The sequence below is a fragment of the Triticum urartu genome, chromosome 5A, assembly GCF_056163025.1.
Source record: "Triticum urartu cultivar PI428250 chromosome 5A, HENAU_Tu73, whole genome shotgun sequence".
Taxonomy (NCBI): Eukaryota; Viridiplantae; Streptophyta; class Magnoliopsida; order Poales; family Poaceae; genus Triticum; species Triticum urartu.
In genome coordinates this window covers 455,258,911-455,330,999 of record NC_141877.1, presented here as the reverse complement: position 1 = coordinate 455,330,999, position 72,089 = coordinate 455,258,911, and the positions used below count along the sequence as shown (strand labels likewise).

Below are 72,089 nucleotides of genomic sequence, written 5' to 3'. Positions count from 1 at the left end.
ACCTACTTATTGATAGAGGCCAAGGCCCAAAACGTAAATAGACTGCAAAAAGGCTGAGGCCCAAAAAAGAAGTCGACTGTAAAAAGGCTAAGGCCCAAAAAGAAATGGACCATAAAAGTTCTATGTCTTAGAAATAAAAAAAGGCCAAATTGTTGGGCATGGCCCATGTAGCTGATCAAACTTACTACGAAAATAAATAATAAATGGGCTGAATTGTTGGGCTTGGCCCATGTAAAACACCCAATTGGACCGGGCTGAATCTTACTAACGACCAATTCAATTAGTCGCAATTTTGGCACATAAGATTGCCACGTCGGATCCGACGTGGCCTGGGCAGAAAGCTAGCGACCAAAACAGAAGGTCATAGAATTGATGACCTTTTGTTTTGGTCATAAACGTCTACGACCTTCTCATAGAGAAGGTCGCTAATTTTAGTTTACGACCACCAGCTTTTGACCTTCTGTTTTTGGTCACAAAAAGGTCGCAAATAAAAAACTATGACCTTTCAGCGGCCAATACTGAGGGTCACAAGTTGACATATTTCTTGTAGTGACATGCCGGCCAGTCTAAGTGTCCAGAGCAGTAGCAACTAGGCTAACATGGCTCCGGTAAACCGGGCTGTAGCAGACTACCATGGCTCAGTGGAAGCACTAGACTACATTTCCCCATAAGAGAGGCTACCAAGGATAGACAACTAGGTTTTTGGATCCCACACATACGAAGCATTTCAATCATACACACAATATGCTCGATATGTGTAAATACAACATGGCATCACAACAAAACTCTATGACTCCAAGTATTTATTCATAAGGCTCCGAAGAGTCAGATATTACAAACATGGGTCTCATGACCCAGCATTCAAGTCATACGAGCAATAAGCACATGCGGAAGCTTAACTTGTCTGAGTACAGACAACTACAAATGGAAAAGGCTGAGAAGCCTGACAATCTACAAGATCCCACCGAGGGCACAAGATCGTAGTTGAGGTAACAAGATAAATGTCGAATTCCACGCGGAACTACTAGTGAGACTGAAGTCTCTCTGCAAAAACATAAATTAAGCAAACATGAGTACAAATGTACCCAGGAAGACTTACATCAGAGCTAGCTACATATGCATCAGTATCAACAAAGGGGTGGTGGAGTTTAGCTGCAGCAAGCCAGCTTTGACTCGGTGGCTATCCTGAACTACGACTGCGAGTAACTCTCTGAGGTGGCACACACGAGTCCACATATTCACCATATCAATACTCCACTATGGATCCGCTTCCGTCTCCCTACGAGAACGCCATCAATAGCACTCATGCTTATCTTGCGCATTTTAGAGTATCCACTTTCACATGTCTATGAACTGTACAAGCAACCCAGAAGTCCTTTACCGCGGACGCGGCTATTCGAATAGATGATGTTAACCCTGCAGGGGTGTACTTCTTCACAGACGCTCTCGCCATTTACCACCATGTACACGTCGTGTATCTCGGCAACCTTCAAGCGGAAGCCTGGCGAGGGAGTCGGCCACGACCTGACTAACCACGCAAGTCTCTAGTCCAGGTTTATCGCCTATTCGGGTTCCATCCGCAAGGAGATCTGGCCGGGGTGACGCTCACGGCCCCAAACGATGTGTACAGGGTTCCCAAGCTCACCAAACGGGCGATGCTTGGTATACCCGGCCACAGTGCCTAGTCTGTCCCAAGCCCACCTGTACCGGGTGCCACTTGGTAGACTACTAACACTACCTACAAACACCAGAAACTAGTTGCAACTCCTGTACAGAGATCGAGGCGATTAATAAGCCGAGAGGGGTCGAGTTACCGGAACCCAATGTGTGGTAGTAACTGATCATGGATCACAAACACAGAACTCAGTTCCTAAGGACGGTTTCAATGAGACAACCCACCATGTACTCCTATATGGCCTCTCACTGCTACCTTTACCAAATCATGTTCACACACTTAGCTCTCAATAGTAGGACATGTTCACAACTTTCCAATTCATCCCCGGTGAATCAGACCTGACACAACTCTAAGCAATAGCAGGCATGACAAACAAGCATGAATGAGTAGGCACATCAAGGCTCAAACAACTCCTACTCATGCTGGAGGTGCTGGGGTGGCCGGAAACGACGGCGAGCACGTCTGTGGCGGCCGTAGTTCGAACGTCGTCCGTTCCGACATCGCAGGGCACGGAAGGAGCAGCGGGTGGTTGCGACGGCCCCGTGGTGACGCACTCAGTTTTGAGCTCAAGTGGACGTGGCCACGGCGGTGAGGCACTCAGGCGGCGGCGCGATTTGGTCGGCAAGGAGGGCGACGGCTACAAGGCGTAATGAGCTCGGGGAAGAGGGGGTTTCGACGCGGGACCTCACGGTGATTGCAGAGGGCGTTGACGCGGGCTCGGAGAAGGCCGGACGACGACGTACGGGTGGTGGTGATCTCGGACAACCGAGGAGGAAAACGGCGGTGTTGGAGATGCAACAGGGCTTCTGGCGCCGTGTGACTCGGTGGTGAGGACGACAACGTCGTGGCGGAGCTCGGGGACAACTCGGTTAGGCGAGGCGGTGACTATGGCCGCGGCAACGGCGAGCGGCGGTGACGGTGGTGTTCGGTCTCGGGAGAGAGAGAGAGAGAGAGGCAGAGGAGGGGACGAGCACTGGGGGAGAGTGAGAGAGGTCCGGGGGTGTCGTGGAGTCTCTAGGCTCATTAGAGCAGCGGTGGGAAGCAGGAGGTGGCGCGCGCGTGTGCGTGCACGGCGACCACATGCATGTCCTTCTGTCCAGGTAGGAAGATGACAGGGAGGCTGCAGTGGGCTGGGCAGAAAAAGAGCTGGGCCGGCTCTACTGCAGGTAAGCGCCAGGTAAGTCTTTCTCTCCTCTGTCTTTTTTTCATTTGTTTCTGTTTTCTATTTTTGCAGTTTGTTTCTGAATTTGGTTTGCTAACAAATTATTTTTGTTGCTTCTGAAAACTATTGTGGATGCACTATGGATTATTCCAAAGCCCCACAACAAGTTCCAGAATTACTGGAGCTCTAAAATGATTTATAGCATTTATTAGCTCCAATTCAAATACTTACTGGGTTAATTCAAAAATCCATAAATGTCCAAGAAATATGCTCATCATTTTTGGCAGAGGTTTCCACCTTTATCAGAAATCATGAACATTTTCAAAGGGCATTTTGGGCTCATTGAAAAATATTTTAGTTGAACCTATTTGAATTCTTTCTGGTGCTAGGGTTTGATCGATCCCCATTTCAACTTTAAATGAAATTTAAACATGATGCATGGAAGCCACTCACTGATGCAACAAATTACAAAGTAGGATTCTAGGGCTGTGACAACTCACCCCCACTAAACAGGAATCTCGTCCCGAGATTCAAGACATGAGGTAAGAAGACAGAGGGGACATGGAACTGGCACAAACTTCAAGGTCCAAATTGCACTTCTCGAAGATGTTTATTCATCACTTCATATATATCTTTGACGTCTTTGCTTTCAAGAGCTTCATCCAACACGATGACTACAAAGAAAGACAACTCCACAAGGATGGATCATCTTAATGATCACAAGATCAACTCACGGAATGAGACGTAGAAACATCTCTTGAGATGAGACGCAAAACACACATCAGAGATGATGGATGAGAAACATATGACAAAGGTTAAAATTGGTAAGCAACAATTCCACGCTTAAATAGGATGGTGCACTAGTTTTAGAGTAGCGAGGAGATATATTGCCCTTAATACCACAGCGGGGCACCTTACGGAAGGTGACTGACAGAAATATTCCCCTAAGTGGCAAAAAGAATTACTTTTGATACAAAGATCACTGAAACTCTCTATACCATCCTAAGGAAAAATCACAATTGATCGTTTCAAAGATTCAAAGAAATGGCATACTCATACTAGAATGGATGATGTGGACTACCTTGTTGAAGACAACGCAATGGATGATTTTTACGTATCATCGGAAATGGATGGGACCCATGGTAAGTCCACTTTTGAAGATGATCCTAGACATCAATTACTGAGAAGGCAGAGCATAGTAAAATGGTAGAATGGTGGGTGCAAGCTGGGAAAAAATGCAAATGCTGGGAATGATTCTAGTGATTGGGGAAAACTCAATAGCCGAGAGTGATTCCACTGTTTGAATGGTTATGGTATAATCAAAGAAACTAAGGGCACAAGAATACCCAAAGAGCAACTTCTAGAAGAAGTCGCACAAAATCCTCATGGAGAAGATGGTCAAATAGCTCAATAAAGATACTACCATGATAGATCTTCCGACTAGGTGTGTCGGCCAGAACATGAACCTTGTCGGGACCTACATCATAGATCTTGGAAAAGTTCCAACCATCATATCTGCCTGAGATTCAGATCTGGTTGGTAATAGGATATTTCAGACAACATGTCTGGAAAAGAAAGTTTGCAACACAAACTGACGAGATGACGTTGCGAGATTCTCGGGAAATGAACTACGATAGCAACCCCCAAAACATGAGCTGGTTCTGCTACACACATGTGAACACGTTGTCCCAGACAAGCCTGACCACATAGTAGTCTTACAGCAAAAACACTACCGAGTTCTGGTTGGGAACCATAATTAATGATATCAAAGTCTCCGCGCGGAAGTCCAAAGGATTAATACTTTAGAATAGACTCCTTTATCTTGAACAAATCAATCAGTGGCTTGGCGTGCTAGGGATACATATAGAATGAAGGTTGCAAGTCTCCAAACCATAGAATACTTCGCACATATGCATGACTGACTTGAGATGATTCTAGAGGAAGAAACATTGACTTTCTCGAATTCACGACGGCAACTTTAATCAAATGCACATGAATTAGAGGGAGTCACTTCTTTCATCCAAACATAGGCTTCATGAACGAAACACAAAGATAATGCTTACAAAAGTTTCCAACACAAGCTTGATGTTTAGCACGAATCATGGACAAGATGAAATTGTTGTCAATGGGCTCAACAACAAATCATCGATATTTCCATGAAGATGGAATTCCACAGCTATGTGAACAAGGTGATAGTATTGGTCAGACCCAAAAGATATAATGATGTATGCTCAAGGAAACAACCACGAGTAAGACAACATTACGAATATCGTTGGTTCTGAATTTGATTTGGCGATAGCCCACACTCAAATCAAAGTTTTGACCAGATAATAGATCCAACAACTGATCATAAGGACCAATCGATGAAGATATCATCTTCCTTCAACAAACACACAAACGCAAGGATATCCCTTTGGAGATGAGCTAAGCGGGACAAGCTTTCATCCTCCAACTCTTCAAGTTGTTGTCTAGCTCAACCAACTAGCTCAGGGATATCCAACACAGATTCTTGGAGAGGGGGTGGTTTATAAGAAAACCAACTTGACCGCGAGATCAACATAATGGTCAGGGGACAACCTGGTGATAATTCCGAGAGGATATTCAGAAAATCACGAACCACCGATATGTTATTAAGCTTGGAATAATCCTGCTTTTTAGGGCAAGATGGTATGATCAAATAAGCGAGGGATTGGCACGATCTTAACTCATTGATCGAAGTGTGCACCAAAAATATGGACTAGGTAGCACGATTAATATTAGGGTGATGATTCAATAACGAGCACGCTAAGAATGAGAGTATTGTCCATTAACTACCAAGCAACGGAGTTGCTAGGGGTATTGATTTCACACAACATGGTTCACTTGTCGGCATTCTAGTTGTGACAACACGGAACAGAGGAATGAATAATGATGGCGAGAAGTATCACTGCATCAAGAATTCATAAGAGATTGTGCAATTCTCACGTCATTCTTGATATGAAAGAGGGTGACACTCCGGGGTAGAACATAACAAAGCTGGGTTGGCATTTTGATCTGCGGAATACAACTACTTTGACCCAATCCTAGATATGGATAAGGTACTGGAGTTTGTTTCTCCTAGTCACTCCAGAACAAAATGGCTCGACGGACCACAAGAATAATAGGCATCGATGAACACAGATGCACTACTACTCCTAACTATCAATTGATAGATGAAGTCGGAATTCAATTGAAGAGGGCAACCCAAAGGAACATATAATTTCTTTAGGTTGTAGATGCATCGGTTAGCATGTTGAATACATTCAACATGTTTCTTCTGGATAACCCATGCAGAAAGGTAGGACTGGCAGAGTCACGAACATAACAGAGAACTCATCAAGAGCACTCTTATTGTGATCTTTTGGTTCAAAAGAACTTATACCAAGGATGGTTCATGGTATTTGGAAGAATGATATACCATGGATCTTGAGGACTATCACAAAGGTTACTAATATCCTAAAGGAACTAGCAAGCACTATCAACATGAACTGAGTAGAGTGATTCTTGGGTCAAGAACCGAGGAGTAGAATACCTACTACTAAATGGCATCACGGGATGCTTTCAAGAATGATGGTCAAAATCATCACACTGGGAATATAAAGCATTGCTAGATTACTGGGTGGTTCTCTAGGATGCCTAGGGTCATAATACTAGCTCCAACATATATGTCAAGGCAATGTAGTACCTCAACAAACCGTTTAGTGTGCTTAATCTAGCCCAAAAGGATATCGGGAACTGGGAGGAAGAATTTGCAAATGCATCAGACTATTTAGAAACCTGGGATGACTCGGACAACATAACGGCTGTAAATGCTCAAAAGTTTTGAGACATCCTGCAAAATGGTGGCATAACCACTCAACATCACAATATCAAGGCTCCGAGACCAACTGTTATCACACGGAGGTACTAGAAACTAAACTGGGGCTTGAATCCATCAATCCTACAAGCCTACGGATTAGTAACACGTGAACCTGATAGAAAGATGAGAAGCCTAGTTCTTAATCCCCATAGAAAAGAAGAGGTTGATTCAGATCAGAAGGGCATAATGTAAAGGAGTAAAAAGAGCCTTATGTTCCCTTCCACAATCAATTCCCTTATATAACTAAAGCATTTCTAGACTCAACTTCGACCAGTTTGGCTTGGTAATCCTACAGGCAGTCAGGCTCTGATACCAAAGTTGTCAGGACCCCGATCCTAAGCCACATCGATCTAGCATGTAACACATCATATCGCTTTGTGGCCTCACGCACGGTATTCCCACAGGTGCCACCTTACCTGGCCCGGCACCGTTTGCGCCTTTTGGCTCACGTATATGATATTGTCGCTAGCATCCATATGACAGAGAACCCGGGCCGACATGACTAGTCGTGAACCCAAAGTGGCACTAACTTATAGGGACAGGCATACATGACTCAACAACGAACGTGTCGGTCATCAGCGAGTGAATTCGGGCTGTAGCAACTAGGCTAGCAAGACTCCGGGATTCCGGGCTGTAGCAGGCTAACAGGAGTCTGAAAGACACCCGTGACATTTCCCCGAAGGGACAGACACAGGATCGAAGAAGGACACATGCCGGCCAGTCTAAGTGTTCCGGAGCAGTAGCAACTGGGCTAACAGGACTCCGGTAAACCGGGCTGTAGCAGACTACCATGGCTCAGTGGAAGCACCAGACTACATTTCCCCATAAGAGAGGCTACCAAGGATAGACAACTAGGTTGTCGGATCCCACACATACCAAGCATTTTAATCATACACACAATATGCTTGATATGTGTAAATACAACATGGCATCACAACAAAACTCTATGACTCCAAGTATTTATTCATAAGGCTCCGAAGAGTCAGATATTACAAACATGGGTCTCATGACCCAGCATTCAAGTCATACAAGCAGTAAGCACATGCGGAAGCTTAACTTGTCTGAGTACAGACAACTACAAATGAAAAAGGCTGAGAAGCCTGACAATCTGCAAGATCATGCCGAGGGCACAAGATCGTAGCTGAGGTAACAAGCTAAACGTCGAAGTCCACGCAGAACTACTAGTGAGACTGAATTCTCTCTTTAAAAACATAAATTAGGCAAACGTAAGTACAAATGTACCCAGCAAGACTTACATCAGAGCTAGCTACATATGCATCAGTATCAACAAAGGGGGTGGTGGAGTTTAGCTGCAGCAAGCCAGCTTTGACTCGGTGGCTATCCTGAACTACGACTGCGAGTAACTCTCTGAGGTGGCGCACACGAGTCCACATATTCACCATATCAATACTCCACTATGGATCAGCTCCCGTCTCCCTACAAGAACACCATCCATGGCACTCATGCTTATCTTGCGCATTTTAGAGTATCCACTTTCACATGTCTATGAACTGTACAAGCAACCCAGAAGTCCTTTACCGTGGACGCGGCTATTCGAATAGATGATGTTAACCCTGCAGGGGTGTACTTCTTCACAGATGCTCTCGCCATTTACCACCATGTACACGTCGTGTATCTCGGCAACCTTCAAGCAGAAGCCTGGCGAGGGAGTCGGCCACGACCTGACTAACCACGCAATTCTCTAGTCCAGGTTTATCGCCTATTCGGGTTCCATCCGCAAGGAGATCTGGCCGGGGTGATGCTCACGGCCCCAAACGATGTGTATAGGGTTCCCAAGCTCACCAAACGGGCGACGCTTGGTATACCCGGCCACGGTGCCTAGTATGTCCCAAGCCCACCTGTACCGGGTGCCACTTGGTAGACTACTAACACTACCTACAAACACCAGAAACTAGTTGCAACTCCTGGACAGAGATTGAGGCAATTAATAAGCCGAGAGGGGTCGAGTTACCGGAACCCAATGTGTGGTAGTAACTGATCATGGATCACAAACACAGAACTCAGTTCTTAAGGACAGTTTCAATGAGACAACCCACCATGTACTCCTACATGGCCTCTCACTGCTACTTTTACCAAATCATGTTCACACACTTAGCTCTCAACAGTAGGACATGTTCACAACTTTCCAATTCATCCCCGGCGAATCAGACCTGACACAATTCTAAGCAATAGCAGGCATGACAAACAAGCATGAATGAGTAGGCACATCAAGGCTCAAACAACTCCTACTCATGCTAGTGGGTTTCATCTATTTACTATGGCAATGACAGGTCATGCAGAGGAAAGGGGTTCAACTACCGCATCATGTACCAGTTGAATCGTTGTTGTCCTAATGACGTAAAAGAGAGCAGGATCGAGAGAGTGGGATTGTATTGGAATGAACAAGGGGGTTTTGCTTGCCTGGCACTTCTCAAGATAGTATAGTTCTTCATCGGTGTCATCGAACTCGTCGTCGGAACATACGTCTACTGAGGGGGGAACAACCACCGGCAACAGAGAAAGAACATAATCAATGCAATGCAACAATATGATGCATGATCATGACATGGCAATATGTTGTTGATTGACCTAATGCAATTAGCAACGAGTTAAATGAAGTTGGTTTGAACTCAAGGTTCAAAATCAAACTCCATAAGTGGTTAGTTAAATGCCATTTATTTGATTGGTCCAATTCAGCAACTTTAAGTTGCTCCAACATGCATGAAAAAAGGTATAGATGGAAAGATTGAATTTTTCTGATTATTTTTCATATATAAATTATTTCATTTGGAGTTATAGATTAATTTCTATGAATTTTAGAAGTTTTATCTATTTTCTGGAATTCATAAATCATTTCCTGATTTTTTTAAATTCCAGAAAAGATTTACTGCGTCAGCATTACGTCACGGTGATGTCAGCATGTCAACAGACCGGCTCCAGGTCAAACCTGACGTGTGGGGTCCACATGTCAATGTCACAGGGTTAAACAGGGGTGTGTTTAGCCTAATTACAAGATTAGTGGGCGCTGGGGCCCACTGTCAGTGTCACCGGGTTAAACTAACCACGGGGTTAGTGGCTAACCTAATCCGCCAGGTCACCTAACCGGCAATTAGCCGCTGGTTCTAAGAAGAACGCGGTGGCGCTCCTCGTTCGGCCATCTCTGGCGATGAGAGCTCACGTGGCTAGGCTCTACGGACGCGGCTCGGCGAGGCGCATCATTTGGTAGCAGCTGGAGGTGCTGGGGTGGCCGGAAACGATGGCGGCGAGCACGTCCGCGGCGGCCGTAGTTCGGACGTCAACCGTTCCGACGTCGTAGGGCACGGAAGGAGCAACGGGTGGTTGCGACGGCCCCGTGGTGACGCGCTGAGGGCGGTGACGCACTCAGTTTCGAGCTCGGTGGACGTGGCCACGGCGATGAGGCTCTCAAGCGGCGACGCGGTTTGGTCGGCAAGGGGGCGACGGCTACACTCAGAGAAGAGGGGGTTTCGACGCGGGACCTCATAGTGATTGCAGAGGGCGTCGACGCGGGCTCGGGGAAGGCCGGACGGCGACGTACGAGCGGCGGCGATCTTGGACGCCCGAGGAGGAAAACGGTGGTGTTGGAGATGCAGCAGGGCTTCTGGCGCCGCGTGACTCGGTGGGGAGGACGACGACGTCGTGGAGGAGCTCGAGTACAGCTCGGTCAGGCGAGGCGGTGACCGTGGCCGTGGTAACGGCGAGCGGCGACGATGGTGGCATTCGGTCTCGGGAGAGAGAGAGTGACACAGGAGGGGAGGAGCACTGGGGGAGAGTGAGAGAGGTCCGGGGGGTATCGTGGCATCTCTAGGCGCATCAGGGGAGCGGCGGGAAGTAGGAGGTGGCGCGCGCGTGTGCACGCACGGTGACCACGCGCTTGTCCTTCTGTCTAGGGAGGAAGACGACATGGAGGCTGCGGTGGTGGGCTGGGCCAGAAAAAGAGCTGGGCCGGCTCTGCTGCAAGTAAGCACCAGGTAAGTCTTTCTCTCCTCTGTCTTTTTTTCATTTGTTTCTGTTTTCTATTTTTGCAATTTTTTTCAGAATTTGATTTGCTAACCAAATTATTTTTGTAGCTTCTGAAAACTATTGTGGATGCACTATGGATTATTCCAAAGCCCCACAACAAGTTCCAGAATTACTGGAGATCTAAAATTATTTATAGCATTTATTAGCTCCAATTCAAATACTTACTGGGTTAATTCAAAAATCCATAAATGTCCAAGAATAATGCTCATCATTTTTGGTAGAGGTTTCCACCTTTATCAGAAATCATGAACATTTTCAAAGGGCATTTTGGGCTCATTGAAAAAGATTTTAATTGAACCTATTTGAATTCTTTCTGGTGCTAGGGTTTGATCGATCCCCATTTCAACTTTAAATGAAATTTAAACATGATGCATGGAAGCCACTCACTGATGCAACTAATTACAAAGTAGGATTCTAGCACCAGAAAGCACGAGAGCTAGTTCAGTGCCATATTGTAGAACTCATCATACTTCTTCGGCTCAAAAAGCACGAGAGCTAGTTGAAGATCTTCTCTGAGGCCACCTCTGAACTGATAAATCATGCTCTTCTCGTCAGGGACATCTTGCTTGGCGAAACTAGCGAGCTTATGGGACATGATGTTATACTGGTAAACGGACAAGCTGCCTTGCTTCAGATTGCGGAACTCCTCACGCTTGCTCTCAACAACACTCTGAGGAATGTGGTGAGCTTTGAAGTCTTGACGGAATTCATCCCAGGTAATCACACGACCTCCCCTGGTATCTTTGTATTGCTGATACCACTCTGCAGCTTGGTCTTTGAGTTGGAACAAGGCAAACTTGACAAAGTCCTCAGGCCTGACGTTGCTGCACTCGAAATGCTTGCAGATATCCACGAGCCAATCATCAGCGTCTGTTGCTTCGACACAGTTACTGAAGGTCTTTGGCTGGTTTGCGAGGAACTAGTTGAGTGTAGCAAACTGATTCTGATTGTTGCCATGGCCTTGATTTCCTTGATTGCGCTCTTGCAAGAGTTGCATAAGCATCTGCGTGTTGGCATTGGTAGCGGCCATCACAGCTTGCCATGCCTCCGGAGGTGGAGGTGGTGGCGGCGGTTCAGGATTCTGATGCGTTGGAGGAGCCATCCTGAAGAGGGTGACATCCGTTAGCATCTTGACAGATATATATTCAAGCTGATTCAAAAAGGATCGAAATTGCAACATATAGTCTCAACATTCGAACAAGAATGAACGAATGCATTCCAAATTAAATGGTCACACTTACATAAATTGAGAAGCCACTTAGATAGAGGTAGAGGAATAAAACAACAAGGTACGGACATGAACAAATACTTGGTGAGGATTACCCAATCACAAACTAAATATCCGCGGAAGAAATACTAGAGCTACATGAATTCCCACCTATGAAACTTCCAAACCTTTCCGGTTATGCAATCAGGTGTTGGGGATACAGGGGAAGCATAATATCTCACCCAAAGCTTGCAAATCCTACATCCAGCTGTATCCATCCTTCAACACATAACCAAGAAACCTTCGGAAATCATTTACCTGAACCTTCGAAAAGCATCCTTTATACGAGTTATGGCAATACTCCCGAACTCCCGCCCCAGTACTGGGTGGCGTCGAGGTTATCTCACCAACAACTGCATAAAAGAGATTTTCGATGTCGGCGAAACTCAGGTATTCTAGAACTGCAATGATAAAATTGTGACGACAACACCTCGGAGCTCAACTCCCCGGGACACTGCCACAACCCCTAAATGTCAGGAGGCACCAAGAACAATGTTCTCGTCACAAAACCATCGAAACGATTCCAAGATACCCGCGTGATCCTAAATTTTTTTAGTGAAATTTGAGAAGAGAAGAGTCAAAACTCTACGTCAGGATGCCTTACCAGAGCGACAAAGGGACTGAGGAGTAAAAAGAATCCTACTCTCCGATATATATATAAATCCTAAAAGACTCAAAACAATTTTCTAGACTCAACAACGCCAACGATTTGATCAAGCAGGGGGCTCCTAAGTCGGGGAAGGCTCTGATTACCAACTTGTAACGCCCACGATGTGGCTATATGTCCCACGTGTCGAAGCACGACTTAGAGGCATAACCGCATTGTAAGCAATGTCGCAAGTGGGGTAATCTTCACACAACCCATGTACTAAATAAGAAAAGAGGTACATAGTTGGCTTACAATCGCCACGTCACACAATAGCATAAATATATCATTTCAATCATCCAGATACAATCAAGGTCCGACTACCGAACCAAAATAAAGACAACCCCAAATGCATAATGTCCCCGATCGCCCCAACTGGGCTCCACTACTGATCGTCTGGAAAGGAAACGTAATATCGTCCTGAGTCCTCATTGAACTCCCACTTGAGCTTAGTCGAATCTCCTGGAATGGTATCATCGGTCCCTGCATCTGGTTTTGAAGTAATTTGTGAGTCATGGGGACTCAACAATCTCACACCCTCGCGATCAAGACTATTTAAGCTTATAGGTAGGGTAAAGGTATGAGGTGGAGCTGCAGCAAGCACTAGCATATATGGTGGCTAACATATGCAAAAGAGAGCGAGAAGAGAAAGGCAAGGCACGGTCGAGAAACTCTGATCAAGAAGTGATCCTAGAACAACCTACGTCAAGCATAACACGAGACCGTGTTCTCTTCCCGGACTCCACCGAAAAGAGACCATCACGGCTACACACGCTGTTGATTCATTTTAGTTAAGTTAAGTTTCAGGTTTTCTACAACCGGACATTAACAAATTCCCATCTGCCCATAACCGCGGGCACGGCTTTCGAAAGATCAAATCCCTGCAGGGGTGTCCCAACTTAGCCCATCACAAGCTCTCACGGTCAACGAAGGATATTCCTTCTCCCAAGACAACCCGATCAGGCTCGGAATCCCGGTTACAAGACATCTCGATAATGGTAAAACTAAACCAGCAAAGCCACCCCGAATGTGCCGACAAATCCCGATAGGAGCTGCACATATCTCGTTCTCAGGGCACACCGGCTTGTCCAAACTTCCGGTAGGCCAGCCCAGAGTTGCCCCTGGTGGCCACCGGCGGCTGACAAGTTGGACCAACACTCAGAGGAGCACTGGCGGGGGGTTTAAAATAAAGATGACCCTTGAGTCCGCGGAACCCAAGGGAAAAATAGGCTAGGTGGCAAATGGTAAAACCAATGTTGGGCCATGCTGGAGGAGTTTTATTCAAGGCGAACTGTCAAGGGGTTCCCATTATAACCCAACCGTGTAAGGAGCGCAAAATCAAGGAACATAACACCGGTATGACGGAAACTAGGGCGGCAAGAGTGCAACAAAACACCAGGCATAAGGCCGAGCCTTCCACCCTTTACCAAGTGTAGATGCATTAAAGTAGACAAGATATAATAATGATATCCCAACAATAAACATGTTCCAACAAGGAACAAACTCCAATCTTCACCTGCAACTAGCAACGCTATAAGAGGGGCTGAGCAAAGCGGTAACATAGCCAAACAACGGTTTGCTAGGACAAGGTGGGTTAGAGGTTTGACATGGCAATATGGGAGGCATGATAAGCAAGTGGTAGGTATCGTAGCATAGGCATAGCAATAGAGCGAGCATCTAACAAGCAAAGATAGAAGTGATTTCGAGGGTATGGTCATCTTGCACGCAAAGTTCTCCGAGTTGACGTTAGCTTGATCCTCGTAAGCGTACTCAACTGGTTCCTCGATCAAGTACTCGTCTCCCGGCTCTACCCAAAGCAAGAACACAGGCAAAGGGAGACACAATCAACCACGTGCAATGCACAAGCAACATGATGCAAAACATGGCATGATATGCGGGATGTGATATGCAATGCATATGCTTGCTTCGGAAAGGAAAGATTGAACCTGGCCTCAACTTGGAAAACCAAGAGTGCCACTGGAAAGATGAGTTGATTTCGGTCGAAATTGATATAAAGATCACCGGAATTGGATGCACGGTTTGCAAATGGCAAGCAAAACAAATATGGCACCGATCTGCGATTAACAGCACGAGGCCATCTAAATGCATCAAGAACAACAAGCTACTGCACTCTAACATAACAACAAAACACATGGCAGTGATCCACTCAAGATGCTTGACAAAAGATGAACACTGAGCTATGGCTAATTCACTCAATAGCAGGTTCAAACAAGCATCCAAAAGATAACAGGTTACAGACTTAGTGAAAATAACAACATGTCAGGAATTTAACATCAGGAAGCAACGTTTAGAGCAAGATAACAACATGCTACAGGAACATATCATGGCAAAGCAAGGCATGGAATGAAACTACACAAAGCATATAACAAAATTCCCTTACTGACCATAAGCCAAAAGGGATCAGAAAATACAATGGCAACCATATGAACATAGCAACTTTCGTTAACAGATTCAGACTTCGCAGAAAACTGGAACATGGCAAAACAGATCCATGTAGGCATGTTTACGAGCTCGATGCACTCACCACAAGGCATTGCATGGCAAACTAAGCATACACCCAGCAAGTAGAGATGGCATAGAAGCTAAACATGGCAAGAACAACCTCATAGCATGCACAGATCAACTACAAGAACCTCGGCAAAATTGCTTAACATGTAAACAATCTGCCAGGAACATTTTATAGCAAAAGTAGAGCTTGATTGAGTCATGCTAGGGCACTCCATAATTGCAAACAAAGACATGGATGGATAAAGAATAACAATATCTCAAAATCATCCTTACTGAACATGCTCAAAAGAGGCATGGATCACTCTGAAGCAACAAGAATACATGGCATAAAAATATTATCAGGGAAAAGACTTAGAAGATTTCCGTCCCTGAAATCAGCAACATCATGAGGGCTACTTTGCATACTTGTGCTAGTCACCACAAAGATCACAAAAATACATGGCATACACCCCTGTAAAGATGGCATGGCATACTTCAAAACACATGTATGGCTCAAGTTCATAGGAGGAACACATTAATCATGGCAAAAATTACAAATGTCCAATCTCTGCTAAGAAACTGAAACTAACATTGCATAGCACTCTTGCAACAGCATTTAGGGCATCAAGATGAGCTCAAATGAACATGGTGCAATGGAATGAAATGAAGTACTCGTCGAGACGAACAATTTGATATGCTACACGCCCAAAACGGAGCCACAGGTGATGAGTTATGATGCGATGAAGAATGCAAAAAATACTAGGACTGGGGCAAAAGTCAACCTCTCCAGATCTAGGGTTCGTCCGGGCACGCGAACCGAGATCGGATCTCGAGCTCGCCGGAGCTCTCGCCGGAGTAGACGGGCGGTGACGGCCGGAGTGGACGGGGAGGAGGAAGGGGAGGCCGCCCGGGGTCGGAGCGGTGGATGGCGGCCGTCGACGGCGGCGGAGGCTTCGGGCGGCGTGGGCAGAGGCGAGCGGTGGCGGCCGGCGAGGAGACGGGCGAGGCGGTGCCGGCGTCGAGGTGGAGCAGGGCGGAGCGGGGCGGCTAAGGCGAGCGAAGGCGGCGGCGGGCGCGCGCGGGCCAGGGAGGGCCCGGCCTGGGCTGGGCGGGCCGGCGAAGTGGGGCGTGAGCTATGGCGAATGGGGAGGCGCCATGTGGCGGCGGCGCGGGTCGGACACGTCCAACCCGGCTGATTTCGTCCGGCGGCGCGAGGAGAGGGGAAGGTTAGGGTTTGATCCGTGATTTCGGAGGGAGGGTCTATATTTCAAGGTAGAGGGAGCTAGGAGGCTCCAAATTGAGCACGGTTTGCATACACGCAATCATGATCGAACGACCGAGATGATGGAAGGGTTTTAGGTGGGTTTTGGACCACTTTGGAGAGGTGTTGGGCTGCAACACACACGAGGCCTTTTTGGTTCCTCGGTTAACCGTTGGAATATCAAACGAAGTCCAAATGGCACGAAACTTGACAGGCGGTCTACCGGTAGTAAACCAAGGCCGCTTGGCAAGTCTCGGTCCAAACCGCAAACGTTTAACACCCGCACACGAAAAGAGGTAAAAGGGGGCACCGGATGACATAGGAGCGCCGGAATGCAAAACGGACAACGGGAAAAAAGCTCGGATGCATGAGACGAACACGTATGCTAATGCGATGCACATGATGACATGATATGAGATGCATGAAAAAGACAAAAGCAACACGAAGACAAAAACCCAACAACGAGGAATCTCATAACTTAGTGCCGGAAATGGCAAGAGTTGGAATACAAATATGGCAGGTTACATACGGGGTGTTACACCCATTGACTGTAATGATGTCAATTGGCCCCGGCATCTTAAGCTTCAAGTAAGCATAGTGGGGGATGGAATGGAACGAGGCGAAGGCGGTCCTTCTGAGGAGCGCATGGTAACCACTTCGAAAGGGTAAGATGTCAAAGATTAACTCTTCGCTTCGTAAATTATCTGGAGTACCGAAGACCACATCCAAGGTGACGCTGCCCGAGCGTTGTGTCTCAACTCCCGGTATTATTCCTTTAAAGGTGGTAGTGGTGGGCTTGATTCTTACCGGATCCATATGCATTTTCTTGATGGTGTCGGTGTATATCAAGTTGAGACTAGTACCCCCATCTGTGAGGACTGGTGTCAAGTGAAAGCCTTCCACTATGGGGTCGAGTACTAGGGCTGAAGTGCCTGCATGATGGATGCTCATTGGGTGGTCACTTCAGTCAAAGGTGATCAGAATTTCCGACCACTGATTGGAGATTGGCGCTGTTGGCTCTATGGCGTAAACATCTCGAAGCGCGCATTTCCATTCCGTCCTCGTGACGTGTGTGGCATAGACCATGTTCACATCCTTAACCTTGGAAGGGAACTTCTTCTGCCCTCCACTGGTTGACCTGGGCTGGTTACCATCCTCGTTATGTGGTTGGTCGATGCCTCATCGATTTTTCAGGTTTTCTTAATATTTATTTTTTTCCTTTTTGTTTCTTAATTCATGATTATGATTTTTTCAAATTTTAGATTTTATTTGAATTGAGAAAAAAATTGAGGGAAAGTTTTTGAATTTCATGAGCATTTTTTAAATCATGAACATTTTTCGAATCCGTGAACACTTTATAAAAATCATGGAATTTTACAAAGTCGTGAGTAGAGAAGTTTCTGGAAACATACCTCGTTTTTCAGGATTAAGCATACCACCTCAGAATAGTCTACATGGCCCCTTGTTTTTACTAAAATTTGAGAGTGGCAGACCCGACGCGACCGATGAATAAGCCAACATTAATAGCTAGTCTAATTCTGCGACAAAATAGCTTTGGTTCCAAACAACTTTGTCCATCTGTGGCCAACGCTAGTGGAATATCTTTTTTGTTTGTATTCTAACTTAATTCTCTCCATTTCCTACTTAAGCTAATACATCTCAAACGAATCTATAATTTTTTGATTGTTTAATATTATTACATTATCACTTTTACATACTTTTATATTTTTTCGGACTAACCTGTTAATTTAGTGCCGAGTGCCAGATTTTATTTTATTTTTGCTTGGTTTCACAGAAAAACAATATTTAGGAAGGTCCAAATATGATGCCAATTTTTTACGATTTTTTCTAGACAATAAAGGACCCTAGAAACTTCGGGATACCATGAGAGGACCCACCAAATAGCCATAAGGGAAAGGTAGCGCGGTCAGGGGTGGCCACGCCATCTGGGCTTGTGGGCCACCTGATGCTTCGTTTGACCTAATTCCCTCGCCTATAAATTTCGTAGTTCCCGAAACCCTCATAGAGACAAACGAGAGAATTTTATCGTCGCTGTAAGGCTTTGTTTGGAAGCGATCCCATCTGGAGCCTTGTTTGGGAAACCTTTTGGGACCTCCCATCTGGTTTTGGGATGGTTTTAGAAGTGTTTTTTTCTCATCAGGTTTTCCGGGTTTTAAATATATTTTCCCTTTTTGTTTTCTTAATTCATGCATTTTTCTTTCAAATTTTAGATTTTATTTCAATTGAGAAAAAAAATTGAGGAAAAGTTTTTGAATTTCATGAGCATTTTTTAAAATCATGAACATTTTCCGAATCCGTGAACACTTTCTGAAAATCATGGAATTTTACAAAGTCGTGAGTAGAGAAGTTTTTGAAAAGATACCTCGTTTTTCAGGATTATGCATACCACCTCAGAATAGTCTACGTGGCCCCTTGTTTTTTACTACAATTTGGGAGCGGCAGACCTAATACTACTGACGAATAAGGCAACATTAATAGCTGGTCTAATTCTGTGACAAAAGAACTTCGTTTCCAAACAAATTTGTCCATATGTGGCCTACGCTAGTGGAATATCTTTTTTGTTTGTATTCTAGCTTAGTTCTCTCTATTCCTTACTTAAGCTAATACATCTCAAACGAATCTATAATTTTTTGATTGTTTAAGGTTATTGCACTATCACTTTTATATACTTTTATATAATTTTTCGGACTAACCTATTAATTTAGTGCTCAGTGCCAGATTTCATTTTTTTTGCTTGTTTTTGGTTTCATAGAAAAACCATATTTAGGAAGGTCCAAATATGATGCCAATTTTTTTATGATTTTTTATGGACAATAAAGGACCCTAGAAACTTCGGGATACCACGAGAGGACCCATCAGACAGCCACAACGGTAGGTGGCGCGGTTAGGGGTGGCCACGCCATCTGGACTTGTGGGCCCCCTAATGCTTCGTTTGACCTAATTCCCTCGCCTATAAAGTTTGTAGTTCCCGAAACCCTCATAGAGACAGACAAGAGAATTTTATCGTCGTTGTAAGGCTCTGTTTGGAAGCGATCTCATCTGGAGCCTTGTTTGGGAAACCTTGGGACCTCCCGTCTGGTTTTGGGATGGTTTTAGAAGTGTTTTTTTCTCATTGGGTTTTCTGGTTTTTTTAATATATTTTCCTTTTTGTTTTCTTAATTCATGCATTTTTTTCAAATTTTAGATTTTGTTTCAATTGAGAAAATTTTGAGGAAAAGTTTTTGAATTTCATGAGCATCTTTTAAAATCATGAACATTTTCTGAATCCGTGAACACTTTTTGAAATCATGTAATTTTACAAATTTATGAACATTTTTCCAATCCATGAACATTTTTGGTATTTGTGGTTTTTAAAATTTGTGAATATTTTCCAAACTCATGAACATTTCTTAAATTCATGACATTTTGTAACTTTGTGAACTTTTTGTAAATTCATGAAAAATTTCATATTTTTTATTTGTTTTGAAATTTACAAACTACTTCTAAATTCAAAATTAGTTACATGTACCCACTTGCTCGCTGGCACACTCTTTGTTTTTAACACGGTACAATCAAAGCGCTCACATACATTCACCCCTGTGAACACACGCACGCACACTCTACACCTATAAGCATCTCTGAGAGATTGAGCCGGTATAACATTTTGAGATTTTACGAAGTCACAACATGCGAGGAACATCTACTCCCACTGAATAAATATTGCGGGAGCTTGGTTCCCGCTCGCTGGCAGACTCGGACGTAGCGCAAGCACGATTGCTCTCTTTTGCCGTAGTGGAACCGGGCCACCTGAAGCGCGATAAAAATTCTTTTTCAGGGTAAAAAGCGCGATCGATCGATGTTATGGGAAAATAATTCTATGAGACCAGATCTCACGGGTTAGCAGGTGAGACCCATCTTGATGAATGACACGTGACATTCACAAATGACAAAACATTTACCCACCCCCCCACTTGAAATCAGGGGGAGAGATTAGATGCTTTGTGATTTGTGAATGGCACATGTCATTCATCAGGATGAGTCTCACCTGCTAACGTGAGACCTGCTCTCGTATAATTTTTTCCCGATGTTATGGGATGGGCTAGTTAATGCCATATAAATATGGGTCGTGGGCCTTGCCCGCCGTTATGTCTTAGCTAGGAATGAGCTGTGAACAAAATCGAAATAGTTGTTACTTGAGTCGATAATGACTTTGTGTGGGTTTGCTATTTTCTATAAATTGGACTGGTACCATGTATTGTAACATAAGCTTTTGTATAAGAGCTGAGATGTAGTTAAGATTACACTTGATCCTCTCTCTGTTTTGTTGCTTTCTTCCATTATCTCCAACAACTGGTATCAACACTAGGAACCTTCACGGTGAGGGTTAATTTTATTGGCGCATAGCCGCCCGTGGGGAGGAGTGTCGGGACTTGCGATAAGAGGGGAATATCGGGGGAGAGAACGAGGAATCTAGGTTCGGTTCCATCTTATCCCCTCCCAGATGCCTCTCCCAAATCAACAGCCGGCGGCGGCGGCGATCGAGCACATCTATAAGCCGGAGGACACTTCAAGGTTCGAGCCACAGCTCAAGGTTGTAAATAGGGAGAAATCGGAGCTTCTCCATAAGATCCGTGACTCGTATGATCGTGCCCGCGAGCGGCTCGCCAAGGCGACGGCATTCAAAGAGGAGATCTTCCTCGGCGCCGGCCTCTCCTTTGGCCTTCTTGATCCGACCACCAACATCATCTACAACACCCTCGTCGCCTCCAACCTCTGCTACGAGAAAATCCAGGGTGTTCAGGACGGGAACATAGCCGAGCGCTCCCTGGACGGCCTTGTCGCCTTCCTCACCTTCTTCTTCCGCTACTTCACAAACTGGGAAGCCGTTCGCTACCTGCTCCTCGCCGATGCGGACCTCGTCTACGTGATGCGCCTCGTTGTGCATGACCGGTGTATCTCTCCCTTCCAATTGAACTCTGGTACCAGCAAGTCCGACGTACGCACTGCCCTCATGTGCGCTGCGCTGGCCTCTAAGCACATGAATCCCCACCACCTCGTCCACACCTGGCTGTCGCCGATTCGCCCTCTGCAAGAAGCCGTCCAGGTGATCAACAATGACATCAATAAATTCAGCTGTGACCCGCTGCATCATGCTTGCTGGGGCCCTGTCATGCAAATGCAACCACTTGATTTCGCTTGGAAGCACGCATTTGATCTCCCTCGGTTGCCATCCACCGCCATGCAGTATCGTCCTTATCAGTCCATGAAGTTTGTTCTCCTCGGGCTAATCCACACCTTCTACCTGAATGCACTTGCCCTCCTCCTGGCCGGTGAGCTCCGGTCTTGCTACCACCACAGCATGCTCAAGGATGGCCACTGCTATGGCCCCTTCGATCCTGTCTCCAACATCATCATCATCAACACTATCTGGTATAACACTGTTTCCCCACCGAGCCAAAAACTTGAGCTTGACATGATCAGTACCATGAGTCTGTTACGCATTGAGGCTCGCTCCTTCTATGGCCTTGTTTCTTTCCTCTGCACTTCGGGCAAGAAACTCTATGAAGCCATGCGCTTCTTGCTCATTTCTGATTGCACTTTGGGGAAGACTCAGCCCTTTTCTAACCCTTTGTCTGACTTTGGGGATGAAAACAAAAAATTTCATGCCTTCAAGGCTGGATTTTTTTCAAAACTATCATGTTTTTTGTAGCAATTTCGGAAACTATAGCGTACAATGAAAAAAAACGCAAAACTATGACCCTGTCGGCCAGGAGTGGGCCGAAGTAGGCTTTTCGGCCGCGTTTGGGCCGAAGACCTGCGTACCTGGGCCGAAAACTCAATGTTGGCGGGGGCCAGGCCGAAAATAGTAGCTTCGGCTACTGGGCGGCCGAAGTGGGCCGTTTTTGGCCAACCGGCGACCGAAGCTGGCCTTTTCAGCCAGGCTTCGACCGAAGCCGTTTTCGGCCAGAGAATGACCAAAAAGGTGCGGATAAGCACCGTTCGCCCTTGCGCTGTTCTCCTCTGTTCTTCGTTTCCCTTTCTCTCTCTCTCAGTTCTTCTCTGTACCTCGCCCCCCCCCCCCGCGCCGATCTCCTCCATTTGCCACACATTTGCAAATCCAACCCACAGAATCGGTAGATCATAGCAATCCCCACCGGCCTACGGTGTTATGTTTTGCTATGGGATAGTTTTTGATGTGTTTGGGGAGGAGGAGCCATGGTGGGGAGGAGGAGCCATGGTGGAGAGGAGGACGGGTAGTAGGTGGTGGTGACTAGTAGCAGCAGCTGCAGAGGAGGAGGTGCTGAGGAGGAGGAGCAGGTTGGGGGCTGACCGGAGTTGAACCGTCGGGGGCGGCGTTGTCGTTCTCCGATGGTGCAAGTACTTCGCGAGGTGGCCGGTGCCGCTGAGTCAAAGAGAGAAGCAAGAAGCGGACACACACTTCGAAGGTATAATCACGTCGTCACAAATTTTATCTAAATTGTATAGTTTAGTTAGTGTATATAAGTCATATTGTGAATTTTAGTGTTAATATATTTTTGGAGGCATTTTAGCGCATAGTTCGTGTAGCGGATAATATTAGTGTTCGTTGTGAATTTCAGTGTTAATATATTTTTGGAGGATTTTAGCGCAGAGTTCGTGTAGCGGATAATATTAGTGTATATTGTGAATTTTAGTGTTAATATATTTTTGGAGGCATTTTAGCGCATAGTTCGTGTAGCGGATAATATTAGTGTATATTGTGAATTTTAGTGTTAATTTATTTTTGGAGGCATTTTAGCACATAGTTCGTTGTGATTAATGAGAAGATGGCAATGTCTGACAGGTGAAAATGTCTGAATCAGTAAATCTGACTGTTTACTACGGCGCTGGTAATGTTCGATATAATGAGTTGGGGGTTGATCTTAGCGAGTTTAAAAATGGCGTCATGACACTAGCTGACCCGGACAGACTGGACATTAGACAGTTGAAGTACTGGTTGACAACTAGTTTCGGTCTGGATCCTGAAGTATGTTCCGTCAGTATTCATGCATTGTGGACCAAATCCTGTAAAAATGTCAAGTGGGAGTTGATGCCGGTAGATAGGAGCCAGCATTGGTTGTCCCTGTTAAGACGCTGCCGAGACCGAAGAATCCACCCATATGCACTTGTGCAACCTGTGCCGAAGGAGGAGAATACCGTACAACTCCACAGGGGGTATGAACCCGGCCAAGGCAGTGAAGTGGCTAACGAGATTGTTTTATCTGGGTCACGGCCACAAGATGTGGATGCTAGCCAACCCGAGAAAGACTCAGACTACGTGCCACACAATGTTTGTGGTCCTGATACTGGGCAGAGTAGCCGGTCGATAATATTAGCTGGTTCTGGTTTTGCTGATGGGGATGAGGAAGGGGATGAAATGCAGAGGGTGATGGAGGAAGAGGACGAGGATGGATTGGTGGAGGAACTGGATTCTGAAAATTCTGAGGATGAAGTTGAGGTACCGATTCCTTCTGCATGGGAGCAGGACATATCCACCGGCCTTACAGTGAACGATGGCCATGAGACTCCATGGCAGTATAATCTGAACCAAGTACAAATAGGGGCTATGTTTGATACAAAGAAAAGATTGAAGTATGCGGTGATAAAGTGGGCTATGTCTACGCAGAGGGTTTTCAAGACACACATATCAAGTCCAACAAACTATACCGTGAAATGTGTTGTAACAGGTTGTCCTGGGAAGGTGCACGGGCACGTGCCGAAGTATGACATCCACTGGGTTGTCACCATTGTCGTCCCACATAATTGTGTGAGGACGAACCTGCTGGTCAAGCATCCGAACCTGACTTCAAGTCTCATTGTGCAACTCATGTATACTGAGATAGTAGAGAAGAAAGATATGGAAGCAAAACACATCCAGACAGCAGTGAAGGTCAGATGGAATTATGTCATTCCTTATGGGAAGGTTTGGAGGGCTAAGCAGAAGGCTATGGAGGAAAAGTTTGGGACGTTCTTCGACTCATATGATAATATTGTCCGTCTCCTGGGCATACTGAAGGAGAGGAATCCTGGCACTTATGTGAACGTACAACACATGAGGTTGCTGAGTATACCAGATTTCAAGGTGTTGAAACGAGTGTTCTTCTCTTTTGCTATGTGCATCGAAGCTTTCCGGCATTGTCCTCCTGTTATGTTTGTGGATGGTACATTCCTGACCGGTCAGTATAGAGGGCAAATCCTGACTGCTATTGGTGTGGATGGGAACAATCAAATCATCCCACTTGCCATGGCATTTGTGGAGGGTGAGAACTTTCTCAGCTGGGTATGGTTCTTCCGCCAAGTGAAAATTGCCATCGTGAAGGACCGACCAAACGTGTGTGTCATTCATGACAGACATGCTGGTATATTGAAGGCCGTGAAGACACTTCGTAATCCAGCAGATGACGAACCAACACCTTGGAGGGACTTGCAGAGCCGGTGGTGCATGCGCCATCTTGGGGCTAATTTTTTCTCACAGTTCAAGAACAAGCGGTTGATGAACTTGTTCAAAAAATTATGCAAGCAGAGCCAGCAGCGGAAATACGAATTTATTTGGTCAAAACTAGATGAGTTTACTAAGAAGCAGGTCCGTGCGAGGAAGAAAATGGAAGAAGATCAGGTTAAATTAGCAGCACTCATCGCGGAGCTAGAGGAGCCAGTAGGTCTTTGTGACTTGCCAGCAATTGACCCTCCTAATACTAAGAGAAAGAAGGGAAGGGCAATAAAGAATTTTTCTGAGTGGATAGAGAAAGAGCCTCCAATGAATTGGTCTTTGCTGCATGACACACATGGAGCTAGGTATGGCCACATGACAACCAATCTTGCAGAGGTGTATAACTTTGTGCTGAGAGGGAATAGAGCATTGCCACTCACAGCTATTGTGGAGGCTGTATTCCATGGCACTTTGAGATATTTCAGAGAAAGGCACGAGTTAGCAAAGAAGCATATTGAAGATAATTAGAACACACCTTATTGTAGCCGTGTCATGGAATACATGGCAAAGAAGATAGAGAAAGCAAAGAAGCACACTGTCAGACTCATAGGGAATCAAGAAAGGAGGTATGAGGTTCAGCTTCCTACCGATGGTTTTGGTTCTGGAAATGAGGTGAAGACACACGAGGTAAAAATTGGAACGGAATTTTATCCAACGTGTGAGTGTACATGCAACAAACCGAAGTTGTTGCACCTACCTTGCTCTCATGTGTTGGCTGCCTGTGGCCAGATTGAGTTGGATGCTATATCCTTCGTGTCCCCATACTATTTAAAAGAGGCAGTGCTCAACACCTGGACAGGCGAGATGACAGGGTTTAGAGTCGTCGGCAATTTCAACAAGGTAAACGACGGTGAGAGAGTATACATCCCGCATCCAGACCTTCGGCGAACAAGTAGGGGCAGACGAAAGGCCCGTCGCATCCTGAACGATATGGACCAGTCTGAAGCTGGTGGAGCAACCAGACAATGTTTGTTATGTGCGGCTTATGGGCATAGGATGAAATATTGTCCCGACCTGAACAAAGATGGTGCTTCCGCATCGACGAGTGCTTCCACATCGAAGGGCTGCGACAACAGGAGCAAGAGGCGGACGTGATCGTGGCAGTCGAGGCCGAAGGGGCGGACGAGGAAGAAATAACTCACAAGCTATATAATGTGTCGTAGTGGGTTTTAATATGTAATATGTCAGGACTATGTTTTAATATGTAATATGTCAGGACTATGTTTTAATTTGTAATATGTCAGGACTATGTTTTAATTTGTAATATGTCAGGACTATGTTTTAATATGTAATATGTCAGGACTATGTTTTAATTCGTAATATGTCAGGACTATGTTTTAATTTGTAATATGTCAGGACTATGTTTTAATATGTAATATGTCAGGACTATGTTTTAATTCGTAATATGTCAGGACTATGTTATAATTTGTAATATGCCGTACTATGTTTTATTTGCACCTGAGATTTTTTGTTTGAATTGCAGATATGTCTTCGTATCCATTGCTTAATGGTAACATCGATAGAAAGCACCGGGGCGCCCTTACGGAAGCGGGCAACAACTTAGACGTGTTGGTCACTCGTACCCCAAAGACTAACTGGCTGATACACGATTCATGGGTTGATAGGTATGTGTGCATATAATGGAGTCCATATAATGACTTACTATGTTTGACATACTTTTCATAACCGCTAACAATCTCTTTATTTTGTAGGTTAAGTTGGGCTGGACTTCTACACTTGGCACGGCTGGTTGAGGGTACATTGGATGAGTGGATTGATGGTCCGGACTTAGATGAGGCAGGTGAACCATTGCAGTTACACAAGAGGCAAGTGAAACGTTTCTCTTACGACAAGTCACTCCTTACCTGCTTAGTAGATAGATGGAGACCAGAGACACATACGTTTCACTTTCCCTGGGGAGAGATGGCGCCTACTTTACAGGATGTGTCTTACTTGTTGGGATTACCTCTAGCCGGTGCTGCCATAGGTCCCTTAGAGGCAGAATCTAGGTGGCAAGCAGCGATGTAGACCCGTTTTTTGGCTGCGGTCCCGACTGCTAGGGCCATAGACAACGATCCTCATGGACCTCTTTTTAGATGGTTGAGCCAGTTTCAGGTAACCATCACGGCCACTTAAACAAATGTTGTTTTTTAGTTGTCCGATGTTCATACAATTATTACGTTTCTATGTAGATTGTCTTGTTAGGACATCCCGACGTTCAGTTGTCGGAGGCACAGATTGACCGGTCCCTAGAGGCATATATTCTTTGGCTGTTCGGCAAGACAATGTTTACGGAGAACCACGTGACCACTGTCGATGCACGACTCGTCGGTATTGCACGAGAGATAGCTGACGCACGTTGCCCTGCGGATATTCTATAGAGGAGTTTTGGTTCTGCTGTGTTAGCGGCTACGTACAGAGGCCTGTGCAAAGCTTGCTTGTTGAAGTCTAGAAAATCTAGTCTTGTTGGATGTCCATTATTGTTGCAGCTCTTGTCATACGAGAGATTCCCTATTGGACGACCCTATGTCTATGTTGATAAACCTTTTGGTTTGGAGGACTTAGCTGGGACTTATGTGCCTGCTATCGGTGACTTACCTACTATGAGATCTATTTGGACACGGCGAGAGGTACTTTTATATTAAGTAACAATTAATTCAATTATTTCTTGCCATTCAATAGTATTACTAATGCTTATTTGTTGTCATGCACAGAGACAGTTTGCGCATACTCAGGTTAGGGGATGCTACCCGTCCTTCATGGCGCAGTTTGATAGTTTGCACGAGGATCAAGTTATTTAGGAGCCATACTCGCCTCAGGCTATATCATCGAGGTACCCAGTTGGGATTTCTGGATTGTGCACTAGAGATCGGCACTTTTGGATGACCAAGGCCAAGTTGGTGTTCGACGTGACGGTTGAGGAGATGTCTCTTCATAGGGTGATGAGACAGTTCGGTCTATATCAACAGCCGGAGATTCCAGATATTCCACACTTGCCAGACCACGTGCACAAGTAAGTACTAATACTATTTTAGTTGGCAGCTCTGCATTCATAATATACCTAATCATGTATCGCGCATGTCAATCTCAGGGACAGTCGCCTAGGAGGGAACAAGTCCATGGCTTATTAGCTTCAGAGCATTACCCCTTATGTTGACGAATGGACTACCGCTGCGACAAATATCTGGGGTGAGGTTCGGCCCTTTAACTGGGAAATGTTCGGGTTGTATCTGCAGCGTTACTGGCATACAACGAGGATCTACTTGGTTCCATCAGCTGCTCCTGATCAGATCGAAGCCCCTCTCACCAGCGATATGTACCCAACTGCCTCTGTTGTGGGAACCAGACACCACGCGGTAAATGCCTTGGTTCTCATATGTTAAGTCTTTTGTTAATCTGGACATATTCGTTTGGTTGTCTATTCGTGGTGTCTATCATACAACGAGGATATAATTGGTTAACTCTTTGTGTATAGGGTGACTTGACACTATAGGCGCGAGAGGAGGTTTCCGCTTTAATGCGGCACTTTCATAGGGGAAAAACTATCCCACCGCGAGAGGGCGTCTCATGGTTGAGGCGTCTTGATGACAAGCTACGCGGGATTTACGCAGCTGTTACGTGTAGACGGACTTCGGATGTTGCACTTCCTCCTCCAGCACATCGTCCGCCACGTCCCTCTATACAGCATTCAGAACCACGACCCTCTGTGCACCGTTCAGAACCACGACCCTCTGTGCACCATGCAGAACCTCATCCTTCACAGCCAGGGAGATCTTCCTGGCATGAGCCACCTCCTTCACAGCCAGGGAGCTCTTCCTGGCATGAGCCACCTTCTTCACAGCCAGGGAGCTCTTCCTGGCATGAGCCACCTCCTTCACAGCCAGGGAGATCTTCCTGGCATGATCCACCTCCTTCACAGCCAGGGAGCTCTTCCTGGCATGAGCCACCTCCTTCACAGCCAGGGAGCTCTTCCTGGCATGAGCCACCTCCTTCACAGCTAGGGAGCGCTTACTGGCATCAGCAGATGAATCTAGGTAACACTACTCACTACATTCTTTTGAACAGTGTAGTAATCGTTCTTGCATTCTCAGCAGTCACTAATGCTTACTGGTGGTGCTTCGTTCATGCATTTGTATCAATTTTACTTTACCGCAGGCGGCAACCAGTCGCAATCGTTCATGCATTCAGAGCAGTCACCGATCCTTAGTGGTGGTGCTTCGTACTTTGAGGGCGACCGCGAGGATGATGACCAAGCTACAAACATTTATGGCTTCTCGCAGACAGTGTTTCACACTCCACCACCACCACCGACGCAGGAGACACAGACCGTGACAGACGAGGTTAACTATGGTCGTGGTTATCGCGAGCCTCGTCCACCGCCTCAGCGCTTATCGCCTTCCGGTCCTCGCCCGAGGAAGACCCAGACTCGTCGTCGTCCCCCGCAGTGATATGCTTATCTATCTATGTATGACTCATTATCTATGTTAGTTTCAGACTATTCGCAGCTATGTGTCAGTATTTATGTATGAGACATGCTTCATGTATGTGTTACTATCGCACTTGCTTCTATGTGATCAGGAGACATATATTGTTTTATGTATGCGAGAGACATATTACTATTAATTCGCATTCTTATTCCAGTTACATTTCCAAATAGACTAAAACCGATAATTAAGATACAAGTACATCTGAATTAAACGGTGCGGCTGAACTTGTGCAATACATCTTACATACTACAAAATGAAATTCATATAGAACATAATGCCCTACAATAATACAATACAAACTAATAATGCAAATACATCTGAATGAAACGGTACAACTGGAATACATCTTACATACTACATGAAGTCATCATCATCATCCTCCGTTGATGCAGCCCTTTTGCCCTTCGACGATGCAGAACTCTTGCCCTTGGTTGATACAGAACTCTTGCCCTTCGAGGATGCATAACTCTTTCCTTTGGACGATGCAGAACTCTTGCCCTTCGATGATGCAGAACCCGGAAGCGGCGGCATGAAGATATCATCGTCGTCCTCGCTCTCCTCAGTCCATAAAAATGGATGCTTTTCTGCAGTCCTTCTGAAAGTTTCACTCTTCGGCTCCACCACCTTCTTTCACCTTTCATGCAACCTAAGTTCTTGACGTACCTCCTCATAGGTCCTTTCAGGCCACCCAGACCTACGTAATTGGTGAGCCAACTCATTCATTATGGTGTCACTATCGGTGAGTTCGTCCCATGGAACTATCCTATTGTCCATCCTGAAATCGGTAGCTAGACTAAGCAGAGTGCTGCTCATCTCAGGGTGAAAACTACGATCGAATGGATAATGGGACATCTCGACTACACTACACTGGAATGCTTATCCATCTCTGCCTGAAGGGGGTTTTATAGATACAGAGGAAAAAATGGCGGGAAAGAATAACTGCGGTATGGCGGAAAAGGGTTGGCGGGAAGGGATTGGCGGGAAAATAAGGCGGGAAGGGATTGGCGGGAAAATAAGGCGGGAAGGGATTGGCGGGAACATATGGCGGGAAACGGGTGGCGGGAAGGGGTGGGCGGGAAACGGGTGGCGAGAAAATACATTTCAGCATGAGCCATGCAACTTCAGCCTAGGGTTGACCAAAAAGTGACTTTTCGGCCTACACTTGACCAAAAAGTCTATTTCGGCCTAGAGTCGACCAAAAAGTGTCTTTTCGGCCAGGAGATGGCCGAAAACTATACTTCGGCCTAAGTGTGGCCGAAAAGTATTACTTCGGCCTAACTGTGACCGAAAAATATTATTTCGGCCAAAGGATGGCCGACGGGCTACTAGTTTTGATTTTTTTGCATTACGTCCTATAATTTCCGAAATTGCTATAAAAAATAACATAGTTTTGAAAAAAAATCTCAGGGCTGCCGGTGTGGCTGCTTGGCACCCCGACCCTGTCGCGCAAGCAGAATTTATTTCCAAACGCAGTCATACATTAATCCGTCATAAGATTAATGCTCCACTCGACTCTGCTGATGTTGACCGCATCACCAGAAAGATGTTTCAAGGACCTCCCACCCCTGGCAACTCACTGCAGCATCAATCCGATCCCATGCCCAAGCTATATAAAATTCCGGACGAGCATACAAGTGTCTCTAAGAAAGTCGAAGCAGCGCTGGCCTCATATGCACTGGAGAACAGAGTTAGTTCATCTTGAGATTTGTATCTTTACTTCTAGTTATCACCCTGACATGTTACAGTCACTGATTTGCTCCTTGCCTCTGCCTACTTACAGGAATCCACGTATGATCTTCATGTTATTTGTGGCATCAACCATAATGTGTCTGGCCCTGAGTACTGTATGGATGTTTTTTTTTTTTGAATTTTCACCGGGGAGGGAGAGAATTCCCCCACCTGAATTGTATTCATTTGCCTATAAGGCTTCACAGCCTTTTGCAGGATGGGTTCAAGTGAATCAGAATTACAGGGGGCACACGAGGAGAAGAGATAAAACAGAAAACAACACACACCACAACATATAAACAGGGGGAACAAAGAGGGAAGACACGCCCTGACACAACACAAAGCACCACCAGTGAGATCGAATGGAATTGGTCAGCCGAGGCCAAGCCATGGTACTGCACCGTCGGCGCAATCAGAGGCTTTGCGCAACCGACATCGCACAACGCCACGACATCACCTGCGGCCGGGATGCATTCGAAAGGTCACGCGAGGCCGAGACGACACCACGATGCATGTGTACCGTAGGCAAAGTCGGCATCGCCAAGCAGACAAGCACATGACACTGTACCGTCGACGCAATCGAAAGGCTCCGCATATCCGAGACTGCACAACGCCGCAGCACCATCTGCGCCGCGGGGCACCTTCGAAAGGCTACGCGAGGCCGAGACGACGCCACCGCACCTGTGTGCCATCGCCAAAGTCGCTTGACATCACCAAGCAGAGACACACCAAAGAGTGTAGGAGCATGAACACAAGAAGAACATCGCTAGAGAGGGGCCCCAACCACCGTCGACCCCAAACCGGCCGCACCACCACCACCTCAAGCTCATTAGCACAGCCAGCATTAAGGAGGACGCCAACTTTTATCTTCATCTGACCAAGCAAGGCTAAGCGCCTTGAACATTGGCCGTCTGGTCGCGCCACCCAACAACACCCCGAAAGGGGAGAGGTGGGAACGAGGAAATCCAATATAGGACCACACCTTGCTAACCCGGCTTCCGACAAAAGAATCACCCCCACTTCAGGGCATGGCCGAGAAAAGGTCACGAAGACAGAGCACCACTTCTCCGCCACCATCGCCCACCCGAACCATCAACGGAACCACCTTGAGCCACTGGTCACCCTAGCCAAGGCAAGCTCAAAGACGAAGCCCATGGAAGGAATGTGACGTTTGAGCGTCACCATCGCCTGACCCGGAAGACCGGGATCCAAAGTTTCCTCCGGAGCAGACAGTAGGGAAGACGAGCACCGTGACACGACGCCTTCAACAAGGATACGGTGCCCACAGGCACCGCCGTCGTTGGCTTCGACCGAAATCCGAGCCCGGCATTAGCCCGCAGTGTGCGCGACCCAAAAACCTGTAGCCTGCTAGTCCACCCCAAAGCCAAATCCACACAAACAGATGAAGCACTCGCTGCCAGCCCACGAACAGAGACCGCCGCGCCATGCGAAGCCTCCAGATCGGGAGAGAGAACCGGGGACGAGCGAGAACCGCACCTGCTGCACGCCTAGCCCGCCGCACACCACGTGCAAAGAACACCAGCGCGCTCATCCGTCCCCATTCCGAGTCCCAGCTCGTGGGAGAGAGCAAGGACCATCAGATCCGCCGCCGATGGCAACGCACACCCAGGCCCGCCGCCGCCGTCCACAGCCGAGGCAGATGACCCCGCCGCAGCAAGACGCCGCCCTCACGGCCAAAGGGACTGACCGCTCGCCACACGCGCCGATGGAGGCACCACAGGCAAGGCCATCCCGCCGGATCTGAGAGGCGACGCGCCGACCCAGGACCCACAAAAGCGGGGCACGGGGGCGCAGCACCAGCCGGCCGCGAGCACCGCCGCCCTCCCCACCGCGCCCGGAGCACGAACGGCGTGCGTGGAGGAGCGACACACCGCCGCCGCCACACGAGCCCCCTGCTCGTAGACCGGCCGCTTCGGCGCGCCAGAGCCCCGCCGCCGCTGGATCCGCGCGGGGCTTTGCCCGACGGAGGTTGTTGGGCGGCGGCGAGGGGGAGGGAAGCCGGTGGTGGGGGGGCGCTGCGGTGACGAGATGCACCGCCGCCTGAGTCGCCCTGGGGAGGACGACGCGGGGGCTTCCTGTTCGCGTTTTTTCACCGTACTGTATGGATGTTGACAAACCCATTTTCATATATCATCACATTCATGTTAATTTTCTGGCAAGTCAAGGAGGTGGAGATCCAAAACTCTTCTTCGCTGAACTTAGCAATGACGATGCAGAGGACGGAGGTCGGAAGGTCTTGTGTTGTCCTGTGAATTTTCCCAAACCACGCCAAGGCATCTTATATATTTTTTCATTCATACAGCAAGTTGACTAAACCTACATGGTAGCATCTGGACATCTGTAAAACCACCTTTTTAAGTCTCAACGCTCTACTGCTGATACAAAAGTTCTTTAAATAAATTGGAACATTTCTCATTCTGCAGTTTGGTGAAGTTTGAAACATTCAGATCAACCCACACTACTGTCTGGTATTGTGGCCTTATCTTTACTACTGTTTGGTGTAAATGTATTCCTAATTTGAAACCAATACAGCAACAGATTAGTTCGAAGTGTCGTCCCTGGTTGTCCATATCTGATCTACAATCTGGGTAAAATTTTCCGTTTGACTAAAGCATGCTTCTCGAGTCGATGAGTCGTTCTGAGGTAGCAACTCGGAAAAAGTTGAGCCTGCAGTTGCGGCTAGTTGTGACTCGAGTCATGAGTTGACACTAAAGTTGAGTCCTACATTTTTTTGTGACTCATCGACTAGTTGATGGCTAGTCACGCGACTAGAAATCCATGATCTAAAGCCAAGATGCTGAACAAACTGATTATTTACTTCTCTAGCTCAAAGTTGCTATCCACTGGGTCCACTAGGCCCCCTCAACAAACTCGGAAAAAGTCGAGCCTGCAGTTGCGGCTAGTTGTGACTCATCGACTAGTCGACGACTAGCCACGCGACTAGAAATCCATGATCTAAAGCCAAGATGCTCAACAAACTGATTATTTGCTTCTCTATCTCGAAGTTGCTATCCACTGGGTCCACTAGGTCCCCTCTCTAAGAATGAACTATGGAAACTGAATAAGTCATCTAAAGCTCAATAAGTTGGCTGAACCAAGTTTGACTTTTGCTTAGATGCATATATACTTATATGAATTAGATTTATCTGGTAGTTACCCATAACAGATCATACCGATTGTTGTAAACAACACATTCTGGTCCAAATCTTGCTACACACTGTCAGTGAGCATCATGAGTAGTACTTGTCCAACACTTCTGATATATAAACTAGAGTGATAGACTAAATCTATTATCACGTCTCAACCAACCTGATTATCCAACAAGCGTTGCACATGAGTATTTATTTAAGTACTCAAGCGTATGGACATCAATGCTAACTATACAAAGTATAATGAAATCTGATCAGGGTTCAGTTTGTGAGTTGCACACTTCATTTGAAGTAGATTCAGTTGGAATGTATTGCTGTGTAAATATTTATAAGTAAAATGCATGATGGTTCCCTGTTCTCAGGAAATTGCGTACTTAGGTTCTTAATTAAAGTTCATTTAAGTAGTCATCAGCCGTTCAAACTGGTCCAATTTATGATGTGGCATTATACTCGTTTTGGTCCCTGGCCTTGTGTTGGATTGTTATAAGATAGTTTGCTGAAAAAAAAAACATCTTTGAACCCCACCTAGCTGGGGCCTGGGAGCCCTATGTCAGCTACCACAGTATCATAGAGTACTTCTATTCTATGCGTTGCAGTCTAGTTTTAGGCAGGTATCAGTAGGGGTTATCCCACCCGGATGTTTGCATGATCAGCCAATTTCTCTTTAGTTATAAAGAATAATAAGAAATGGTTAGGATTTAAAGCTTCCCCTTCCAACCTTTTACAGCTGTTAGCAGAAGCATCTGAGTTGCTTGCGACAAAAATAAACACTATCTATGCACGAATAGATAGTTGTTGGGAAAACTGAGTTCCTCAGAAATTTCATTTTGCAACTTCTTTTTATTGCCGATAGGCTATGCTAAAGTCTTTGATGGGTGCTAATCTAGTTATCTTGTTTGTGTGCTTCAGAACAAATCCGCTGCATGTACTGTGATTATAAAGGGACTAAAATTGTGCACCCGGCTATGGAGGAATTCCAATTTAGAGGGCACGACCCAGAGTTTCAGAACATGGCCTGTGGTATAGATCCCTACGAAGACGAACCCTGCCCAGATGGTGTTATGCAGTTCTACACAAACTATAGAATCATCAGCATCTCGTGCGGGGCATTAGATAATGTGGGAGCAGTGGACGATGACTCTGATGACGGCACTGATAAGAAAGATGACAGCGATTATATCAGGTTTGCTATTTCACGTCTAGATGTAATATACTATCTCACATCTAAATCTAGAGCCGTTGATCTTTGTTTGTCTTTAAAGTTCGCGCAACGTGATTGTCTCCTTCGCGCGCTCGTTCGCATCCTGTTGTCGTACGCCGCAGCCTCTGTCCACGTCCACGCGAGTGGGTGGGCTGTTCCTGTTTTTATTTTGGGCGACGTGCCAAGTCACGGGCTGCGGTTTCGTTGTTGGGCTTTTGCACTGGAATTCAAAAAGACCGAGTCATCATTGTTGGCCGTTCTAATCAGACTTGGTTCCGATACGTGATCAAGCTGATGTTGTGTGTGTTCTTTTAGCAAATGATGTTTTGTGTGTTGTGGTGGAAAGCTCTGCTAAACTGTTTTAAGCAGTGCCCTCATCCCGAGATCGATGGACTTTTTTTTAGTAAAAAGAGAAAGAAGTTTGTCCCACTGTAGCCTTTTTCCAGTAATGATGTAATTAGCCATACCAAGGTTTTTAGCAGGGCAATGTTATAGTTGTACAATATAAATGCACTTTTTTACAATGTTGATGTACTGACTAATTTTTTGTGCATCACCATAGGATAAAACTTTGCTATAAGATTTTTTTTCTGTTTTTCATTAATTTTTTATTACTTTTTTTTCCTTTTTATTGTCTTTTGAAATCCATGATTTTTAGAATTTTCTAAGTATTCTTTAAATTCGCCGCTTAATTTAGTTCTCGTAATTTTCGTGCAAGCGCTCTACCTTCCGCCTCACTTGTTGTTGCTTGTTTTATTGTGTATTCTATTGTTGGCCTAGGCCTGTTCGGTTCTGTTTTTGTGACTCGTAACTGGGGTCTGATTTTTTTTGTCCCAATTGCAAGTTCAGCCTCGACTCACAACTAGGACCCAATCATTTTTCGTCCCAGTTGCAAGTCCGACCTCGAGTCGCAACTGGGACCCAACCATTTTTTGTCCCACTTGCAAGTCCACCCTCTACTCGCAATTGGGACTGGACCATTTTTTGTCCCAGTTACAAGTCTGCCCTCGACTCGCAATTGGGACCCGACAATTTTTTCCCCAGTTGCATGTCCGCTCTCGAGTCGCAACCGGGACCTGGCCATTTTTTGTCCTAGTTGTAAGTCCACCCTCGACTCGCAATTGAGACCCGACCATTTTTTGTCCCAGTTGCAAGTCCGCCCTCGACTCGCAACTGGGATCCGACCATTTTTCGTCCCAGTTGCAAGTCCACCCCCGACTCGCAACTGGGCCCGACGTTTTTGTTCCAGTTGCAAGTCTGCTCTCGACTCGCAACTCGGGACCCGGGCTTTTTTTCTAGTTGCAAGTCCATCGTCGACTCACAACTCGGGCCTATTTTTTTCCTAATTGCATGTCCATTGTCAACTCGCAATTGGGGCCTGAATTTTTTTGTCCGAGTTGCAATATCCCTCTCGACTTGTAACCTAGACCTGTTTTTTTTGTCCAAATTGCAAGTCCACCCTCACCTTGCAACTGGGGTCTGGTCTTTTTGTCCGAGTTGCAAGTCCGCCGTCGAGTCGCAACTGAGGCCCGACTTTTTTTTCCGGTTACATTTGCACTGTCGACTCGCAACTGGGTCTCGATATTTTTTATTATAATTGCAAACCCACCCTTGACTCGCAACTGGGGCCCAGCCTTCTTTTGTTCGAGTTGAAAGTCCACCCTCAATACGTAAGGGGGGTCCAACCATTTTTGTCCTAGTTGTAAGTCCACTCTCGACACAAATGGGGCTAGAGTTTTTTTTGTCCAAGTTGCAAGTCCACCCTCGACTCGCAACTGGGGCCTAACCTTCTTTTGTCCGAGTTGCAAGTCCACCTTTGACTCGCAACTAGGTTCCAACCTTTTTTGCCCGAGTTGCAAGTACACCCTCGACTCGCAACTCGGGTCCAACCTTTTTTTATCCGAGTTGCAAGTCCACCCTCTACTCGCAACTAGGAGTCAACCTTTTTTGTCCAACTTGCAAGTCCACCCTCGGCTTGCAACTGGGGGCCGACTTGTTTTAGTCCCTATTACGAATCCAACCTTGATTTGCAACTGGGGCCCGACCTTTTTTTTCTCAGTTGCAAGTCCACCGTCAACATGCAATTGGGGCTTGACCTTTCCTCGTCCCAGTTGCAACTCCACCCTCGGCTCGCAACTCGGGCCCAACCTTTTTTGTCCGAGTTGGAAGTCCAAACACGACTCACAACTAGGGTTCGACCTTTTTTATTCCCAAATGAGAGTCCACCCTCGACTTGCCACTAGGGCTCTCGGGCCTAACCTTTTTTGTCCGAGTTGCAATTCTAAACTCGACTCACAACTAGGGTCTGACCTTTTTTATTCCCAACTGAGAGTCCACCCTCGACTTGCCACTAGGGCTCTGATATTTTTTTGTCCTAGTTGCAAGTCCACCCTCGTCAGCGAACAAACTGCAGACGATCCGGCCCAAGTAGCTAGGATACATTTTTCGTCTTTCTTTTGTTTTGTTTTCTTCATGTTTTTTATTTTATTTATTTATCATTTTTCTTCATTGGTTTTCCTCTGCTATTTTTTTTTTCAAAAGTTGATTTCATTTTTTCTGATTCCTTTTTCATAAATTCACAAGTTTCAATAATTGTTTCAAAAAAAATTAATTTGTTCATTTTTCTAAAAAAAATCATGTTTATCAATTTTTTTAAACAAATCAAAATGTGTTCATTTTTTGTTCTCTGCTTATTTATCCATTTTCTCTATTTGTTTTTCTCATTTTTTATTTTTTCCAGTTCACTTTTAGTTCAATGTATATAAAAAAGTTTCCTTTTAGTTCATCGTATATAATCAAGTTCACCGTACACTGTATATTTGCTAAAAATTAGTGTGTATTTAGAAAATGGTCATCATATATTAAAGAATTGTTCATCATATATTGTAGAAATTTTGGTATTCGTTAACATTTTTTATAATTTGAAATAAATTATGTAAAATCCTGAACTGGACCGAACTTTGTTCCTTACTGAAAATTAATTATAAAGTATAAGAGTGAAAAACGCAAAAAGTTATAATCGTTGGTAGCCTAGAAGCTAACGATGAGAGGTGTACTTGTACAACGATCATACGCAAAAGCTAACAAATAGATGTTAGCACTAGGGATCAGTTTTTTGTTTCCAGAAAAAGTTAGTGATCAGTTTTTTGTATGGGTAGTTAGTGACCAGGATTTTTATTTTTATTTTTGTTGAGAGGAGCTAGTGACCAGATTTGCATTAGGGCTGGCCGCATAGGCGGACGCATGACGAGCTGGTTTTTACTAGTTGAGTTCCATTATACAAACAACACTTTCTGGCAGATAGGTGCCCGACATGCCATCAAGCCGTTGATGCATGGGATGAAAGGTGCAGCCATGCATTCAAAACAGCATCGTGCACATCCTGGGCGAGGAAGGATCGTACACACTAGTTTCGGTTTTAGTTTTGGGCTTTAACAACTTAAAATCAAACAAATAGGACAAAAAAAATAAAAAATAAAATGACACTGACATCATACTTAGATGTGAGATATTATCTTACATCTAGATGTAATATAGACGGACCCGATTATATTAGTGAATCTGAATCTGAGTAAGGTGGGTTTGGCTAGCGTTACCCACAGGCAGTTAGTTTCCAACCCGATTGAAGATGTTGGGACGTCGAGGTCCTACGCGTTAGTTTTCTACATTGCTGTAGCCATAGTTAAGATATTCCGATGAGCGTGCCGTTTAGTTTGTTTATTATTGGATGTGTTGAGAGTATTCTGAATGCAGATATTGCAAGTTCGTTCATCATTAGCTATAATTTTGTTAGGATTTAGTTATTAAAGATAATCCTTGTTGTAAATAACAGTACGCACGGGATCCTCACGAGCCTCTTCAGTCAACCGTCGCATCCGCTCATCGCATCCCCTCGAACAGGCGCATATTCTCGTAGCACCGGTTCGCCTTGTATAAATATGTGATCATCAATGGAATAAGACAGCTGATTCATTCGATCCTCTCTCTCGATCTCAATTCGAAACACATTATCAGCGGAAGCCGGCGTGCTGCTCCCGAGGTCACCGGCGGTGGCGCGCGTCACGGACGCGCCTCTCGTGCTGGTTCGCGACGGCGGCGCGCTCGCCTTCGTGTGCGTACCAACAGGGGCCTCCGTCTTCACATTCGCCTCCGGTGCGAGCGGCTTCCCCAACCACGCTGTTGTAGATGCTGTCGCGCCGCGCCTGCCGGCCACTCCTCTGCCCTCGCGGCGCTCGCCGTTGACCGGCCGCTCCGGCACATGGAGCCCCGCGGCGCTCGGGCTCACCAACGGTGCCGCAAACAGCATCTCCAAAGTCGTGGCTTTCAGCCACGGCCTTCTTGGTGGTCCCTCCACTCATCGCCGGTGAACGCTGCGGCGGCGGCGTGCGTGGAGGTGGCATCGGTCGGCCATGGAAGTCTCCGCCTGCTCAGTCTCGTGAGGATGGGGATTGAGTAATTGGGGATTTATTTCCCTATGTCTCTCCTTATCTATTCGATTGACTAGGCTTCATACGTGGCCATGTGCATGCGCTGGGAATTTGGGCAACCACTGCTTGCCTCATTTTGCTTATTTGCATCTTTGTTTTAGCAGATTAGCAATTAATCTCTCAACAACACTTCTAGCAGTAATTTATTTCTGTTCTAGACACTGCTAGTTATAGTACTTAAATTTCAGTACTGTAAATATGTTGAGTACTATGTATTCCATATAATATGTTGATGTAATATATCTCCATGTTTCTCACATGTTGAGAGTAATTACATCCATTATTTGCAATTGAGATTTTTTTATCTCTTGCAAAGATAAATTCAATACCTCTGCAGTATTGTTTCTCCGTTGAGTACGAGGTGCAAAATTTAAAGTGATTTCTTCAAATTGATGCTTAGGATCACAAGATAGTCATAAGGATCTACTGCCTATGCAGATTATCAATGACTATTGATAAAGTCTACATTTTGTCATTTTGACATTATAATTGCTTTACAAAATGCTCCCTCATTCTAAGTCATGACATAAGGCATTACGAGCGAGTATTTACTGATTTCATCAGATTATACTCCCTAGTGCTGCGAGATCTACTTCATTTTGGAGATTATCTTCAAGATGTCATACTTAGCAATTTGAGATTCACACTAATGGTTTCAAGGTAACTTCTTGAAATACCCATTGATTTTGCTAAGTTTATTACAACATTAATCATGGTGGTCTTTAATTTATTGATTTTAAATTAATTATCTCTGGTATACCCATAGAGGTAACATATGGCTATAGAGTTTAAGGCATTAGCCCTCAATGGCCACCACCACCCTATCTGGGCCATGGACATCATGATCGCTCTTGTGTCTCGTGGAATAATGTGTGCAATCCAAAACCGTAGGATTTACCTCTGGTCGGAATCACACCGCCAACAGAAAAATATGTTGCCTTATAAATCTTAAGGCATTGTATTGATCCAGATCTCAGCATCTGGTTATTCTGTATCAGCTATTCCTGGGACATAAAGAATCTCAAGGGCAAAGGTTTGAATCTCACTTCATCCCTCCAACATGACTATCAGCAGTCACGGGACCCTATGAGCACGGATAACATGAAGGTTGAATATGCATCAACTAACATGTTTGAAGACTTTGTCTAGTCTCTCAATCTCCTGAGTGATCAATAAAATTTATGTCCATTTCTGATGTTCTAATAAGAACATAAGTATTGTTGTCATCATATATTGTATATCACAATATATTGTATCAACACTTTGGTACAAATACATTTGTATGTATTCTATATAACTGACAGTGATTTTCATATTGAGAATCTTCATGTCTATATATAGATTTCTATGGGAGTCAATCCGATGAAAAATGATATGTGCCTTGTGGACATATGCACCACAAACTCTATACTCAGGGAAGTCCAATGTTTCCACTCTCATTGAGAGAAAGGAGATACTTTTAAATCGCTAGATGCGATGAGGTATTTGTTGGCTCAACTCGAGTCATATTTACTATCCCTGTGGGTACTTGAGTAACGTCAGGATGCTTTATTGCTTCCCAAGTTTAACTCGTACCCTACTAAACTATGGAGGTATCCGTCAAAATAGTTTCCATAGCGAAACTTATGATGACAACAAAGAGAAATAACTTCTCTTTATCATATGCAACGGATATGGCAAGCACATTCTTTGTGTATCATCTGGATTGTACTACATATACAACACAACCCGTAGCACATATTGTGTACGAGATAGTTTTCCAGAGTGTCTTATACATGACAAACTTGGCATACTCGCCTTTGTCATCGAGACATTGGGTTGAAACCGAAACTATCAACAATTCCAGTAGTTTGTGATTATTATGATGCTAAATTCTAACACCATTTGGATTTTATGTGCACTACAAGTGACACGGAGAAGCTAATTTTAAGGCTCACACACCTTAAAGTCTACGCTGAACCACTCAGACTCCTTGAATGCATCAAGTTGAGGCAAGTGGCTCTTCCCATCCATTGACTAGACTATTCAGGTATTCCATGGTTCTAAAAGACATATCTACATGATGGTCTTAAGTGTGTGCTTTATTCACACAAAACCATTGGCTCGTTATCCTGACATCGATTTCAAGCAAATCGAATGGATAACATTGCAGAGTTCTCCTTGAGTGCCTTCTCTATGGCCCTTGGATTGAAGTTTAGCAATTTGTCCTAATGTCTAGACTCAAAATGGTTTGGTAGAATCCTATCTAAAGAGTTAAGCTCACTGCATTATCTTTACTTTGGAATTGCAACTTACCAACTTTACGTTGGAGTCATGCAGTTTTACACGCTCATGACACAACTGCATAATATCATTCCCCTCTATCTTTGATATGTGGATATCTACCATGTATTTCCTATCTGCGGTAATTCGGTTGCATACCGATATCACCACCTGGCATACATCATTGGCCCCTCAACATATAGTTGCTATCTATGTGAGGAATAACTGTATTTCCGTCAATACCTCGAGCCCCTCGCATGGGGAGTTATTCAAGGCCAATATGTTGATTCAATGAGGAAAATTTCCAGGCATTAGGGGAGATTTCAAGTACCATAAAGAATGCCGGGAAATTAGTGGAATGCTCAACACATTTCTGCCTCAAAGCCACGTACTCAAAGATTGGACCATGCATTCGGAAGATTTGCACCTCATTGCAAATAACCTGCCACATTCATTTACTGAATATAAAGGTGTCATGCAATCCTACAATCCTGAAAAATATGTCGGAAAGAGTGGAGGTACCAACTAAAACCACTCAACTCCCCGTTCAAAGCAACAGGGGGAGAAGTATGGCAATAGTACATCAGGATTCAGCTTCTTGCAAGTAAGGATATCAAGGCCTGTGAATCAGTAAATGCAAGTGAACTTCACGTTGACAGACACCTAATGGGTAGTATACACCCAGTGGATGGGAAACCTCCACCAACCCAGGTCATAGTGCACGCAATGACCAGGACATCGGAATACCCGACTCAATCGCATTGGGAAATCGCGAGCAGTCACCATGGGTAACGATATTTTCATCAACTGTATATTGATATATAGATTCTAGAGAATCATATAACCGGAAGTCTACAATTGTCGACATACATTTCTCAACTAGATTGCAAAAACCTTTCAAGTGATTCAGATCCAAAGACCATGGCCATGGCAAAGTGTGAACAACACTCGGACTGAACTCAAGCAAAGGGTATAATCTAGGCAATTGCTCAATAATGGGAAGATACTCATTAGCAATACCTACACCAGTTCTCTTCTGGAAACAGAATTGAGAACAACGAGGTGGTGAAACATAGAGCAATTATTGTAGCACAAGGGTTCACGCAGATACCCAACTATTCTCTAGAGGTGGAATCTCTTTCTGATAACTTATATCATTGGCAGTATAAAATCATCGATCTTTTCAGTTGATAGATGTAGTGAATACATATCCATGTGGATCACTAGATTCAGATATAGATGGTTCCCGATGGAATCTCACTTCTGAATCGAAATACAAACACAACATACATTGTGTAAAATTAATAAGTCATCATATGGCTTATTATTGTCGGTACATTTGGTACAACCGACGTAGTGAGTTCCTTACATGCAAGGATTACTCCTACAATGATGATTATCCATGCATGATCGTCATATATAAGGAGTACTCCTACAATGACGAATCGTGTGATCATCTAAATGACGGAATTTGAGATGAAGGATTTGGTTAAACCTCGAGCACCTTCACTCATGCATTATGGTACACCATGTTGTCTATATCCAGAATGTTGGAGAAATTGATTGTGGACAAGCCTTATCCGTTCATAATTTCCATGGTTATTTGTTCTCTAGACGTAGAGAAAGATTCATCAAGACCATGAGGAGATGGAAATAAGGTGTTGGGACCTAAGGTTCCATATCACATTGCATGCACTGGATCCGCCAAAAGCAATTGGCTGAGACTCAAGAATATCTTACGATATCTCCAATGCATCAAACATCTTGTCCTAATATTTCATTATCAGAGAAATCTGGAAACCAATATCATTGGATGCACCGATCAGATCCCTACTAGGTCAGATCGTAGACAAGCTTTGTGTTCCTGTTAGGTGTGGTAGTTATCCCATGAGAGTCTTCGAAACAGACCTCGTGGCTACATCCACCAACCATTATCTCAAAGATAATGTTGCTTGTGTTTCCCGGATGCAAATAGGTTACATAATAAGCAATATTACTATATTGCATATCTTGCAAGTCAAATCATGTGACTGATTTGCTCACGAAGTCCCTACCAACTTCTACGTTCCAGAAATATGTTCATGGAATTAGCATGTGACAACTTCTAATTTTGCAAGAATCAGGGGGAGTATCTTCCTGAATTGTTCCTCTCCAATGCATCATATTATACTCTTTTTCCCTTCATGAGTTTACTATACAGGTTATCATAAAGGTTTTTAATGAGGTAATATCAACATAAGATTATATGCCATACTTTCTGTTTTCCCCTCTGGGGTTTTTAGGAAAGTATATACGACATATTTATTGACCTCTAAATTCTATGGATATACTTCATATTGAGTTAACAGAGGCAATAATCATTATATGTTGGATCAATTTCTCCTCATTTTCCCACAGGGTTTGAAGGAGTATTACCAGCATATCCTACACTACTCCTCATATTTTTTCCACAAGGTTTTTGGAGGAGATGATTCGAAAGGATGATCAGTCACAAGGACAAGCAAGGATTAGGGGGAGTGTTAGGATTTAATTATTAGAGATAATCCTTGTTGTAAATATCAGTATGCACGGGATCCTCTCAAAGCCACAACTGCCTCGTACGTGAAGGAGCCTCTTGAGGCAACCGTCGCATCCGCTCCTCGCATCCCCTCGAACAGGCGCATCTTCTCGTAGCGCCGGTTCCCCTTGTATAAATATGTGATCATCAATGGAATAAGACAGTTGATTCATTCGATCCTCTCTCGATCTCAATTCTAAACAAATTTCACAAAGCAAGTTTAATCTATTTCATGTTAAATTGTCTGTCTGTTATGATGAGGATTGATGTAGGGTAGGAACCCTAGGGACCGATATTTCACGAAAGGAGAGAATCCCGCGAAGAATACGAAGAACACAAGGGAGAAAAACGAGGGGAAAACAAGGGAAAACACAAGAGAATCACTAAACCAACACGAAATAGTCAAACATGTGCTAGATCCTCGAGTACATAAGAGATCACACGATCCACGGACAACTAAGGACGATACAAAGGTAGCCGGTCTTCTCCGTGAGGAGGTCTTGATGTTCTTCTCTGCAAGGTGGTCTTGAATACAAAGGGATCTTCTCCGAAGAGGGGCCACGGTCTCTCTCGTGGAGTAGATCCGATGTGGATGAGCAATGCTCTATCTCTAATATGAGCTAAACCAATGCTAACCCTAGCTAGAAGGAATAGGAGGTCTATTTATAGTCTTAGTGCAAGAGGGGACGAAGTGGGGGGTACATGGGCTGCGACCCAACACAAGGCAACACATTGGAGTCAGACGTCCGGGAGTCACCGGTCATCCGGAGGGTCCGGACGTCCGGTGCCTGTCCATAGATTCGACTCGGGTGGTCTTCGGTCGAACATCCGGTCGGGGTCGGACGTCCGGGGTGTCGGTCGTCCGTTGAGCTTCGGAAGCCCATAGTTTTGGCTCGGGTGTGGAAGTGTCGGTCATCCGGAGAGGGCCGGATGTCCGGAGCCTGGAGGTCGTCGAACGTCCGGGGTTCGTCGGTCGTCCGGAGCCTGGAAACTTCGAATAGTTCTTCTTCTTGTCCAATGGGCTTGGCGTCATCATCGTCTTGTCCGTTGTGTGTAGTTGGTCCGTGGCTTTCCTCCAAGCACCTGATCACACATAGGGTTTCCACTTGAGGTAGTAGCAAATTCTCATGCATGGAAAGTGGTAGTTCGGAGAGCAGTGAGTTCACCTTATCTTCGATAGCCTTCGCTCGGGCTCTTGTCATTGGTCCAAGTGGTGTCGTAGGGGACGTAGGTAGGTCCATGGGGATGACCTTGGGATGCTCCGCATCATCTCCCCTCCCTTGGGGAAGATCCGACCTCGGATCAAAATTTTCATCACCATGGTAGGGCGAGAGGTCCTTGACATTGAAGGTGTTGCTCATGTTGTACTTGTCACGCGGGAGGTCGATCTTGTAAGCGTTGTTGTTGTAGCGTGTAAGCACCTTGAAGGGCCCATCCGCTCGAGGTAGAAGCTTGGACTTGCGTTCGTTGGGGAAGCGGTCTTTGCGAAGGTGTAGCCACACAAGATCACCAATGTTGAATACCATGGGTTGCTTGTTGATGTTGAGCTTGGTCGCAAGTCGTTGTACTTGGCGCTCGATTGTGTGCCTTGTATCTTCATGAACCTTCTTGAGATGGGTCACACGTGCACTTGCGTCCATATTGATGCGCTCTTGTAGTGGTAGAGGAAGAATGTCCAATGGGGACAATGGGTTGAATCCGTAGACGACCTCGAAGGGGGACTTGCCGGTTGTTGAGTGTCTTGCTCGGTTGTTGGCGAACTCGGCGATAGGTAGATGATACGTCTCCAACGTATCTATAATTTTTGATTGCTCCATGCTATATTATCTACTGTCTTGAATGTTTATGGGCTTTATTATACACTTTTATACCATTTTTGGGACTAACCTATTAACCCAGAGCCCAGTGCCAGTTTCTGTTTTTTACCCTGTTTTAGGTTTTCGAATAAAAGGAAAATTAAACGGAGTCCAATTGACCTGAAACTTCATGGAACTCATTTTTGGAAGTAAAGAAGCCCAGAAGACTTGGAGTGCACGTCGTGGGATCTGCGAGGAGGTCACGAGGCAGGGGGCGCGCCCACCCCCTGGGCGCGCCCTCCACCCTCGTGAACCCCTCGTGCCCCCCCTGACGTACTTCTTCCGCCTATATATCCCCATATACCCTAAAAACATCCAGGAGCACAATAGATCGGGAGTTCCGCCGCCAGAAGCCTCCGTAGCCACCGAAAACCAATCTAGACCCGTTCCGGCACCCTGCCGGAGGGGGCAATCCTTCTCCGATGGCCATCTTCATCATCCCGGTGCTCTCCATGACGAGGAGGGAGTAGTTCTCCCTCGGGGCTGAGGGTATGTACCAGTAGCTATGTGTTTGATCTCTCTCTCTCTCTCTCGTGTTCTTGAGGTGATACGATCTTGATGTATCGCGAGCTTTGCTATTATAGTTGGATCCTATGATGTTTCTTCCCCCCTCTACTCTCTTGTAATGAATTGAGTTTACCCTTTGAAGTTATCTTATCGGATTGAGTCTTTAAAGGTTTGAGAACACTTGATGTATGTCTTGCCGTGGATATCTGTGGTGACAATGGGATATCACGTGATTCACTTGATGTATGTTTTGGTGATCAACTTGCGGGTTCCACCCATGAACCTATGCATAGGGGTTGGCACACGTTTTCGTCGTGATTCTCCGGTAGAACTTTGGGGCACTCTTTGAGGTCCTTTGTGTTGGTTGAATAGATGAATCTGAGATTGTGTGACGCATATCGTATAATCATACCCACAGATACTTGAGGTGACATTGGAGTATCTAGGTGACATTAGGGTTTTGGTTGATGTGTGTCTTAAGGTGTTATTCTAGTACGAACTCTAGGGCTGTTTGTGACACTTATAGGAATAGCCCAACGGATTGATTGGAAAGAATAACTTTGAGGTGGTTTCGTACCCTACCATAATCTCTTCGTTCGTTCTCCGCTATTAGTGACTTTGGAGTGACTCTTTGTTGCATGTTGAGGGATAGTTATGTGATCCAATTATGTTATTATTGTTCAGGGAACCTGCACTAGCGAAAGTATGAACCCTAGGCCTTATTTCCTAGCATTGCAATACGGTTTACGCTCACTTTTATCATTAGTTACCTTGCTGTTTTTATATTTTCAGATTACAAATACCTTTATCTACCATCCATATACCACTTGTATCACCATCTCTTCGCCGAACTAGTGCACCTGTACAATTTACCATTGTATTGGGTGTGTTGGGGACACAAGAGACTCTTGGTTATTTGGTTGCAGGGTTGCTAGAGAGAGACCATCTTCATCCTATGCCTCCTACGGATTGATAAACCTTAGGTCATCCACTTGAGGGAAATTTGCTACTGTCCTACAAACCTCTGCACTTGGAGGCCCAACAATGTCTACAAGAAGAAGGTTGTGTAGTAGACATCAAGCTCTTTTCTGGCGCCGTTGCCGGGGAGGTTAGCGCTTGAAGGTATATCTTTAGATCTTGCAATCGAGTCTTTTAGTTTCTTGTTTTATCACTAGTTTCGTTCATAAAAGAAAACTATAAAAATGGAATTAAGTTTGTCTCATACGCTTCACCTTTTTAATATCTTTTTTGAGTATGATGGAAAGGATAATTGTGCTCAAGTGCTAGAATAAGAAATCTATAAAATGTTTGGCACTAAATATTTGAATGATGAGCATGATTGCAATGTTGTTAGTACGAATTCCTTGAATATCCATGATGCTAATGATATGCAAAGCCACAAGCTTGGGGAAGCTATGTTTGATGAAGATGATATTTTTTGTTCCCCAAGCTTTGATGATCAAATTTATTATGATGAAAGCATGCCTCCTATTTATGATGATTATATTGATGAAAGTGGAATTGGAGAGGTCATGACTTTATTTTGTGATGAATCCACTATTTCGGAAGAGGTTCCAATTGATTATGAGAACAAAGTTGCTATATATGATGATTATTGTGATGACTTGTATGCTATAAAGAATAATGATATCCATGAAACTTGTCATCATGATTTTAGTTTTCAATTGGATTATGCCTCACATGATAATTACTTTGTTGAGTTTGCTCCCACTATTATTCATGAGAAGAATTTTGCTTGTGTGGAGAGTAGTAAATTTTCTATGCTTGTAGGTCATGAAAAGAATGATTTAGGTGCTGGTTATATTGTTGAATTAATTCATGATGCTACTGAAAATTATTATGAGGGAGGAACATATGCTTGTAGGAATTGCAATAATATCAAGTTTCCTCTCTATGTGCTTAAAATTTTGAAGTTATGCTTGTTTTACCTTCCTATACAAGTTGATTATTGTTCCCATAAGTTGTTTGCTCACAAAATCCCAATGCATAGGAAGTGGGTTAGACTTAAATGTGCTAGTCATATTCTTCATGATGCTCTCTTTATGTTTCAATTCTTATCCTTTATGTGAGCATCATTGAAATCATCATGCCTAGCTAGGGGCGTTAAACGATAGCGCTTGTTGGGAGGCAACCCAATTTTATTTTAGTTTCTTGCTTTTTGGTTATGTTTAGGAATAAATAAATCATCTAGATTCTGTTTAGATGTGTTTTTATGTTTTAATTAGTGTTTGTGCCAAGTAGAACCTTTGGGAAGACTTGGGGAAAGTCTTGTTGATCATGCTGTAAAAAACAGAAACTTTAGCACTCACAAGAATTGCTGCCATTTTTTATTGGAGAGTGATATTTAGTTAATTATTTTTGCAGATGATTAATAGATAAATTCCTCAGGTCCAGCAATTTATTTGAGAATTTTATGAGTTCCATAAGTATACGTTTGATGCAGATTACTACAGACTGTTCTGTTTTTGACAGATTCTGTTTTTCATGTGTTGTTTACTTATTTTGATGAATCTATGGCTAGTAAAATAGTTTATAAACCATATAGAAGTTGGAATACAGTAGGTTTAACACCAATATAAATAAATAATAAGTTCATTACAGTACCTTGAAGTGGTGATTTATTGTTTTATACTAACGGAGCTTACGAGTTTTCTGTTAAGTTTTGTGTTGTGAAGTTTTCAAGTTTTGGGTAAGGATTCGATGGACTATGGAATAAGGAGTGGCAAGAGCCTAAGCTTGGGGATGCCCAAGGCACCCCAAGGTAATATTCAAGGACAACCAAAAGCCTAATCTTGGGGATGCCCTGGAAGGCATCCCCTCTTTCGTCTTCGTTCATCGGCAACTTTACTTGGAGCTATATTTTTATTTACCACATGATATGTGTTTTGCTTGGAGCGTCCTTTTAATTTATTTAGTTTTTCTTGCTGTTTGAATAAAATACCAAGATCTGAAATTATTAAATAAGATAGAGTCTTCACATAGTTGCATAATTATTCGACTACTCATTGATCTTCACTATCTTTCGGAGTAGTTTGGCATTTGCTCTAATGCTTCACTTATATCTTTTAGAGCATGGTGGTAGTTTTATTTTGAAGAAATAGATGAACTCTCATGCTTCACTTAGATTATTTTGAGTCTTAAATATCATGGTAATTTGCTTAAAATCCTAATATGCTAGGTATTCAAGAATAATAAAATTCTCTTATGAGTGTGTTGAATACTATGAGAAGTTTGATACTTGATAATTGTTTTGAGATATGGAGGTAATAATATCAAAGTCATGCTAGTTGAGTAGTTGTGAAACTGAGAAATACTTGTGTTGAAGTTTGCAAGTCCCGTAGCATGCACGTATGGTGAACCGTTATGTGATGAAGTCGGAGCATGATTTATTTATTGATTGTCTTCCTTATGAGTGGCGGTCGGGGATGAGCGATGGTCTTTTCCTAGCAATCTATCCCCCTAGGAGCATGCGCGTAATACTTTGCTTTGATAACTTGTAGATTTTTGCAATAAGTATGTGATTTCTTTATGACTAATGTTGAGTCCATGGATTATACACACTCTCACCCTTCCACCATTGCTAGCCTCTCTTGTATCGCGCAACTTTCGCCGGTATCATACACCCACCATATACCTTCCTCAAAACAGCCACCATACCTACCTATTATGGCATTTTCATAGCCATTCCGAGATATATTGCCATGCAACTTTCCACCGTTCCGTTTATTATGACACGCTTCATCATTGTCATATTGCTTAGCATGATCATGTAGTTGACATTGTATTTGTGGCAAAGCCACCGTTCATAATTCTTTCATACATGTCACTCATGCATCATTGCACATCCCGGTACACCGCCGGAGGCATTCATATAGAGTCATATATTGTTCTAAGTATCGAGTTGTAAGTAAATAAAAGTGTGATGATCATAATTATTAGAGCATTGTCCCAATGAGGAAAGGATGATGGAGACCATGATTCCCCCACAAGTCGGGATGAGACTCCGGACGAAAGTAAATAAAAGAGGCCAAAGAAGCCCAAATAAAAAAAAGAGAAAAGAGGCCATAAAAAGGCCCAAATAAAAAAATAAAAAATGAGAGAAAAAGAGAGAAGGGGCAATGCTACTATCCTTTTACCACACTTGTGCTTCAAAGTAGCACCATGATCTTCATGATAGAGAGTCTCCTATGTTGTCACTTTCATTTACTAGTGGGAATCTTTCATTATAGAACTTGGCTTGTATATTCCAATGATGGGCTTCCTCAAAATGCCCTAGGTCTTCGTGAGCAAGCAAGTTGGATGCACACCCACTTAGTTTCTTTTTGAACTTTCATACATTTATATCTCTAGTGCATCCGTTGCATGGCAATCCCTACTCACTCACATTGATATCTATTGATGGGCATCTCCATAGCCCATTGATACGCCTAGTTGATGTGAGACTATCTTCTCATTTTTGTCTTCTCCACAACCACCATTCTATTCCACCTATAGTGCTATGTCCATGGCTCACGCTCATGTATTGCGTGAAGATTGAAAAAGTTTGAGAACATCAAAAGTATGAAACAATTGCTTGGCTTGTCATCGGGGTTGTGCATGATTTAAATATGTTGTGTGGTGAAGATGGAGCATAGCCAGACTATATGATTTTGTAGGGATAACTTTCTTTGGCCATGTTATTTTGAGAAGACATAATTGCTTAGTTAGTATGCTTGAAGTATTATCATTTTTATGTCAATATGAACTTTTGTCTTGAATCTTATGGATCTGAATATTCATACCACAATTAAGAAGAATTACATTGAAATTATGCCAAGTAGCACTCCGCATCAAAAATTCTGTTTTTATCATTTACCTACTCGAGGACGAGCAGGAATTAAGCTTGGGGATGCTGATACGTCTCCAACGTATCTATAATTTCTGATTGCTCCATGCTATATTATCTACTGTTTTGAATGTTTATGGGCTTTATTATACACTTTTATATCATTTTTGGGACTAACCTATTAACCCAGAGCCCAGAGCCCAGTGCCAGTTTTTGTTTTTTACCCTGTTTTAGGGTTTCGAAGAAAAGGAAAATCAAACGGAGTCCAATTGATCTGAAACTTCAGGGAACTCATTTCTGGAAGGAAAGAAGCCCAGAAGACTCGGAGTGCACGTCGGGGGATCTGCGAGGAGGTCACGAGGCAGGGGGGCGCGCCCTCCACTTTCGTGAGCCCCTCGTGGCTCCCCTAACATACTTCTTCCGCCTATATATCCCCATATACCCTAAAACATCCAGGAGCACAATAGATCGGAAGTTCCGCCGTCAGAAGCCTCCGTAGCCACCGAAAACCAATCTAGACCCGTTCCGGCACCCTGCCGGAGGGGGCAATCCTTCTCCGGTGGCCATCTTCATCATCCCGGTGCTCTCCATGACGAGGAGGGAGTAGTTCTCCCTTGGGGCTGAAGGTATGTACCAGTAGCTATGTGTTTGATCTCTCTCTCTCTCTCTCTCTCGTGTTCTTGAGGTGATACGATCTTGATGTATCGCGAGCTTTGCTATTATAGTTGGATCATATGATGTTTCTTCCCCCCTCTACTCTCTTGTAATGAATTGAGTTTCCCCTTTGAAGTTATCTTATCGGATTGAGTCTTTAAAGGTTTGAGAACACTTGATGTATGTCTTGCCGTGGATATCTGTGGTGACAATGGGATATCACGTGATTCACTTGATGTATGTTTTGGTGATCAACTTGCGGGTTCCACCCATGAACCTATGCATAGGGGTTGGCACACGTTTTCGTCGTGATTCTCCGGTAGAACTTTGGGGCACTCTTTGAGGTCCTTTGTGTTGGTTGAATAGATGAATCTGAGATTGTGTGACACATATCGTATAATCATACCCATGGATACTTGAGGTGACATTGGAGTATCTAGGTGACATTAGGGTTTTGGTTGATGTGTGTCTTAAGGTGTTATTCTAGTACGAACTCTAGGGCTGTTTGTGACACTTATAGGAATAGCCCAACGGATTGATTGGAAAGAATAACTTTGAGGTGGTTTCGTACCCTACCATAATCTCTTCGTTCGTTCTCCGCTATTAGTGACTTTGGAGTGACTCTTTGTTGCATGTTGAGGGATAGTTATGTGATCCAATTATGTTATTATTGTTGAGGGAACCTGCACTAGCGAAAGTATGAACCCTAGGCCTTATTTCCTAGCATTGCAATACGGTTTACGCTCACTTTTACCATTAGTTACCTTGCTGTTTTTATATTTTCAGATTACAAATACCTTTATCTACCATCCATATACCACTTGTATCACCATCTCTTCGCCGAACTAGTGCACCTATACAATTTACCATTGTATTGGGTGTGTTGGGGACACAAGAGACTCTTTGTTATTTGGTTGCAGGGTTGCTTGAGAGAGACCATCTTCATCCTATGCCTCCTACGGATTGATAAACCTTAGGTCATCCACTTGAGGGAAATTTGCTACTGTCCTACAAACCTCTGCACTTGGAGGCCCAACAATGTCTACAAGAAGAAGGTTGTGTAGTAGACATCAAGCTCTTTTCTGGCGCCGTTGCCGGGGAGGTTAGCGCTTGAAGGTATATCTTTAGATCTTGCAATCGAGTCTTTTAGTTTCTTGTTTTATCACTAGTTTCGTTCATAAAAGAAAACTATAAAAATGGAATTAAGTTTGTCTCATACGCTTCACCTTTTTAATATCTTTTGTGAGTATGATGGAAAGGATAATTGTGCTCAAGTGCTAGAAGAAGAAATCTATAAAATGTTTGGCACTAAATATTTGAATGATGAGCATGATTGCAATGTTGTTAGTACGAATTCCTTGAATATCCATGATGCTAATGATATGCAAAGCCACAAGCTTGGGGAAGCTATGTTTGATGAAGATGATATTTTTTGTTCCCCAAGCTTTGATGAGCAAATTTATTATGATGAAAGCATGCCTCCTATTTATGATGATTATATTGATGAAAGTGGAATTGGAGAGGTCATGACTTTATTTTGTGATGAATCCACTATTTCGGAAGAGGTTCCAATTGATTATGAGAACAAAGTTGCTATCTATGATGATTATTGTGATGACTTGTATGCTATAAAGAATAATGATATCCATGAAACTTGTCATCATGATTTTAGTTTTCAATTGGATTATGCCTCACATGATAATTACTTTGTTGAGTTTGCTCCCACTATTATTCATGAGAAGAATTTTGCTTGTGTGGAGAGTAGTAAATTTTCTATGCTTGTAGGTCATGAAAAGAATGATTTAGGTGCTGGTTATATTGTTGAATTAATTCATGATGCTACTGAAAATTATTATGAGGGAGGAACATATGCTTGTAGGAATTGCAATAATATCAAGTTTCCTCTCTATGTGCTTAAAATTTTGAAGTTATGCTTGTTTTACCTTCCTATGCAAGTTGATTATTGTTCCCATTAGTTGTTTGCTCACAAAATCCCAATGCATAGGAAGTGGGTTAGACTTAAATGTGCTAGTCATATTCTTCATGATGCTCTCTTTATGTTTCAATTCTTATCCTTTATGTGAGCATCATTGAAATCATCATGCCTAGCTAGGGGCGTTAAACGATAGCGCTTGTTGGGAGGCAACCCAATTTTATTTTAGTTTCTTGCTTTTTGGTTATGTTTAGGAATAAATAAATCATCTAGCTTCTGTTTAGATGTGTTTTTATGTTTTAATTAGTGTTTGTGCCAAGTAGAACCTTTGGGAAGACTTGGCGAAAGTCTTGTTGATCATGCTGTAAAAAACAGAAACTTTAGCACTCACAAGAATTGCTGCCATTTTTATTGGAGAGTGATATTTAGTTAATTATTTTTTAAGATGATTAATAGATAAATTCCTCAGGTCCAGCAATTTATTTGAGAATTTTATGAGTTACATAAGTATACGTTTGATGCAGATTACTACAGACTGTTCTGTTTTTGACAGATTCTGTTTTTCATGTGTTGTTTACTTATTTTGATGAATCTATGGCTAGTAAAATAGTTTATAAACCATATAGAAGTTGGAACACAGTAGGTTTAACACCAATATAAATAAAGAATGAGTTCATTACAGTACCTTGAAGTGGTGATTTATTTTCTTATACTAACGGAGCTTACGAGTTTTCTGTTAAGTTTTATGTTGTGAAGTTTTCAAGTTTTGGGTAAGGATTCGATGGACTATGGAATAAGGAGTGGCAAGATCCTAAGCTTGGGGATGACCAAGGCACCCCAAGGTAATATTCAAGGACAACCAAAAGCCTAAGCTTGGGGATGCCCTGGAAGGCATCCCCTCTTTCGTCTTCGTTCATCGGCAACTTTACTTGGAGCTATATTTTTATTTACCACATGATATGTGTTTTGCTTGGAGCGTCCTTTTATTTTATTTAGTTTTGCTTGCTGTTTGAATAAAATACCAAGATCTGAAATTATTAAATAAGATAGAGTCTTCACATAGTTGCATAATTATTCGACTACTCATTGATCTTCACTATCTTTCGGAGTAGTTTGGCATTTGCTCTAATGCTTCACTTATATCTTTTAGAGCATGGTGGTAGTTTTATTTTGAAGAAATAGATGAACTCTCATGCTTCACTTAGATTATTTTGAGTCTTAAATATCATGGTAATTTTCTTAAAATCCTAATATGCTAGGTATTCAAGAATAATAAAATTCTCTTATGAGTGTGTTGAATACTATGAGAAGTTTGATACTTGATAATTGTTTTGAGATATGGAGGTAATAATATCAAAGTCATGCTAGTTGAGTAGTTGTGAAACTGAGAAATACTTGTGTTGAAGTTTGCAAGTCCCGTAGCATGCACGTATGGTGAACCGTTATGTGATGAAGTCGGATCATGATTTATTTATTGATTGTCTTCCTTATGAGTGGCGGTCGGGGACGAGCGATGGTCTTTTCCTACCAATCTATCCCCCTAGGAGCATGCGTGTAATACTTTGCTTTGATAACTTGTAGATTTTTGCAATAAGTATTTGAGTTGTTTATGACTAATGTTGAGTCCATGGATTATATGCACTCTCACCCTTCCACCATTGCTAGCCTCTCTTGTACCGTGCAACTTTCGCCGGTATCATACACCCACCATATACCTTCCTCAAAACAGCCACCATACCTACCTATTATGGCATTTTCATAGCCATTCCGAGATATATTGCCATGCAACTTTCCACCATTTCGTTTATTATGACACGCTTCATCATTGTCATATTGCTTAGCATGATCATTTAGTTGACATTGTATTTGTGGCAAAGCCACCGTTCATAATTCTTTCATACATGTCACTCATGCATCATTATCTCTTCGTTCGTTCTCCATTATTAGTGACTTTGGAGTGACTCTTTGTTGCATGTTGAGGGATAGTTATGTGATCCAATTATGTTATTATTGTTGAGGGAGCTTGCACTAGCGAAAGTATGAACCCTAGGCCTTATTTCCTAGCATTGCAATACCATTTACGCTCACTTTTACCATTAGTTACCTTGTTGTTTTTATATTTTCAGATTACAAATACCTTTATCTACCATCCATATACCACTTGTATCACCATCTCTTCGCCGAACTAGTGCACCTATACAATTTACCATTGTATTGGGTGTGTTGGGGACACAAGAGACTCTTTGTCATTTGGTTGCAGGGTTGCTTGAGAGAGACCATCTTCATCCTACGCTTCCTACGGATTGATAAACCTTAGGTCATCCACTTGAGGGAAATTTGCTACTGTCCTACAAACCTCTGCACTTGGAGGCCCAACAACGTCTACAAGAAGAAGGTTGTGTAGTAGACATCAGTAGACACTCCTCCCACTCCTTGATGTTCTTCTTGATGAGTACTCGAAGTAGAGCGGAGAGTGTGCAGTTGGTCACCTCCCTTTGGCCGTCGGTTTGTGGATGATATGCCATGGAGAAGAGTAGCTTGATTTTGAGCTTGGCGCATAGGGTCTTTCAAAAGTAGCTAAGGAACTTGACGCCGCGGTCCGAGACGATCGTCTTTGGCACTCCATGTAGACGCAATATTTCCCTACAAAAGAGATTGGCAACATGTGAAGCATCGTCTATCTTGTTGCAAGGAATGAAATGTGCCATCTTAGAGAATCAGTCCACAACAACAAATACCGAATCCTTTCCATTTCTTGTCCTAGGCAATCCAAGTACAAAATCCATGCTAATGTCTTCCCATGGTTGATATGGAATTGGGAGAGGCATGTAAAGGCCATGGGATTGAGCTTTAGACTTAGCTTTGCGACATGTAGAGCATTGGTTGGTGAAGCGGTTGACGTCGCGAAACATCTTGGGCCAATAGTAGTTCTTGGAGAGCGTAGCAAAAGTCTTGTCGTGTCCAAAATGTCCCATTAGTCCTCCTCCATGAGATTCCTGCAAAAGCAACAAATGAAGAGAAGACTCGGGGTGCAAAGCTTGTTAGCTCTCATAAGATATCCATGTTTGATGTAATAGCATTCCCAAGATGTATGCGTCAAACATTTTGCATAAGGAGTAGCAAAAGTAGGATCATGCTCAGACAAGTCTTTTATGTGCTCAAAGCCAATGACATCCAATTCAAGTTGAGTAGCAAGCATGCATATGCGGGAAAGAGCATCCGCCACAACGTTTTCCTTACCTTTGATGTACTTGATGACATAAGGAAAAGATTCAATGAATTCACTCCATTTAGCATGACGCTTGTTCAACTTTGTTTGACCCTTAAGGTACTTGAGCGTTTCATGATCGGTATGAATGATGAATTCATGAGGGCGAAGATAGTGTTCCCATTCATGCAAAACTCGCACTAAAGCATATAGCTCTTTGTCATAGATGGGGTAATTGAGTTGCGCTCCAGAAAGTTTCTCACTAAAGTAAGCTATGGGGCGCTTCTCTTGCGTTAACTGATACGTCCATTTTGCATCATGCCTTTTTATCAATATTTATTGCATTATGGGCTGTTATTACACATTATGTCACAATACTTATGCCTATTCTCTCTTATTTTACAAGCTTTACATAAAGAGGGAGAATGCCGGCAGCTGGGATTCTCGACTGGAAAAGGAGCAAATATTAGAGACCTATTCCGCACAGCTCCAAAAGTCCTGAAACTCCACGAAAGATGTTTTCCAAATATATAAAAAATACTGAGAGCAAGAACTTCACCAGGGGGCACACCCTGCCCACGAGGGTGGGGGGCGCGCCCTACCCCCCTGGGCGCGCCCCCTACCTCGTGGGCCCCCTGGTGGCCCTCCGGTGGCCATCTTCTGCTATATGGAGTCTTTCGATGGGAAAAAAATCATAAGCCATCTTCTCGGACGAAACTCCGCCACCACGAGGCGGAACATTGGCGGAACCAATCTAGGGCTCTGGCGGAGCTGTTCTGCCGGGGAAACTTTCCTTCCGGAGGGGGAAATCATCGCCATCGTCATCACCAACGCTCCTCTCATCGGGAGAGGGCAATCTCCATCAACATCTTCATCAACACCATCTCATCTCAAAACCCTAGTTCATCTCTTGTATCCAATTCTTGTCTCCAAGTCCGGGATTGGTGCTAGTAGGTTTCTAGTAGTGTTAATTACTCCTTGTAGTTGATGCTAGTTGGTTTAATTGGTGGAAGATCATATGTTCAGATCCTATATGCATATTAATACCCCTCTGATTATGACCATGTTTATGCTTTGTGAGTAGTTACTTTTGTTCCTGAGGACATGGGAGAAGTCTTGCTATTAGTAGTCATGTGAATTTGGTATTCGTTCAATATTTTGATGAGATGTATGTTGTCTCTCCTCTAGTGGTGTTATGTGAACGTCGACTACATGACACTTGACCATTGTTTGGGCCTAGAGGAAGGCATTGGGGAGTAATAAGTAGATGATGGGTTGCTAGAGTGACAGAAGCTTAAACCCTAGTTTATGCGTTGCTTCGTAAGGGGCTGATTTGGATCCATATGTTTCATGCTATGGTTAGGTTTACCTTAATACTTTTGTTGTAGTTGTGGATGCTTGCAATAGAGGTTAATCATAAGTGGGATGCTTGTCCAAGTAAGGGAAGCACCCAAGCACCGGTCCACCCACATATCAAATTATCAAAGTACCGAACGCGAATCACATGAACGTGATGAAAACTAGCTTGACGATATTCCCATGTGTCCTCGGGGGCGCTTTACATCATATAAGAGTTTGTCCAGGCTTGTCCTTTGCTACAAAAAGGATTGGGCCACCTTGCTGCACTTTATTTACTTTGTTACTTGTTGCTCGTTACAAATTATCCTATCACAAAACTATCTGTTACCACTTATTTCAGTACTTGCAGAGAATACCTTGCTGGAAACCGCTTATCATTTCCTTCTGCTCCTCGTTGGGTTCGACACTCTTACTTATCGAAAGGACTACGATAGATCCCCTATACTTGTGGGTCATCAAGACTCTTTTCTGGCGCCGTTGCCGGGGAGTGAAGCGCCTTTGGTAGGTGGAATTTGGTAAGGAAAAATTTATATAGTGTGCTGAAATTTACTGTCACTTGTTACTATGGAAAGTAATCCTCTGAGGGGCTTGTTCGGGGTATCTTCACCCCAACCAGTAGAGCAAAGAGTTGCTCCTCAACCTACTGAACCTACTGAAAATGAAAATGAAAATGAAAATGCTTGCTTTGAAGTTCCTGCGGGTATGATAGAAAAACTGCTAGCTAATCCTTTTTTGGGAGATGGAACAAAACATCCTGATGAACATCTGATATATGTGGATGAAGTTTGTGGATTATTTAAGCTTGCAGGTGTACCCCAAGATGTTGTTAAGAAGAAGGTCTTCCATTTATCTTTGAGGGGAGATGCATCGACATGGTATAGGCTATGTGATGATATGAGGTCTTGGAATTACAAATGATTGAAATTGGAATTTCATCAGATGTTTTATCCTATGCATCTTGTTCATCTTGATCGCAATTATATATATAATTTTTGGCCTCGCGAAGGAGAAAGCATCGCTCAAGCTTGGGGAGGCTTAAATCAATGTTACATTCATGCCCCAATCATGAGCTCTCAAGAGAAATGATTATTCAAAAAAATTATGCTCGGCTTTCTGGTAAAAATCGCACGTTGCTTGATACTTGTGCTGGCTCTTTTATGATGAAGACTATTGAATTCAAATAGAATTTATTGGAAAGAATTAAACGCAACTCTGAAGATTGGGACCTCGACAATGGTAAGGAGTCAGGTATGACACCTAGTTTTGATTGTGTTAAATCTTTTATGGATACCGATGTTTTCCATAAATTTAGCACTAAATATGGACTTGACTCTGAGATAGTAGCTTCTTTTTATGAATCCTTTGCTACTCATGTTGATCTCCCTAAGGAGAAGTGGTTTAAATATCATTCTCCCATAGAAGTAAAAGTAGTTGAACCTATTAAAGTTGAAGAAAAGACTATCACCTATAATGATCCTATTGTTCCTACTGCTGATGTTAAGAAACCACCTTTCCCTGTTAGGATAAAGGATCATGGTAAAGCTTCAACTGTAGTTCGTAAAAGCAATATTAAAACATATACACCTCCTGAGCAAGTTAAAGTTGAACCTAATATTGCTACTGTTAAAGATCTCTTGTCTGATAATATTGATGTGCATGTTATTTACTTCTGTAATGAAACTGCTAGAATTGCTAAACCCCGTGATAAAGATAAACCTAGACCTGTGGTAGGCATGCATGCTATTTCTGTTAAAATAGGAGATCATTGTTATCATGGCTTATGTGATATGGGTGCTAGTGCTAGTGCAATACCTTATTCCTTATACCAAGAAGTTATGCATGATATTGCACCTGCTGAGATGGAAGATATTGACGTCACAATTAAACTTGCCAATAGAGATACTATTTCACCAATGGGAATTGTTAGAGATGTTGAAGTCTTGTGTGGGAAAACTAAATATTCTGCTGATTTTCTTGTTCTTGGTTCCCCACAAGATAGCTTTTGTCCCATTATATTTGATAGACCCTTCTTAAATACTATTAATGCTACCATAGATTGCAAAAGATATGTTGTTACTGTCGGTTTAGATGATATGACTCATGAATTTAATTTCTCTAAATTTAGTAGACAACACCGTGAAGAAGAATTACCTAGTAAGGATGATGTAACACCCCGGATGTAATTTACCTCATATGTATCCCAACTCTTGCCGTTTCCGGCACTAAGTTATTTTATTTCATCGTTGTCGGGTTTTTATCTCCGTTTGTTTTGCCTTTGTCATGCATCTCATATCATGTCATCATGTGCATTGAATTTGAATACGTGTTCGTCTCATGCATCCGAGCATTTTCCCCGTTGTCCGTTTTGCATTCCGGCGCTCCTATGTCCTCCGGTGGTCCTTTCTACCTCTTTTCGTTTGTGGGGGTGAAACATTTTCGGATTGGACCGAGACTTGCCATGCGGCCTTGGTTTACTACCGGTAGACCTCTTGTCAAGTTTCGTACCATTTGGACTTTGATTGATACTCCAACGGTTAACCGAGGGACCAAAAAGTTTTGGGATCATGGCAGCATCTTCACCTCCAAGTTTTGGGATTCTTTTTAGAAGGCCATGGGCACCAACATACGTTTCAGCACAGCTTTTCATCCTCAAACTAGTGGCCAAGTCGAGCGTGTCAATCAGATTCTTGAAGATATGCTCAGGGCTTGCATCATCTCTTTCGGTATGAAGTGGGAAGATTGTCTTCCATATGTCGAGTTCTCCTACAACAACAGTTTCCAAGCGAGTTCAGGCAAGGCCCCATTTGAAATTCTCTATGGCAGGAAGTGCTGTACTCCTCTTAACTGGTCAGAGACTGGTGAACGTGAACTTCTTGGAAATGACTTGATCATAGAGGCAAAAGAGATGTGCAAAGTCATTCGTGATAATCTCAAAGTCGCGCAATCGTGCCAGAAGAGCTACTATGATAGTAAGCATCGTGACTTGGCTTTCGAGATCGGAGACCATGTTTACCTCCGCGTCTCTCCAATGAAAGGTACTCGTCGCTTCGGTATCAAAGGGAAGCTTGCCCATAGATACGTGGGTCCTTTCAAGATCGTCAGCAAGAGAGGCGATCTCGCCTATCAACTTGAGCTTCCCTCCAACTTTGCAAACGTGCACGGCGTGTTTCACGTCTCTCAACTCCGCAAGTGCTTCAAAACCCCTGACCACACCGTCAACTTCGAAGACATTGATCTCTAAGAAGACCTGTCCTATCATGAGCACCCCGTTGCTATCCTTGAATAAGCTGAGCGCAAGACTTGCAACAAGTCAATCAAATTCCTCAAAGTCAAGTGGTCACATCATTCCGACTGTGAAGCCACCTGGGAACGCGAGGATCACCTCCATTCTGAGTACCTGGAGTTTTTCCAGTCCTAGATCTCGGGACGAGATCCTTTCGTAGTGGTGGAGTGTTGTAACACCCCGGATGTAATTTACCTCATATGTATCCCAACTCTTGCCGTTTCCGGCACTGAGTTATTTTATTTCATCGTTGTTGGGTTTTTATCTCCGTTTGTTTTGCCTTTGTCATGCATCTCATATCATGTCATCATGTGCATTGCATTTGCATACGTGTTCGTCTCATGCATCCGAGCAGTTTCCCTGTTGTCCGTTTTGCATTCCGGCGCTCATATGTCCTCCGGTGGACCTTTCTACCTCTTTTCGTGTGTGGGGGTTAAATGTTTTCGGATTGGACCGAGACTTGCCATGCGGCCTTGGTTTACTACCGGTAGACCGCCTGTCAAGTTTCGTACCATTTGGACTTCGTTTGATACTCCAACAGTTAACCGAGGGACCAAAAAGGCCTCGTGTGTGTTGCAGCCCAACACCTTTCCAAACTGGCCCAAAACCCACCTAAACCTCTTCTATCATCTAGAGCGTTCGATCACGATCGCGTGGCCGCAAACGACACCTCATTTGGAGCCTCCTAGCTCCTCCTACCTATAAAATAGCATCTTCCCTGAAATTTTCGGGCCATTCCACCCCTAACCTAGCTCCCCGCACCTCTGCGTGGCCGGACAACGTCCGCCCGCCGCCGGACATCCCGCCGCCGCCAATCATACGCCGCCACCTGTCCTGCGCCGGTTCTCTCTCTCCTCCGGCCCGACGAGCCCACGGGAGGCCCGCCCGAGCCTCCTACCGGGCCAGAGGCGCCGCGCCCGCCGCCCTTCGCCTCCTACAGCGCGCCGCCCGTGCCGGCTGCAGCTCCGCCGCGACGCACCTCGTCGCCGGTGCGACCCCGCCGCCTCGCCCGCTCGCCGCCGACAGCAGCTCCGGCGCCGCGCCGCTCCGCCGTCGTCCTCCTCCTCCGGCCGGCGACCTCGCCGACCCCGCCGACGTCCGCAAGCTCCGGCCACCACGAGCTCCTCCGGTGAACAGTAACTCCGGTCGGTGAACCTCGACTTCCGCGCCAGATCTGGATCTGGGACGAGGGTTGACTTTTTCCCTCCGAACCCTAGTATTTTTGCATACTTTGCCATGCCATAACTCTGCATCCATAGTTCCGATTCGTGCGTGTAGCATATCAAAATGTTTGTCTCGACGAGTACGTCATTTCATCTCATTGCATCATTTTCATTTGAGCTCATCTTGATGCCCGAAATGTTGTTGGAAGAGGGCTATGTGATGATTATGCCAGATCGGTTTCAGCAAATGGCCTTTTGTCATTTTTGCCATGATTAATGTGTGCATGCTATGATCCTGAGCTCTGCATGTGTTTTGTTATATGCCATGCCATCTTTACAGGGGTGTATGCCATTTATTTTTGTGATCTCTGTGGTGACCAGCACAAGCATGCAAAATAGCTTACTCGATGATGCTGATTTCAGGGACTTAGAATTTCACTAAGTACTTGTCCTGTTATTATTTTTATGCCATATGTTCATGATGTTTCCTAGTGATCCGTGCCTCTTTTGAGGATGATCAGTAAGGATGTTTTGTTAATATTGTGGTGCTCTATCCATCCATGTCTTTGTTTGAAATTATGGAGCATACTAGCTTGAGTCAATCGAGCTCTACTTTTGCTATAAAATGTTCCTGGCAGATTGTTAACATGTTTTGCAATTTTGCCAAGCTTGTTGTTGTTGATCCGTGCATACTATGATGTTGTTCTTGCCATGTCTAGCTTCTATGCCATGTCTTCTTGATGGGTGTATGCTTAGCTTGTCATGCAATGCCTCATAGTGAGTGCATCGAGCTCATAAACGTGCCTACTTGTTAACTGTTTTGCATGCTCTAGTTTTTCACCAAGTCTGAATCTGTTTATGTTTTTGCTATGTTCACATGCTTGCAATTGTATTTTATGATCCCTTTTGGCTCAAGGTCACTAAGGGACTTTTGTTATGTGCTTAGAGTAGCTTCATGCCATGCCTTTCTTTGGCATGATATGTTCCTGTAGCATGTAGTTTTCATGCTCTAAAGATTGCTTCCTGATGATATATTCCTGATTTGTTGTTATTTAACCAAGTCTGAAACCAGTTATCTTTTGCTCTTTTGCCATGCTTGTTTGTACCTGTTATTGAGTGAACTAGCCGTCGCTTAGTGTTCATCTTTTGTCAAGCATCATGAGTGAATCCCTGCCATGTATTTGTTGTCATGTTTGAGTGTTGTAGCATATTTATCTTGATGCATTTAGATGGCTACTTGTTGTTTATCGCAGACCGGTGCCATATTTGTTTTGCTTGCCATTTCCAAAGCATGCATCCAATTCCGGTGATCTTTATATCGATTTCAATTGAAATCAACTCCTTTTTCTAGTGGCACTCTTGGATTTCCAAGTTGAGGCCAGGTTCATTCATTCCTTTCCAAATCTTGCATATGCATCGCATACCACATCCCGCATATCATACCATGTTTGCATCATGTTGCTTGAGCTTTGCATGTGGTTGATTGTGCTCCTTTTGCTTGTTGTTCTTGTTTGGTAGAGCCGGGAGACGAGTTCGTGAACGAGGAGCCCGTTGAGTTCGCTTACGAGGATCAAGGCAACTCTGAGAACTTTGCAGGAAAGATGACCATACCCTGGAAATCACTTCTATCTTTACTTGCTAGATGCTCACTCTTTTGCTACGCCTATGCTACGATACCTACCACATGCTTATCATGCCTCCCATATTGCCATGTCAAACCTCTAACCCACCACGCCCTAGAAAACCGTTGTTTGGCTATGTTACAACTTTGCTCAGCCCCTCTTATAGTGTTGCTGGTTGCAGGTGAAGATTGGAGATCGTTCCTTATTGGAACATGTTTATCGTTGGGATATCATAATATTATCATGTCTATCTTAATGCACCTATATACTTGGTAAAGGGTGGAAGGCTCGGCCTTATGCCTAGTGTTTTGTTCCACTCTTGCCGCCCTAGTTTCCGTCATATCAGTGCTATGTTCCCGGATTTTGCGTTCCTTACACGGTTGGGTTATAATGGGAACCCCTTGACAGTCCGCCTTGAATAAAACTCTTCCAGCATGGCCCAACATTGGTTTTACCATTCGCCACCTAGCCTCTTTTTCCCTTGGTTCCGCGGACTCAAGGGTCATCTTTATTTAAACCCCCGGGCCAGTGCTCCTCCGAGTGTTGGTCCAACCTGTCAGCTGCCGGTGGCCACCAGGGGCAACTCTGGGCTGGCCTACCGGAACCTTGGACAATCCGGTGTGCCCTGAGAACGAGATATGTGCAGCTCCTATCAGGATTTGTCGGCACATTCGGGTGGCTTTGCTGGTTTAGTTTTACCATTGTCGAGGATGTCTTGTAACCGGGATGCCGAGTCTGATCGGATTGTCTTGGGAGAAGGAATATCCTTCGTTGACCGTGAGAGCTTGTGATGGGCTAAGTTAGGACTCCCCTGCAGGGATTTGAACTTTCGAAAGCCGTGCCTGCGGTTATGGGCAGATGGTAATTTGTTAATGTCCGGTTGTAGATAACCTGAAACTTAACTTAATTAAAATGCATCAACCGCGTGTGTAACCGTGATGGACTCTTCTCGGCGGAGTCCGGGAAGTGGACACGGTGTTGGAGTAATGCTTGACATAGGTTGTTCTAGGATCACTTCTTGATCATAGTTGTTCGACCGTGCTTTTGCCTTCTCTTCTCGCTCTCTTTTGCGAATATGTTAGCCACCATATATGCTAGTCGCTTGCTGCAGCTCCACATCATACCTTTACCTTACCTATAAGCTTAAATAGTCTTGATCGTGAGGGTGCGAGATTGCTGAGTCCCCGTGACTCACAGTTTACGTCCAAAACCAGATGCAGGGACCGATGATACCGTTCCAGAGGATATGACTGAGCTCAAGTGGGAGTTCGATGAAGACTCTCATCGTTACTATGTGTCTTTCCCAGATGATCAGTAGTGGTGCCCAGTTGGGGCGATCGGGGACTTTGTCGCATTTGGGGGTTGATCTTTATTTTGGTTCCGTAGTCGGACCCTGAGTGTATTGGATGAATGTAATGACTTATTTATGTATTTGTGTGACATGGCGAGTGTAAGCCAACTATGTACCTTTCCCCTTTATTTATGTACATGGGTTGTTTGCGAAGATTACCTCACTTGCGACATTGCTTTCAATGCGGTTATGCCTCCAAGTCGTGCTTCGACACGTGGGACATATAGCCGCATCGAGGGCGTTACAAGTTGGTAATCAGAGCCTTCCCCGACCTTAGGAGCCCCCTGCTTGATCGAATCGTTGGTGTTGTTGAGTCTAGAAAAATGTTTTGAGTCATTTAGGAATTATATATCAGAGAGTTAGGAATTCTTTTTACTCCTCAGTCCCTTTGTCGCTCTGGTGAGGCATCCTGACGTAGAGTTTTGACTCTTCTCTTCTCAAGTTTCACTAAAAAAATTTAGGATCACGCGGGTATCTTGGAATCGTTCCGATGGTTTTGTGACGAGAACATTGTTCTTGGTGCCTCCTGACATTTAGGGGTTGTGGCAGTGTCCCAGGGAGTTGAGCTCCGAGGTGTTGTCGTCACAATTTTATCGTTGAGATTCTAGAATACCTGAGTTCGCCGACATCAAAAATCTCTTTTATGCAGTTGTTGGTGAGATAACCTCGACGCCACCCAGTACTGGGGCGGGAGTTCGGGAGTATTGCCATAACTTGTATAACGGATGCTTTTCGAAGGTTGAGGTAAATGATTTCCGAAGGTTTCTTGGTTATGGGTTGAAGGATGGATACAGCTGGATGTAGGATTTGCTAGCTTTGGGTGAGATATTATGCTTCCCCTGTATCCCCAACACCTGATTACATAACCGGAAAGGTTTGGTAGTTTCATAGGTGGGAATTCTTGTAGCTCTAGTTCTTCTTCCGTGGATATTTGGTTTGGGATTGGGTAATCCTCACCAAGTATTTGTTCTTGTCCGTACCTTGTTGTTTTATTCTTCTTCCTCTATCTAAGTGGCTTCCCAATTTATGGAAATGTGACCATTTCAATTAGAATTCATTCGTTCATTTTGTTCGGATGTGAAGACTTTATGTTGCAATTTCAATCCGTTTGATTTAGCTTGAATATTTGTCTGTCAAGATGCTAACGGATGTCACCCTCTTCAGGATGGCTCCTGCTAAGGGTCAGAATCAGAATCAGGATCCGCCACCACTAGCTCCACCTCTGGAGGCATGGCAAGCTGTGATGGCCGCTACCAATGCAAACACGCAGTTGATCATGCAAATTCTGCAAGAGCGCAACCAAGGCCATGGCAACAATCAGAATTAGTTTGCTACACTCAACCAGTTCCTTGCTAACCAGCCAAAGACCTTCAGCAATTGTGTCGAGGCCTCAGACGCTGATGATTGGCTCGTGGATATATGCAAGCATTTCGAGTGCAGTAACGTCAGGCCTGAGGACTTTGTCAAGTTTGCCTCCTTCCAACTCAAAGACCAAGCTGCAGAATGGTTTCAACAATACAAGGATTCCAGAGAAGGCTGTGTGATTACCTGGGATGAATTCCGTCAAGACTTCAAAGCTCATCACATTCCTCAGAGTGTTGTTGAAAGCAAGCGTGAGGAATTCCGCAACCTGAAGCAAGGCTCTTTGTCTGTTTACCAGTATAACATCATGTTTCAGAAGCTCGCCCGTTTCGCTAAGCAAGACATCCCTGACGAGAAGAGCATGATATACCAGTTCAGGGGTGGTCTCAGAGAAGAACTCTAGCTAGCTCTCGTCCTTTTTGAGCCCAAGAAGTACGATGAATTTTACAACATGGCAATGAAGCAAGAGGCTGCCCAACTGAAGTGCGATGCTTCCAAGAAGCGAGTCAGAGATGCAACTCCTTCTTCCTCAACTCAAGTGGCTAAGCAGCAAAAGTATTGGCTGCCTCCTCCTCCGTTCCGTCAGCCTTATCAGCAGAAGAGCAAAGGTGGCAGTGGATCTTCCCACCCACCCAACCCAGGCTTTCAGAACAAGACTTCGTCTCAAGCTCCAAGATCAAGTGCTCCGTATCACCATCCGCTTTCAGAGGTCACGTGCAACAAGTGTCAGCAGAAGGGTCATTATGCCAACAAATGCTTCAATCAGAGGCGTCTTCCTCCTCCTCCTGTGAGGTCTGCCAGCACCGCAGTGGTCAAGCATAACCCCAAGTTTGCCAAGGTCAACTTGATGAATGCAGCTCAGGCAGAGGACTTGTCAGATGTCATCATGGGTAACCTTCCTGTTAACGATATTCCTGCAAAAGTTCTTTTTGACACTGGTACATCGCATTGTTTCATCTCGAGACCTTTTGCATCTAAGCATGAATTGGCTCTCCAAGTTTTTCCTAGACCGATAGCAATTGTCTCTCCGGTTAAATGCATGAAGGCTAACTCCATGGTTCCGGATGTTACTATCACGTTGGGCGACTACAAGTTTCTGTCTTCTCCTACGGTTCTTGGTGACTCGGATATTGATCTTATTCTTGGAATGGACTGGCTTTCTAAGCACAAGGCTCAGCTTGATTGTGCTGCCAGGCAGATTCAATTGACTCATTCGTCTGAGGATGTAATTGTCTTTGCCGCAAGGGATGATACCATTCGACTGTTTCCTCTCAATGAGAAGGGTGAGCTGGATGCCATTTCTCAAATTCCAGTCGTTTGCGAATATCAAGACGTCTTTCCAGAAGAGCTTCCAGGAATGCCTCCACACCGGCCAGTTGAATTTGTCATCGATCTTGAGCCTGGCACGGAACCTGTTTGCAAACGTCCTTACAAGCTTGGACCTCAAGAGTTGAAGGAGCTGAAGAAGCAACTCGATATTCAAGAGCGTATGGGTCTCATCTGACCTAGTCCTTCTCCGTGGGGTTGTGGAGTTATTTTTGTGAAGAAGAAGGATGGAACGGACCGACTCTGTGTTGACTACCGTCCATTGAACAAGAAGACCATAAAGAACAAGTACCCACTTCCCAACATCAACGAGCTGTTTGAACAACTCAAAGGTGCTCAAGTATTCTCCAAGCTTGATCTCCATATGGGCTATCACCAGATTTGCATTCGTGAACAAGATATCCCCAAGACAGCTTTCAGAACAAGCTATGGTTCATATGAATACACTGTCATGTCTTTTGGCCTCGTCAACGCTCTGCCAACATTCTCTCGCATGATGAACTTCATCTTCAACCCCTACACAAATGACTTCATCTTGGTCTACCTTGATGACATTTTGGTCTTTTCCAAGAACAAGGAAGATCATGCCAAGCACTTGCGTTTGGTGCTAGATAAGCTCAGAGAACATTAGTTCTATACCAAGTTTTCAAAGTGCGAGTTTTGGCTCGATGAGGTTCTCTACCTTGGGCATATCATCTCTGCCAAGGGCATAGCGGTTAATCCTGAGAAGGTGTCTGCAATTGTGAATTGGGAACCACCTCAGAACGTGAAGCAACTCCGCGGCTTCCTTGGGCTCGCAAGCTATTGTCGAAGGTTCATTGAGAACTTCTCTAAGATCGCGAAGCCTCTTTCCAACCTTCTCCAGAGGCATGTGAAGTACGTCTGGTCTCCTGAATGTGACATCGCTTTCAACACCCTGAAAGAGAAATTAGTCACTGTTCCAGTTCTGACTCCTCCTGATGAATCCTAACCGTTCGAGGTCTTTTGTGATGCCTCTCTTCAAGGTCTTGGTGCAGTGTTGATGCAAGAGAAGAAAGTTGTGGCCTATACCTGAAGCCCAACGAGAAGAAATACCCCACTCATGACCTTGAGTTGGCGGCAGTTGTCCATGCTCTTTTAACTTGGAGACATCTCTTATTGGGAAGAAAAGTGGACATCTTCACTGACCACAAGAGTCTCAAGTACATCTTCACTCAGCCTAATCTCAACCTCAGACAGACTCGTTGGGTCGAAATGATTCAAGAGTATAATCCGAGTATCGAATATACTCCAGGCAAGGCCAATGTAATTGCTGACGCATTGAGCAGGAAGGCTTACTGCAACAGTTTGATATCAAGCCTTACCAACCCGAGCTTTGTGAAGCTTTCCGCAAACTCAATCTGCAAGTTGTTCCTCAAGGATTTCTGGCCAACCTCCAAGTCTCTCCTACTTTGGAAGATCAGATTCGCGAGGCTCAACTTCTTGATGCTATGGTGAAGAAGGTGAAGATTGGGATTGCCAAGAGTCAACCCAAGTACAAGTGCTATCGCCTTGATGACAAGGATACTCTATTCTTTGAGGATTGCATTGTTGTGCCTAAAGGTGACCTTCGTAAAGTCATTATGAATGAGGCTCACAATTCACTCCTATCTATCCACCCTGTAAGTACAAAGATGTACCAGGACCTCAAGCAGTCGTTTTGGTGGACTCGAATGAAGCGTGAGATTGCTCAGTTCGTGAATGATTGTGATGTCTGTAGAAGAGTGAAGGCAGAACACAAATGACCAGCTGGTCTCCTCCAACCTCTTGCCATTCCAGAATGGAAGTTTGACCACATTGAGATGGACTTCGTGACTGGATTTCCAAAGTCCAAGTGTGGCAATGATGCTATCTTCGTTGTCATTGACAAGCTCACTAAAGTGGCTCATTTCCTTCCTATCAAAGAATCCATCACAACAGCTCAATTCGCAGAGCTATATACCTCCTGGATTGTCTCCTTGCACAGCATTCCGCAGTTGATATCTTCAGATCATGGCAGCATCTTCACCTCCAAGTTTTGGGATTCTTTTCAGAAGGCCATGGGCACCAACATACGTTTCAGCACAGCTTTTCATCCTCAAACTAGTGGCCAAGTCGAGCGTGTCAATCAGATTCTTGAAGATATGCTCAGGGCTTGCATCATCTCTTTCGGTATGAAGTGGGAAGATTGTCTTCCATATGTCGAGTTCTCCTACAACAACAGTTTCCAAGCGAGTTCAGGCAAGGCCCCATTTGAAATTCTCTATGGCAGGAAGTGTTGTACTCCTCTTAACTGGTCAGAGACTGGTGAACGTCAACTTCTTGGAAATGACTTGATCATAGAGGCAAAAGAGATGTGCAAAGTCATTCGTGATAATCTCAAAGTCGCGCAATCGTGCCAGAAGAGCTACTACGATAGTAAGCATCGTGACTTGGCTTTTGAGATCGGAGACCATGTTTACCTCCGTGTCTCTCCAATGAAAGGTACTCGTCGCTTCGGTATCAAAGGGAAGCTTGCCCCTAGATACGTGGGTCCTTTCAAGATCGTCAGCAAGAGAGGCGATCTCGCCTATCAACTTGAGCTTCCCTCCAACTTTGCAAACGTGCACGGCGTGTTTCACGTCTCTCAACTCCGCAAGTGCTTCAAAACCCCTGACCGCACCGTCAACTTCGAAGACATTGATCTCCAAGAAGACCTGTCCTATCGTGAGCACCCCGTTGCTATCCTTGAATAAGCTGAGCGCAAGACTTGCAACAAGTCAATCAAATTCCTCAAAGTCAAGT

General features: G+C 44.3%; 3 protein-coding genes across 3 annotated transcripts; all 3 read left to right on the top strand.

Moving 5' to 3' along the window:
• Nucleotides 1-20,938: 20,938 nt before the first annotated feature.
• Nucleotides 20,939-39,107, top strand: LOC125509651 (uncharacterized). Its single transcript, XM_087526401.1, has 6 exons — nucleotides 20,939-22,106; nucleotides 30,837-31,120; nucleotides 31,214-31,272; nucleotides 33,277-33,455; nucleotides 35,241-35,514; nucleotides 39,089-39,107. The coding sequence occupies exons 1-6, from the start codon at nucleotides 20,939-20,941 to the stop codon at nucleotides 39,105-39,107; spliced, it is 1,983 nt and encodes a 660-aa protein (XP_087382527.1).
• Nucleotides 23,267-28,051, top strand: LOC147971890 (uncharacterized). Its single transcript, XM_087522874.1, has 2 exons — nucleotides 23,267-25,039; nucleotides 27,989-28,051. The coding sequence occupies exons 1-2, from the start codon at nucleotides 23,267-23,269 to the stop codon at nucleotides 28,049-28,051; spliced, it is 1,836 nt and encodes a 611-aa protein (XP_087379000.1).
• On the top strand, nucleotides 28,464-29,394 carry LOC147971889 (uncharacterized). Its single transcript, XM_087522873.1, has 2 exons — nucleotides 28,464-28,980; nucleotides 29,102-29,394. Exons 1-2 carry the CDS (start codon nucleotides 28,464-28,466, stop codon nucleotides 29,392-29,394), a joined length of 810 nt encoding a protein of 269 aa, XP_087378999.1.
• Nucleotides 39,108-72,089: the final 32,982 nt, after the last annotated feature.

Coding starts and splice junctions, on each gene's coding strand:
- LOC125509651 (XM_087526401.1), top strand. CDS start 20,939: ATGCCTCTCCCAAATCAACAGCCGGCGGCGGCGGCGATCGAGCACATC. Junction 22,107..30,836: donor AAACAAAAAATTTCATGCCT/TCAAGGCTGGAT, acceptor TGAAAAAAAATC/TCAGGGCTGCCGGTGTGGCT. Junction 31,121..31,213: donor CATATGCACTGGAGAACAGA/GTTAGTTCATCT, acceptor GCCTACTTACAG/GAATCCACGTATGATCTTCA.
- LOC147971890 (XM_087522874.1), top strand. CDS start 23,267: ATGTCTGAATCAGTAAATCTGACTGTTTACTACGGCGCTGGTAATGTT. Junction 25,040..27,988: donor ATGAGTTTACTAAGAAGCAG/GTCCGTGCGAGG, acceptor TTTAGTTGGCAG/CTCTGCATTCATAATATACC.
- LOC147971889 (XM_087522873.1), top strand. CDS start 28,464: ATGCGGCACTTTCATAGGGGAAAAACTATCCCACCGCGAGAGGGCGTC. Junction 28,981..29,101: donor GCATCAGCAGATGAATCTAG/GTAACACTACTC, acceptor ACTTTACCGCAG/GCGGCAACCAGTCGCAATCG.